The 72,089-nt window shown below is 44.8% G+C and overlaps 1 protein-coding gene and 1 long non-coding RNA gene across 12 annotated transcripts in view; both read left to right on the top strand.

Annotated features, from left to right (window-relative positions):
- Positions 1-167, top strand: part of SNAI1 (snail family transcriptional repressor 1) — a 5,308-nt gene extending 5,141 nt beyond the window's left edge. The window contains exon 3 of the mRNA XM_061631320.1: positions 1-167. This exon is cut by the window's left edge and continues 1,089 nt beyond it. The gene's annotated coding sequence lies outside the window, so the exon portion shown is untranslated.
- Positions 168-20,535: 20,368 nt separating this feature from the next.
- Positions 20,536-64,705, top strand: LOC133387142 (uncharacterized). Of its 11 annotated transcripts, none has more exons than XR_009763381.1 (10): positions 20,536-20,654; positions 41,650-41,714; positions 44,280-44,382; positions 53,862-54,141; positions 57,549-57,692; positions 59,248-59,333; positions 60,861-60,879; positions 60,971-61,123; positions 62,313-62,449; positions 63,609-64,705. It is a non-coding gene; the product is annotated as an uncharacterized LOC133387142 (long non-coding RNA). The 11 variants fall into 11 exon arrangements; XR_009763380.1 differs by adding an exon at positions 43,587-43,711 and having other exon boundaries at positions 60,861-61,123; XR_009763382.1 differs by adding an exon at positions 43,587-43,711 and having other exon boundaries at positions 41,604-41,714; positions 60,861-61,123.
- Positions 64,706-72,089: the final 7,384 nt, after the last annotated feature.

The raw sequence follows: 72,089 nt of genomic DNA, 5'->3' as shown, positions 1-72,089 counted from the left end.
CACATCATAAACAAAAACAAAAACAAAAGAGAAAAGGGTATGTTTACATTTCAAAGGTACACTGGTATTTATATATTTTTGTGCCACGATTTTATACTGATTCAAAACTTTTTATATATATAATTATATACAATTTATTGATATTCAATAAAATGGTTAATTTATAATATGGTCTTGTGCTGTTACTCAGTTGTCTGTTGGTTTGTATTCCAGTTTAAAATCTTATGCCTTAACTAGATGAACAGTTTCCAGCTAGGAAGTTCTCTCCCATTGTGATGAACTAAAATGCTGTTTTGCACTTCTGATTCATTTAAATGGGGTTAGTACAGGAGAATTTGCAAATATATTGAGTTCCACATTAGTATGCTTTTCAGAAAAGTCTTTCCACTCTGTACTGTTCCCTGATTATAAGGGCATTTTCAGATCTTGCACTAATTATGCAAGGTAACATTTGAACAGACTGAGCCCGCAAAGGTATTGCATATCCAGCTCAGAAAAGTTACCGCATTCCCGTCTTCTGTTAAATAGCACCTTATTAAATTCATCTGTAGTGGGGTGGGAAAACAACAAGAGGAAGAGAACCCCCATATTTGGCTGGACCTGACCTTTCAGAGGCCTATGCTAGCATTCTCGGTACTACCCGAATTCTTGAGGTCTAGAGGCTTGCTTTTCATAACAAAGAGTCATGAGGCACACATTGATTATGGCGTAACATTTTTGTGGACCACATTCCACATATGCCATAATAAACATTTTTACAGCAAAAGGCTTAACAAGACTAGTCCTCTGGAAATCAGCATAGTAAGGTGAGCTGAAATCGTCAGTTGAATAAAGTGGATTAATCGACAAAACAATTTAAAAGATATCCTAGTAGCTGATTTTTTAAAATTAAGGCCAAATCCGTGGCTGGCAGGCTCCTCCTCAGGAAACACAGTCCTCTTTCTCAGTTTTGTGAAGTCTGCATCAGGTGGCTGGGCGTATTTCCAGATGTGTGGTTCCTAGTCCTACCCAATCATTTGCTCTACATAGGCTACAAGCGGAATTGCAGTTAACGTCCCACACTTAGCACTATTGGATATGTGTATATCTCACTTTGTTCTGTCCAGTGGGTATGACACAGCTGCTGTATTGCAAGGTGTAGCAATGACCATCAATTTGGATGGTTTGAAAAGGGGGTTTTGGATGAATTCATGGAGGACAAAGCTATTAATGGCTACTAGCAAATAAGTAGACATGCTCCAGTGCTACTGGCGATGGGCTGTTTTATTAAACTCCAAGCATTCTGGAGAGCTCTCCTTTGTCAGGAGCTACAAAAACCATTCCTTCACTCCAACAAATTTCTGAATCAAAGATTTAAATAAATTGTTCTTTTAATGTACCCATAAATCATTCTCATCTTGGGATGATCCTCAAACTGATGGCTGCTGGACCAGATGGACCTTTTGCCTCTCAAGTTTCATTCTTCAGTGGCGGTCTGCCCCACCATTGTGCTGATTTTCAGCACCAATTGCCAGCTTACTTCTCTTGGCTATCTTCATTAATGCAGCATTTCAGAGGACGGGGCAAAGAGTCATCACAAATGTCTTGGAATTCAAGATTAAACTGCAAACAAAGGTTGGTATTCAACACTAGCCCTACTCAGAGTAGACCCACTAAAGTTAATAGACATGACTAAAGTTCATTCATTTCAATGGGTCTGTTCTGAGTAGGACTTACTTGTGGCAGCTTTAAATACCTCATCAGATTTACTGTAACCTTACCAATACAGGCCAGGCTGAATTCTTTCGGTTTCTGAATCAAAGTGAGAGTTGGCGTTATTGGCATGTCCCTGCCAATTACATAGGCCACATTTATTTATAGAAGCAATTGCTCAGTATGCAGAACTAGTGAGCTACAGATGCTCCTAAGGAATAGTCTTAGGATCACAGGAAGCCGCTTTATACTGAGTCAAATCATTGGTCCATCAAGATCAATATTGCCTGTATATTGACTGGCAGGGTTTCAGACAGGAATAATCCCCAATCATACCTTGAGATCCTGACTATTGAACCTTATACATTGCATGCTCCTACTGAACTATGACCCCCTCCTTGAGCATGTGGACAGTGGCCTTGTCCTGTCTACATGAGGTCTCAGCCATGGGTTCTTCCAAAGGCTTTAATATCCCTGGCCCATTCATTTTTATTATTAATTTTAACAGTTAATATCCCGTCTTTCCTCAAAGGAGCACAAGGTGGTATACATAGTTCTTTCTGCTCTCCCCATTTTATCCTCCCAACAACCCTGTGGGGTGGGCTAGGCTGAGAGATGGTGACTGGCCCGAGGTCACTTAGTGAGCTTCATGGCCAAGTGGGGATTTGAACCCTGCTCTCCCCTTTTTCTTTGATCAGCTTTGCACTTGGGCTAAAGACAAGGTTGCCAAGGTTGTCTTATTTTCTTCTTCCATAACTCTCTTCAAGTTACACAATCCCTTTCCCTGATGAGTGTGAGATTGTGCTGCTTACTGGATATTAGTGCTTTGTCTAGACACTTGGCTAATGCAACCACTGTCATTTCCCTTGGAAAATTATCCATGGCTTTAGTAGAAGGCACAAGTGGAAGGGTTTCCGTGATATCCTGATGAAATGTATGCATTGTACTAAGTGGATAGGAAGCTATTGTTAACTGGAGCATATAGGTGGTTTCCTTGCTGACAATATCTTGACTTTCCATCCACCAGCTTTCTGCAGCCACAAGCTTCAAGTTTTATAGCAAGAAGCAGCCCTTCTGCTAGTGCAATACAAGGAAGTACACATTTTGGCTGGCATCTCTCTCCATAGGGACAAATTTGAAATTAGTGCTTTGAGGATTGCTTAACCAGGTCATCAAACCAGCTCAGTTGGAATATATATATGTATATATAATTGCATCCTGGAGTTGCTTTGGTGAACTTCCATGGGGACATCTGTAATTGTGGAGCAGCTATTGAAAACACACCTCTACAGAGCCTTGTAGTTTAATACATTGAGCTGGACTTACGCTGGCTGCTTGCCCACTGACTTATGGAAAGAAGTGCTGCTGCCCTTGGCTGGATCCTACCAAAGACCCATCTTGTCCAGCCTTGTCTTTCCAATAGCAGAGAGCTCAATGTCTTTGGGAAGCTCATACATGAGGAAATTACAGAGAAAGCCATGTCCTATTTGTCTTCTCCATCTGTTAATCAAAAGAGGTACACTGCATCTAAAAACAGTTGTGGGGCAGCTGTACTCCTCCAGATGTTGCTGGACTCCAACTCCAATTAGCCCCGGCCAGCATGCCTAATGGTCAAGGGATGATGGCAGTTGTAGTCTTAAAAACATCTGGAGAACCACAGCCTCTGCACCCCTCCTCTGAGTTCAGATGTTCTATTTTTTATTCTCGTGGCTTACAGCCATTGATAGAACTGGCCTTGAAGAGTTTGCAGAGCAGAGCAAATCCACTGCAGGGCCAGCACAGAGCCAGCTGTCTGCACAATTCAAGGTATAATGCTGGCTTGAGAATTTCCTGTTCCATTTTGTACCTAGTTCTCTTCCCACCCAGCCCCAAAAGATCTGGTGCTAATGTGAGGAATGAGAAGAAAGCTTTGCATGAAGACAAGCTACAGGATCATAGGAAAGGAGGTCTTTCAGAGTCCTGTCACATGGCACAGAAGGGGAAACTGTGGCCCTCCAGATGTTGCTGGACTCCAACTGCTATCACCCCCAGCCAGCATTGGCCAATGGTTAGGGATGGTAAGAGCTGTAGTCTAATAACATTGGGAGGGCCACAGGCTCCCCTTCCCTGACTTGTGACATTTTGGCTCAAGTTGCAGCCAACCAAACACCTCTTGGAAGTTTATAAGCAGGATATGATGCTATATCAGACATCCTCTGCTACTTGCTCTCAGCATCAGGTACTGTCTCTGAACATGGAGGTTCCAAAAGACTGTAGTTGGTGATGATGACAATAGCTATTTACAGGCCAATGTTGAAGTGGAACAGAATCTGGAACTGTTAAAATAATGCATCCTTAAGTTTTAATTTTAATAAATGAGTCAATTGCCTGAGGAAAAATCTGTCGCAGGAGAATTTTTTTCAGCCTGAGGGCTGCTTTCCTTTCTGAGCAACTCCCTAGGGGCCAGATATCAGTGGTGGGAGGAGCCAGAGGCAAGGTCGGTGGGCCACTGAATGAAAATTTTCCTTTGTACAGCAGTTTCTAACACACTCACATACCCCAAATATGCAAGAGGCATTATCAGATTTCAATGACACATTTGAGCCAGCCCAAAACACTCCAGATGTCAATCAGAGCCAGAGAGGCGTGTGGCCTGAGCAGAGTCCCAAGGGCCAAACAGAGAGGCCTGGAGGGCCACATTTGGCCCCTGCCCTGAGGTTCCTCACCACCGATCTATTGTATCAGCAACATTCTGTGAAGTGGGGGTGTACGTGTACCTCTAATTGGTGGTCTGTCCTCTGTGTATACCATTAGCACTGAAACTGAGTGGCTTTTTCTGAACATGCCTGGATATCGTCTGAAATGTGTTAGTTTTGATCTTGTGTTCTCAATGTGCTTAAATTCCCGCTGAACTCGAGGTAGAATTCTGGATGTCTAAAGAATGTAAACTCCATTATTTGTCTCTTTTTTCCTTTCCACTCCAACCTTCCGAAAGGCAAAATATGTTATTTCCTTCTTCATATTTGTTTCCCTCTGGAGGACTGTTATAAATTTTTAGAAACCTAAAGAAAGACATTTCATTCCCAGCCATCTGGGCTTCTGCTCCACCTTATCAAGTGAGAGATGGATGGAACAAATGCCATCAGTGACTCAGATTCTTACACTGAATCTGGAGTTTCCTTTCAGTTCCAGGAGGCTTTTTTAAACAAAAAAACAGGAAGTTGTGCGGTCGTAAAAGGAAAGAGAACTGCTGCTCAGCAAATCTCTAATTAAACTCCTTCCCAGGAAAAACAAACTTTCTCCTCTCATTATTGCTTTTATTCCTGAGCATGGCAAGAAGGGTTTTTTCTTGTCTTCAAAAAATAAAATAAAAACAAAAAAAACTCTCATCCTATTTATTCTAATATTCAAAGCAGAAGAAAAGGAAACATTTTGCTAAAAATTCTGTTAGTCAGAGGTAAAACTCCAGATTCCCAATGGGATGTCAAATGGAACAACAAATAGGAACATAAAAAGCTGTCTTAGAATCAGATGACTCGTCCATCTAACCCAGAACCTGGGAGATCAAGGTTCAAATCTCCTCTCAGCCATGAAGTTCACTGGGTGACCTTGGGCCTGTCACAATCTCTCAGTCTAACCCACCTCACAGGGTTGTTGTGGGAATAAAAAGGGGAGGGGAACTATGTATACCACCTTGAGTTCCTTGGAGGAAAGGTGGGGTATAAATGTAATAAATATATAGAATCTAACAGGTAGCAGAGTTTCAGACAGAGGTTTTGCCCATCATTTGCTGCCTCATCCTTTTAACTGAGGATGGCAGGGATTGACCCTGGGACTTTCTGGGTACAAAGCAGGTGCTCTGCCATTGAACTATAGTCCCTTTCCCCTAAATCTAAATCTATAATGGGCCAGGTTCTGTTCTGGTTTTGGAAAGAGATACGTGCAGTATATAAAAAGGGGGGAAATGTTAGAAATATGATGGAGATGGGTCATCCCAGATATGTTTTGTCAGTATCCTCAGACTTGGAGACATCTTGGTGAATGACCTAAATGTGATTGTCAGCATTCATTTGTGCATGTCCGAAAAGCAGGAACTATACCAATATTTTAATTCCATCATATTGTGCTCATCAGTATTGGACCATGTCAAACACAAAAGTGGAAGCTCTTGGATATGACATTGTACCATAACTGGGATCCAAATTGCTGACGCAGCTGTGGGCTTGTGTTTCTCAAAAAGCATTTCTCTCTCTCCCTTGACATGTGGGAAACGTGTGTTTGACAGTTGGAGGAACTTTCAAAATCAGCTTGTGATATAGCATTGAAGTCTGCTGTTCAAACGGGCCATTATGGTAGTCATTTATGCCAGGGGTTCCCAAACTGTGGTCTCCAGATCACCAGTGGTCCACAAGCTTCACTTAAGTGTTCTGTGGCATGTCTGCATTAAATACTCATATTGATTTCTAATTGTATTTCTGTTGGTTCTTTTATTTCTTATATTGCATTTTGTTGTGTTACAATTTGAATTCCACAGAATGAATGCCATAGAACTTCAATGGCATCTCCATGGGAAAAAAAAATAGGATCAAGCACCACAAGTACTGTGAAAGGCCTCTGTCTGAGATCCTGGAGAAAATCTGCCAGTCAGAAGAAACATAACTAGGCTAGGTGGATGAATTTAGACTGACCTATTATACAGAAAAGATCCTCCGTGGCGCAGAGTGGTAAGCGGCGGTAACGCAGCCGAAGCTCTGCTCATGGCCGGAGTTCGATTCCAACAGAAAGAGGAAGTCGAATCTCCGGTAAAAGGGGTCGAGGTCCACTTAGCCTGCCATCCATCCATGGTCGGTAAAATGAGTACCCAGCATATGCTGGGGAGTAAAGAAAGACCGGGGAAGGAACTGGCAATCCCACCCCATATATACGGTCTGCCTAGTAAACGTCGCAAGACGTCACCCTAAGAGTCGGAAATGACTCGCACTATAAGTGCGGAGACACCTTTACCTTTATATTATACAGAAGCTTCCTATCTCCAGATCATAACCCAGGATATTTGAATGGAGTATTTTCAGATAAAATTAGTCTTGACTAAGTCCCAGCAAAGCCAGTCTAACAAGATAGTCACACCAAGCAAGCCCCTTTGGTTTCACTCTGCAGTGATGCTACTTCAGGTCACCAGAGGGGAAATTTAAAAAATGGGGTCCAGTGTCATCTGCCAGGCTCCAGCATAGAAGAGAAAAGCATGGAGAAGGCCTAGGTGGTTGTAGCTGGGGTTTGGGTTTGGTGTCAGGGTCAGAGGAAGCCCCTCCTGAGCACTTGGGCAGTCAGCAACTGCCCAACAGTGCCAGACCCTAGCACCAGCTCTCTTTTGTTCTTGGCACTCTGCATGAAGGCTCAAGAAGCAGCTGCAGCCACGCCCAGCTCTTCAAGAAGCATGCCTGTAGGATGCACATCTTTGCAAACACATTTTTTGTCACTTGATACTTCTAGATATACATTGAAAATACTTCATGAGTACACATTTTTTTAAAAAAACAGTAATGTGTGAAGTGGCCATGATATGGCCTCTTGTTAGCAAAATTCTCTAAGGCCATAACACATCTGAGCTGGCTGTCACTGAGTCAGCAAATATTCTTTTGTAAGTAAACTGATGCAATATGTCCATTCCTCTCCCAGACCGAGCTTGTAAAACACACACTTGATGACTAAGGCAGAGAGAGAGGTTCATGTGAGAAGATGATTATGGGCGCCTTCTCTGCTTTTTTTTTGTAAATAAATAAACATGTCAGCAAACCTCAACACACTGTAAAGTTGGCCCCTAGAGCAGCTTTGTGTTTTCTGCAGGTAAACTGGATCTGTGGGGGCTTGGGAGGTTAGGGCCAGTGGTGATTGAATGGGCTGGACCACAGCAGGAGTCGCTGGGGAGGGAGAAGTACCTGCAATGAGCCCAAGTAGCCATTTGGTGACCCCCTTGTGAGATCATCTGCAAAAGATTATACCGTCAGTGCTAATAAGGCTGGGATTCAATCAACTTAACTCCAGGTACCACAAGTCCCCCTCCCTCCTGAAAGGCCACAGGGGGTTGTGATTATTGAAAACTGTGAACCCTGGGCACTGACACTTCTTGATTCTCTGTTGACATTCTCTCTCTTTTTTTTAGCTTGGAACTCCTGTGCTTTCTGTTAATACTGGCAGAGGGTTAGAATTCTTCCCCCCTCCCCGCTGGCCTCCATTTCTGCCCCAAGCCTTTATTTCTGATCCCTGCAGGACATTTCAAACAAGCTCTCAGCTTTCAGAGGTACAACCACCACCAATAGGTGCATGTTTCGTGCTTAAAGTCTTTTGTGTTTTCTTGGATGGCTTTAAAAGAGGATTAGACAGCTTCATGTAGGATAGGGCCACCAACGGCTACTAGCCATGATGGCTGTGTTCCACCTCCACTATTGAAGGCAATTACGCTTCTGAATATCAGTTGCTGGAAACCGCAGGAGGGGCGAGTTCTCTTTGCTCAGGTCCTGCTTGCGGGCTTCCCATGGGCACCTGGTTGGCCACTGTGAGAACAGGATGCTGGCTCTTCTTATTCTGTTATGTTCCCCACAGATCAAGTCAGGCCCACAGCCCATTTGAAAGCAGGTCTAGCTTATCTTTGCCTCTGGGCACCTCCCCATACTTTACGCAGAGTTGCTACGGCTGCATTCAAGTGCTAGGTCTGCATTTCCTGCAGCAAATATATGTAACACGTGCACATGGTCACTTGGTTTCTAAGTAGCTATGTGCAGAAGTAGGATGGCCACTTAGGCACTGCCAAGAAAGAGGGCAGAAATTTGCACAAAATTGGCATCTGCTTATTTTTATGTATAGATGTAAATTTAGGGGGGAAAACGACCATAATTTAAATAGAAACACAATACATCTCACCATAGTGGGGAAGGCTGAGCAGCTGACCTGTGTACCTGCTCAGTCTGATGTCCAGGTGCTCCCTGTGGATGGGCAACTTCAATACCTCTCCTGCTGTCCCTTCTCATGTTTTTTTACCTTTAAACTGGGCTAGACAGCCCTTCTAAACTGGAGTTGGGCTAGACAGCAGAGGGAGCCAGCCTGGGGCCCTCCAGATGTTTTGGACTACAACTCCCATCATCTCTGATAATTGGCCTTGGTGGCTGGGACTTATGGGAGGCCTGGTCTACAACATCTGAAGAGCCCCATGTTAACTATCCTTGAAACAGAGGATGCCCTCAAACAGAGACCTGCTGTGTGAAGTTGGATGCAGGGCCACCCTAAGATCATTAATGGCAGACAAACTCCCCTGAAAGACAGTTTGCCCATGATTTAAAATATTGTCCTGCAATGTACAGATGCAATGGAGGGTTAACTCCATACTAGGATGTACTCCCAATCAATGCAGGAAAACTATGAGGTCTATCATGCCCAGCATGAACTTAGGCCTAACCAGACGAGATGCATGTTCGCGATCTGTTGTAGGAACCCCTGCCTCTTTAAATTTTAGCAAAGGAAGAGGCTCAGAAGCCCTTGTCCATATCAGGACCATGGCCATGGAGCAGGGTGAACAGATACAAAAGAAAACAGAGCTCCTGTACCTTTAATAGTTGTGTGTCTATTCCACACAACTATTAAAGGTGCAGGAGCCCTGTCCTCTTTTGCATCTAGCCATTATAAATTGGGGTAGAAGGGGTGATCCTTTCCCCCAGTACCATTTTCTCAATAAGCACCTCCCCCTCAGCTGATATTTATCCTATTGGGGGAAAACATTTGTGTACACAGGATGCACATTTTCCTCAGTACAATTAATAACAGCTCCAGAGAGGTGTTTAAAAATGGCAGTGGAGGAAAGGCTTAAAATGCTTTCCCCCCAGAAGAACAGTTCTGATCTGAACCACACAAAACCCTCTGATGGCTGCTATTTGCTAAAATGTAAAGAAATGGTGCCCAAGGCAAAAGACATAATGGCGTCTGCATTCCATATACAGAATCTGATCAATCTGGCTGCTGAATCTTAGGGTGCTTCCAGACAACCTGTTTGAGCATTCATCCTGATTTGCTTGAAGGGAGGTTAAATGACATTGGATGGCATTCAGCACTAGTACTACTCAGAGTAGACTCACTGAAGTTAATGGACATAACTAACTTATATTTATTCATTTCAGTGCGTCTACTCTGAGTAGGATGTAGTTGACTACAACCCATTGTGTCAAAGCATGTGTTATCCCACATCTTCCTGTGCATTTCCCCATCACTTTCCTTATCGAAAAAAGTTCAGTCTTTTGGGGAACCAGATTTGTTGCATGAGACCTCCCAATCAACTGTAACTGTGCAACCTGAATTTGCTGGCATGTGATTGAATCTCACCTGAAAATACTGACAGTCTGGAAGCATCTTTATTTCATCACTGATGCTGGGACAACTTCTTCCACCATATCTGAGGGCTAGCAGACTAACTTAGGGGATGGGATTTAGGTGGGGAGACTGGTGGCACCACCCAGCACCTGCCACCTGACGCAGATGTCTCACTCTGCCAAATGGGAGAGCTGGTTCTGGAGTTTTGATCATAGCTTTCTGTCTTCTCTCCTAGTTAGGCTCTGAATGTAGGGTGGCCATGTGTCCTGCTTTTAAAATATAATAATAATAATAATAATAATAATAATAATACAGAGGGCAAGGCTCTATTTGAAGGGATGTCCTGTTCCAAATCAAGTTTAGAGATATAAAACCCTATGAAGGGAGATCAGGAGCGGCCCTGAAGTTTCCAATCAGCATGTAGCACCTGGGCAACAGACTGAGTAGACAGACAGGTCACTATGATGAGATATATTTCTCTTTCACTTTTAGTAATTATTTCTAAACTTGCATCTATACATACAAACTAGTACAGTAGGGCCCCACTCATACGGCGGGTTACGTTCCAGACCCCGCCTAAAAGCGAAACCCACCAAAAAATGGAACTCATTCAATAGAATGGTGCCTGACGCCCGAAAAACACTGTAAAAGCAGAACAAGGGCCGTATGAGTGGGGCCTTACTCTAACTGAAAGGCGCCGTATTAGCGGAATGCCAAAAAGCAGGGCCCTACTGTACATGTCTATCGGTGTCTTCTTTTGTCCCCCCTTTTAATGATGCAGTTGCTGTTGTTGTTTTTTGGATGATGCACAAGTGACCACCCTATCTAAATATGCCCCCTACAACATGTCCCCCGCCACCCCTTACATTCTTTACAGCAGGCACGTAGGTCTTCCTGCTATGGCAGATGCTCCTCAGGAACTCCTCAGTAGAGTAGCAACAAAGGAACATAGGAAGCTGCTTTGTACCAAGTCAGACGACTGGTCCATCTTAGCTCAGTAATACTCTGGCTTTGGCTCCCCAGGGTTTCAGACAAGGGTCTCTCCCTGCCCTATTCGGAGATGCTGTGGATTGAACCTGGGACCTTCTGTGTGCAAAGCAGATGCTCTCCCAGTGAGCTACGGCCCGTCCTCTGCTTTTGGTTCCTGTTTGTCACAGCTTGGTGTGAAAATGGAGCAGATTGTGGAGCTGTATGGCAGAGGCCTTTTGGTGCATTGATGCTGGTGACTGCAAAAAACCATCCAGATCACATGATGCATTGGAAGCATCAGATCATAACTTTTTTCTTAGCAGGAGGGCTGGAAATGAAGTGTATGTGCGCATGCACATGTTTTTGAGGAGGGGGAGGGAGCAGAAATTAAAAATAACTGGAATTTATTTGAACCCAAATGAGGCAGGAAACATGGGAAGGAAGGCTTGCCATGCATTGCTAAGCGTCAGGGTTCCCTGTGGAGTTCACCATCCATATCCAGAGCCAGAGTTGCCTTTGGATTACAGGTCATTAGAATTTACAGCCCATTAGAAACATTTATGAATGTTATTTCTGCCGCAGTTTTGAAACCCAGCACATTTTCACTGTGAGTGCATAGACGCTCGTGGGGGGAGGAGCAGGAGGGAGGTCACTGCGGGTAGGAGAGGCCTGGCTTAGTATTAACACTTTCAGGTGTTGGTCTAGAAACCTTGCTGTGGTGCTGGTGGTAGAAAGCAGCAGAGCACTTGAAAAGAACCTGCTTCCCCAAACACCACTGGCAAAAGGAATTTTGGGGGAAGTGAGAAATTGAGATTGTGGATTTTTTTTTCTCCCAGTGCTGCTTTGGAATGTGCTTGGGGGAAAAAATCAAGTAGGCTTACAACTTTTTGTAAAACAAAAAACAAACAAACTAGCAGCAAGATTCCTGTGCTTTCAACAGCTGCAAACCAGGCAGAAATTCCACAGGAAAAGCTTTTCTTAACCATGCAGAGGCAATGACTATGGGGGAAAGCTTCACTTACTCATGATATCCCTGCCAGAAAATGGTGGTGACTCTAGCCCCTACTAATGAAGTTGTGATGAGCTGTAAGTTGTGATATCTTGTACAATGTATATGGTGTCTACAAGTGCTTTGCAACTCTTGGCTCATATAAATGTTAATCATGTTAACTAAGAGTCATGCTCCTTCCTTCAAAACTTTGCCACAGCCCCAAATTCCTCCATAATACAGTTGGAAATCGGATGTCCCATTACAGTGACAGCCTGTACAGGAGGACAAAGCTCCTTTACCTTTAAATAGCCAAAGAAGGATTTTTGAGTGGGCAACTTTCCTGTCCTCTGCACAACAGGAGCATCCTATTATAAGAGAAAACATTGTTACGGGAGGGATGGGCTGAAATATATCAGTGGTAGAGCACGTGCTTTGCGTGCAAAAGGTCTCAGGTTAAATCCATGGCATCTCCATGATGAGCTGGGAAAAACTCCAGCCTAAACACCCAGAGAGCTGCTGCCGTTCAACGTGCTGAACTAGTTAGATCAATGGCCTGACTTGCTGTAGCGCAGCTTCCTACATTCTTCCTTCTCCCTTCCCCACTTTCCAGTTGAAGAGCAACCATGCTGGTTTGCTAGGATCATAGGAAGCTGTGATCTCGTCACTTGTCACTTCATACAACTCCCTCAGGCCCGTTTTCCGAACAGGAAAGGGTGGCAGCTGGAAGAGACTGGCCTGCTCAAGGCAACACCATGAGCCTTTGTTAGGGTTGCCAGGTTCAGGGCCTGAGACTGATCCTGTATCTTTAGCAGAAGAGAAAGTCAGCCAAGTGCAGGTGTCCTTGCAACACTGTAATGGGAAAAACCACAAGGTGGAATTCTCCCTTTCCCCTGCACAACTTTTAAAGATACGGAAGACCTCTGGGAGGCTGGGCCTTGCAACCAAGAGGTCTTCTGTATCTTTACAAGTTGTGCAGGGCGAAGGGAGAATTCCACCTTGTGGGTTTTCCCATTACAGTGTTGCAAGGACACCTGCACTTGGCTGACCTTCTCTTCTCCTAAAGATACAGGATCAGTCTCAGGCCCTGAACCTGGCAACCCTAGTAGAGATGGAGAACTTGAATGCACTTCCCAGACTCCCCTCTCCCCCCAGGCATAGTCCAGTGACAGGGAACCTCTAGCCCTCCAGATGCTGCTGGAATACAATTCCCACCATCCCTAACCACTGGCCATGCTGGCTGGAGCTGATGGGAGCTAAACTCCCTCAACATCCGGAGGGCCACCGGTTCTCCATCTCTGGTGTAGTCAATGGTCCGTATACTGCTTTCTTATACAAAGCAAAACTCTGGCTAAGGCAACCAGATGCAGAAGAGGCCAGGGTTCCTGTACTTTTAATAACTGAGGTGAAGGGAGAATTTCTGCAGATGCAGCTTCTTTTACCTCTCCAGAACAAGCTGCATGTACCAACTTTCTCTCTTCTGCAAACCATTAGGCGCTCCAATTCAGGTCACCTACCTCTGGCCTTCATACTCAAGCACACATGGCCTGCCTATTATTGATTTAACCTAAAAAGACAAAGTGCACTTTCCTAACCCTCCTATTGGCTCTACGGCTCTAACCTGAGAAATACACTCTCATACACGTACACGCACACACACACAAATGGCAAGACCCAGTCAAACAACCCTTAATAAAACAAAATACTGTGGAGGGGGGGGAAATTTCAAAAAAAATTGGAACACCATGAAATCGTCTTTCTTTTATTTCCCCAAATAAGCCCAAGGAACTGAAACCATGAGTCAGAGAGAAAATTTCCTCTTCTTACGGAGCTGGTGACAGGGGGATTTGAAAGATTTTCTGCATTTATTCCCAGCTCTTTGACTTGGGGAGCAGGTGCAGAACAAGCTTTTAACTTTCAATGAAACTTACACATCAACATACATTTGTCGCTGGGGAGGGGAACTTCAGGAAAGGCTCCATCCATTAACAGGTGGCCATAAGAAGTCAAGTCCACAAACAAACTGCAGGTGTAGCTGTTGTTTGGCTGGCTCCGAGTGAGGGAAATGCATGATAATCCCAAATTAATCTTTAATCAGGCAATAACACAGTACAGCCAGATCCAATAGGGACAACACTTTCCATGACATCAAAAAACTTAGCAAATATGTAGAGAGTAAAGGATGGAGAATGAAGGAGGCAGAAGAAGGAGAGGCCCAAACCCATCATGATGGATTTGTTACGCTTTGATATTTGTTTTTACAGCATGACAAGAAAAGCTATCCCAATATATTTCTCTAGGTCAACATTTCCCAACCTTTGGGTCCCCAGATGTTGTTGAACTACAGCTCCCAACAGCCCCAGCCAGCATGGCCAATGGCCATGGATGATGGGAACTGTAGTCTAGCAAAATCTGGGGACCCAAAGGTTGAGAAAGGCTGCTCTAGGTGTTGCCCCCCGCATTGGGTGATAAGAAGACAGGGCTCCTGTACCTTTAAGGCAGGGGTGGGGAAACTGGCGCTCCACATTGTTGTTGGACTCCAACTCCCATCAGTCACAGCTAGTTGCTAGTGGGCAATATTCAGGAATGATGAGCATCACAGCCCAATGACATAAGGAAGACTACCACCAGCACCACCCCTGCTTTAATGGGTGTATAGAAAAGGGAATATTTAACAGTGTTTTGCACACATGCAGCTCCAGGATGTCACTGCAAAGCTACACTTTTACACTTACTGAGCTAAAATATATGACTATGAAAGGTACAGAGCCCCTGTCGTCTGCAGCAAAGGCACAGGGCCCCCAGTTTTTGAGCCATGCTCTGTAACTGCCAGGGGCCCTTCCTTAGCCACAATTTAATCAGCTGACTATCTTTAGCAGCTGATCATCTTTAGCTCTGTGCCTTATATCAGTTTCTGAGGCCAATGAATCCTGCTCTGGATGACCGGCCTAGGCCTACCAGGGCTCTAGCATTACAAGAGAAAAATGTTTCTCTATACACTTTCTCCACACCATACATAATTCTATAAACCTCAGTCATGCAGCTTTTGTTACTGCAGCCGCCACCAACATCTTATTCACTGTGTTTTCTAAACTAAAAAGATCCAAGCATTATAATCTTTCCCCTTTTCCAGGCAGATTCCCTGCAAGTAGGGCCGGCAGGTCTCCATCACCTGTAATATTTGTGTAGAAGAAGGAATTTCAAGCTACACCTGCTGAAATTCCCCTTTTTACTAAACTATTAAAGCTGAAGGAGACCTGCCTTCTTTTGCATCTGGCCACACTACCTGCAAACAAGATGTAACACATTTATTCTGTAACACACACACACTTAAAATGGAAAGAATCTTTGGTTTATTCTCTATACTGGACCAGCAAGCATTAGCCACACTTGTAAATTCTGGAAGACAGGAGAAAAGGAAGAAGTTTATTATGTTATCTGAACTAATTGTTGCTTGGGTTGCTTCCATGTGATATGTTTGAGCATTGATTTTGATTTATTTGTGGGAAGGCTCTATGACATTGCATCAAGTATTATCCCACACTTTCCTGTTCACTTTCTCCTCACTTTCCTTATTGATAAAAGTCCAATTTCTTGTGGGGGTGGGAGTGTTATGCAAAAGTGCTAAATGAATTTTAATTGTGAAACCTGACTTTGCTTGAATCCTACCTGAACAGAGCAAAAGTCTAAGCGCCCTTGGACTATTTCATCCTCAGCTGGTGTCAACTCTGCTTCTGACTGCTGCTTGTTTTGTTCTCTTACTTGACTTATATAGTAATACCTTAGTTAACGACATGCATTCCTGAACATTACTTCTTTAACAGAAACTTTAGTACCAGAGGTAAGAATAACATGGAAAGCATAGAGATGGGTTCCTCCATCATAAAAAAAGAGGAGCAGTTCAACATATTTCAGCCAACTTTTTATTCAGAACTAATGACACGCATGTCCAAAATGAAACAACCAGGTCAGGTAAGCCTTACATACAGACCATTTGAAGGCTTCTTCCAAAATGCATCCAGGGATGCCTGCCTTGCCATTTTTCTTTTATCGTGTAGCATCTTGATATATCAGTCTAAAGCTTTGAGCACACTTCTCTCTGTACACTCAAGCAGGCAAGCAAGGGGCAGCCGCCACCACTACCCTATGCTTGATCTCTCTCTCTCTCCCTCTCTCCCTCTCTCCCATCCTCCCCTACACTCGAGCAGATGTGTCGGCAGTAAACACTGCTTCCAGAGCACCCAAAGCACTGTTTACTATGGAAGCTCCTGTGCCACCTGGCAAGGAGTGCCATTCCAGCCATGCGTGAGAAAGTTGCCTGCAGCAGCCACAATCCAGTAGACAAGGAGCCACATTCTGATTATGTCAGAGTGTGTGCTCCCCCATGCCCCCTGCTCCCCAAAAAAGACTGTTACAAGGAGCTTCTTTCCTGGAGGATTTGTTAACTGAGGCATTACTGTACTTTGCATTTAGTACATTAGCAAACTATACTTTGACTGGCCTGTGAACCTTCAGGGAATGCACAGCAGACCACAAACAGATGTGAGTTTTGACTGAAATGCTCAAGATCTGCCGTTGAATTTAAGATCAAAAACGGCTCTAGAAGAACCCTAGTTAAATTTGCTCCAACGTATTCTCAGTGGGAACAGATTACCTTCAGATTACTTCAGGTGCAGGGTTTGCCTCCTGGCGTTTTCTGGAGCACTCCTAAAATGCTTTGTTGGGGGCAGAACTAAAGACTACAAGCAACTTAGAGACATAGCACTGCCCTGTCACGTTCCCTCCACTTCTGTAATGTGGTCTGGTACAGTTTTCCCTGAGTCCAGACATCAGGTGGCAAGGGCCACGTAGCTCAGTAGCGGAGCATCTGACATGAATGCCAAAGATCCCAGGTTCAATCCCCGGCATCTCCAGGTAGGGCTGGGAAACTCTTGCCTGAAACCCTGGAGAGCTGCTGGCAGTCAATGTCGACAGCCCTGAAGTGGATGGAGCAATGCTCTGACGGGGTAAAAAGCAGCTTCCTATGAAGCTGTGGGCAATAATAAAGTGATGGAGTGAGTATAGGAACACAAGAAGCTTTACACTGAGTCAGGCCATCTAGCTCAGTATTGTCTCCTACACTGACCAGCAATGGCTTTCCAGAGCGCTAGACAGAATGGTTTAAGATCAGAAAGTTGCAAAGTGAAAAGAGTGAAAGGTCACACAATTTATTTAAAATAGTTATATAAGGACGTAAGAACTGCCTGCTGGGTCAGGCCGGTGGCCCATCTAGTCCAGCCTCCCTGTTCTCACAGTGGCTAAGGGAAGCCTGCAAGCAGGACTGAGCGCAAGAGCACTCTCCCCCCCCCTGCAGCTACTGCCAACTGGTTTTCAGAAGTATACTGCCTCTGTACAGTGGCAAAGCACAGCCATCATGACCAGTAGGCACTCATAGCCTTACCCTCCATGAATTTGTCTAATCTTCTTTTAAAGCCATCCAGGTTAGTGGCCATCACTGCCTCTTGGGGGAGCGAATTCCATAGTGTAACTATGCACTGCATGAAGAAGTACTTTTTTTGGTCTTTCCTGAATATATCCCGCTCTTTGCACCTAAAAGGCCCCCACGGCAGCTTACAACAACTATTAAAATACAATTCAGTATAAACCAACATTATTTATTAATTAAAATATTTATAAGCCCCACTTTTCACAAAAGTATATCAAGGCGGCCTTACAAAATACAAAAACATTGTAGAATTAATAAAATAGAAACATTACTAAAAACAATAAAAGCATCCGTAAGTGCTACATTGGTTGGAAAAGAAAATTCATGTTGAAAGGCCTGTTTGAAAAGTTCAGTTTTCAGGAGACGCCCGAAAGAAAGAAGGGATGGTTCCTGCCAAACCTCTGTTGGGTAGGGCTTGCCACACTAAAGGCTCAGAGCCTGGTGGAGGCCAACTGAACGTCAGGGGCATGAGGAATCACTGAGAGTGCCCCATCAGAAGGTCTCAGTGATCGAGACGAAACATAGGGAATCAGGTGGTCCTTAAGCTACTTTGGTCCCAAGTAGGGGTATAGTTGTCTAGGGTCTCAGGGGGTCTTAAACCCCTTACTTTTTCAAGAGCAGGATCTCAGCAAGGTCCCTATATCTTCAGCATCCTGTGAGCCAATCAGCATGAAAAGAAGACTGAGAAGTCTTCTAACGTGCTTCCTTGCCCTTTCCTGCTATTTGGAGCCAATCAGAGTGAAAGGAAGTGAGTCAGCCACTGAGAAGACTCTTCTCAGTAGCTAACACTCTCCCTTTAAAAGCTTACTGGCTCCTAGGGACGTCTATCATTGCAAGAGAAGGCACTAACAAGGATCTCATTCTCAGCCCAACAGCACAAAAAAGGTGGCTGTGAATATTATGAAGGGATCCGGAACTTCTGAATTTGCCACTACACTACTGGTCCCAAGTTGTTTAGGGCTCTGTTAATTAACACAAGTACCTTAAACCTGACCTGGGAGGAAACTGACAACCAGTGCAGCTCTTCCAGCAGCGGGGTAACATGTTGCCAGTTATTTGTTCCTGTGAGCAGTCTGGCCGCTGCATTCTGTACTAGTTGCAGCTTCTGGACCAGATACAAGGACAGCCCCAAACAAAGAACATTACAGCAATCCAGTCTTGAGGTTACCAATGCATGAGCCACTGTGGTCAGGCTATCACAGCCCAGGAAGGTTGCAGTTGGTGTACCAGCTGAAACTGGCAGAAAGCAATCCTGACCACAGAGCTCACTTGAGCCTCGACTGACAAAGATGGATCCAGGAGTACCCCCAAACTGGGTACCTGCTCCTTCAGAGGAAATGCAACCCCACCCACAAGGTGGCTATCTTTCCAGGATTCACGCTCAGTTTATTGATCCTCATCCAGTCCACCTTACATCCAGGCACTGGTCCAGGGCTTGCACAGACTCTGATTCAGATGTAATGAATCCGTTTGCCGCCCTAGGCTCCTGCTGGGAGGAAGGGTGGGATATAAATAAATAAATAAACAAATAAACAAACAAACAAACAAATAAATAATTGAGAGATAGAGCTGGGTATCATCAGCGTACTGATGGCACCTTGCTCCATGTCTCCTGATGACTGCTTCCAATGGCTTCATGTAGATGTTGGAAAGTACTGGGGACAAGATAGCACCCTGTGGCACTCCACAGTATAAACACCATGGAGCTGAGGAGTACTCTCCCAATGCTACTCTCTGGATACAACCGTGTAGGTGTGAACGGAGCCACAGCAGCACAGTACCACCAATGCTCATCCCACAGAGCTAGTCCAGAAGAATACCATGGTCAATGATATTGCAAACCAACACCATAATATAACATGAATGTAACACCCTCAAGAACAAATCCAGATCAAACCAGAGTAGCAAGCATCAAGTTCGATTCAGATCAAAGGCCTAGCAAAGTAAAATCATCCCCCCTACCCCCTGCAATCTGCTCAAACACCAGCAAAGAGGAGGGCAGATGAATTTCTCCAGGGAGGGAGTGCCATCTGGGTGCCATCACTATAACAATCCCGTCCTGTATCTTAGCCAAAATGCACCTCAGAAGGCAATGAGATACGGAACAGGGCCCTGGAAGATAGACACAATTGATGGGCAGATTCAGAGCAGATGAGGCCTGACTGGTGGTCCCTACACAGGATGTCGTGGGAGGACATGGAAGGGGCTTTTGAGTGGTAGTTCCACATCTGGAACACTCTCCTCACTAAGGTGCTCCTGACCACATCATTGTTTTCTTTTAGGGAGCAGATTAACATGCACCTCTTCTGGCAGCCTTTCGGATGAGGGCCGCAGTGATTGAAATAATGTATGAATAATTTGACACTACTGCTTATTATTAATTATATTGACATCGCTGCCTTTAACATTTGCATTTTATGGATATTATGTTATGTATGTTATGCTATGTTGTTTATTGCTCTGAATGTGCAAAGGGAAGTACATGCATTTCTTAATAAATAAGAATAAATATGGGCAAAGATGGGCCTTCAGAAATCCTGGTCCTAAACCGTTTCACTTTGAACTGAGCCCAGAGGTAGGGTGGCCACTTATGATTGCCAAAATCTGCATAATATTTGCATATGCTAATTTATATATACAGATGCACATTTTCAAATAATGACTATAATTTCAATAGAAATACAATACATATCACCACAGTGGAGGAGATCGGAGCCAGGTGATCTGTGTACCTGCTCAGCTTGCTATCCAGGTGCTAACTGCTGATGGGCAACTTCAAGGCCCCCAATCCCCCTTCTTAGGCTATGGGCACACTAGTCACTTCAAAAGCAGTGAGAATGGTTTTTCTGGCTGCATTTTGAAGTGATTATGCCTCCAGCTACACACATCTCCCTCCCCCTCTGCTGACTTCAGACCTTTCAGGACTGCCTACAGCAAAGTGTTGGGTCAATCACTGTCTCTGCCTGAGCCTGCAGCAAAGTGTTTCCATTGGCCACTCCTGGAAGCAAATGGGTTGATCTACCAGTCAGTTGTGAAATCGTTCTAAAGTTGGGTTTATTTATTTTTTTAAATGCACTGTAGCTGATCTAACCAAGTTTTAAAGTAAAAAGGAGTAGAGTTCGACTAGCATCCTGTGCCCCCGTTTTCAGAAAACAAAGGTGGAGACGCACTGGAACTAGCACCACGGTAAGTGTGTCTCTTAGAGTTCTTTGCCTTTAAAATGGACTAGGATCAGACAGCCCTTCAAACAGAGGACTTCTGCAAACAGAGAACTACCTCTATAAAGCAGGATCCCTGGCCACTATACCTGGAAGCAAACTGGAAGTATGTGCAGATGAAACAAAACAGAAGGGTTATATTATTATTTATTCAATTTATTTCCCATTCTGCCTTGCAAAGGAGCCCAGGGCAGCATATATCTGGTTCTGTTTTCAATATTTATATCCTGCCTTTCTATAAAATATTCAAAGCAGCTTACAGTCAACAAATAAAAACAATTAAAGTCATGAAAACAAGATAGCAATAATACCAACAGCATTATTTAAAACACACAAACTTTTTTTTAAAAAGGCATCAGTAGTATTAATCACATTATGTGTGGTGACCTACAAGAGCTCAGTGAAGTAAAACACTCCTTGCTGCCTTCCTAAAAGTGAGGGCATTCCAGATGTTGGGTGCTACAACTGAAAAGACCCTCTCTCATGTACCCATCCGCCATTATTCTGACAGCAAGGGAATCCACAGCAGGGCCTCAGAAGAGGAGCAAAATTGCCAGGCAGACTCATATGGAGGAAGTCAGACCTCAGTAGTGGGTGGGTCTTGATTTGGTTCTTATTTTGTGCCATTGTTTGAGCAGAGAGCCCAGCCTCAAAGAAGTCTAGCATGCTTTAGCCCTCCTAGCCTGAGGGTGCTTCCAGAAGACCTGTCTACTGAGCATTCATCCTGATTTGTTTGCAGGGAGATTGGATGGCACTGGCTATTTAAGGGGCATTCATTCTAATTTGTTTGTGGGGAGACTGGATGATCTTGAGTAAAAGCAAGTGCATGTTATCCCACACTTTCCAGTGCATTTCCCTGTCCTTATCCCAAAAAGTCCAGTCTCTTGGGGAACCAGGTCTGTTGTGCAAGACCTCCCAATCAACTGTTAATTATGCAACCTGAATCTGCTGGTATGTGATTGAATCCCACCTGAAAATAGCAACAGTCTGGAAGCACCCTGGGTCTACTCATCTTCAGTTAAATGTCCAGATCTGGCATTGCTTTTGTTCCAGTATAGACCCTCTCTATACTGGTAAGTACGAAAGAAAGATAAGAGAGTGGCAGGGTGGTGGAGAACTTTGAGGGTAAGGACAAGAAGGTGATGGGAAGTCTGTGTAGGGACAGTGGGCACTTCCAGACTGTCATTATTTGGGGGTGGGATTCCATCATATACCAGCAAATTTAAGTTGGGCAATTAAATGTGATTTGGAGCTCTTAAAAAAAATCCACTTCCAAAAAATAAATAAGTCAAACCTTATGCCAGGGTGAAGAACCTTTGGCCCTCCAGATGTTGTTGAACTACAACTCCCATCAGCCCTGGACAGCATGGCCAATAGCTAGGAATGGTAGAAGTTGTAGTCCAACAACATCTGGAGGAGCAAACCTTCCCCACCCCTTGCTTTATGTCATAAGGGGAGGGGTGTGAAAATGCAAGTGTGTGACGTGCTCTGGGGCAATGTCATCTAACTTCCCGGCAAAGAAATCAGAATGAATGCCCAATAAATAGTCAACATTGGTTGCGTCCAAACTATCTAAGAAGTGTTCATCCTAATTTGTTTGTGGGGAGATTAGATAAAGGATGTGCCAGGCAAGTGTTACTGCCCATTATCCCCTGCATTTTCTTGCCACTTTCGTATTGCAAAACGTCCGATATTTTGAGGAAGTGGATTTATTTTGCAAGTACTCAAAATGAGGTTTTATTGTGCAGCCTGAATTTGCCATGATGTGATTGAATCCCACCAGAAAATAGTGAGAGCCTGGAAGTGCCCGGTGGTGTCTAACCACAAACTAATCAGGAGGACTGTTCAATAAACAGGTTGTTTGGATGGGACCAATGAGTGTGCATTCCCCAACACTTGTTCCACTTGAGAGCAATCTAGGATTGAATAAATATGCCCTAGGTTCTGTAAAACCTGGTGGGAGCAGCTTGAGTGCATTGTTTTTTTAAAAAAAATCAGCTTCAAAGAGATTTTGCAACTGATCAGCAGATCAACCTGTTCCCCTCCATGTGTGGCTAATGGAAACGCTGTGATCTGGCGACTAGTATTTGCAGCCTAATTTTGCTATGCGTGTGGAAAAAAGACTTTGCTAAACAAAGTAAGTGGGAATTCACTGAAAATAAAACCATTAGAACACCCAGCTTCTTCCTCTGCAAAGGACTAAAGGGCAAGGCACAATTATTCCCACCACCCATGCAACAATAACAGGCCCAACTTTTCACCCCGACGGGAGACAACACAGCTTAACAATAGTTGTGCTGTGCTGTAACTTGTTGGAGACCTGCCTAGAAAATCATCAGAAAGTATTTTAAACCCAGCATAACATACATATTTATGGATCACCTTCTGTTTAACTGGAGCTCAACCCAGAGCAATGCGAGGCCTGTTTTTACGTCCCTCAATAAAAAGGCTCACATTTCACATGTGAGAAGATTGGCATCTCATGAGCTAATTAATATGGGTTCTCCTCCACCTCCGGATTTTCCATGCAGGGTTATGCTGGCGACACTTTGTCTGTTCCTTCAATAAAGACCACGGTGTTGACCCGTTAGTCTCACTTGCTGACAACGTGCTAGAGGCACAACGGGGCAAAGACAAGGGAAGCGGTGATGGGAACCAGGGGCAGAGTGGAGGCCCCTTTGTAAAGAACGTCTTCGAGGGCCTGGGTTATGTCATTACCCAATTAGGCTGTTGGCAGCAGCACTTCATTAAAGAGACAGTTTCCATCCAGGGCTGTAATCCACTTACTTGAAAAGGGATATGCAGTTGGAGGACACTTTCCACCACTTCACTGAAGATGAGAGGGATTTTTATTTATTTATTTTAAAAAGCAGACATTTCTGGAAAAAGGTCTAAACTTTTTAGGGAAGGGTCAGACAGAGCTCTTCCAGACAACCTGTTTATTCAGCATTCATCCTGATTTGCTTGCAGAAAGCTTACACAGTGGTTAGACAATGCCTGGCCTTTATTGAGTATTCATTCAGATTTGTTTATGGGATGGTTGTATGAGCATTCATCCTGCATTCATCCTGATTTGCTTCCAGGGTGTTTACATGCATTCCCATTAATCATTCATCCATCCCACACTTTTCAGTGCACTTCCCCTTTGCTTTTCTAAATGCAAAAGGTCTGGGCTTTAAAAAACAATGCGGATTTGTTAGGGGGACAGAATGCTTTAATCCACTTTAATCGTGCAAACCTAAATTTCTGATAGCTTTTGAATTCCTCCCACAAAATAGTGGCAGTCTAGTGTGCAAAAGGACAAGTTCTATGTCACTTCAATTGGCAAGCTGAAGTTCAGTACATGAGTGTGCTTTTAATTGGCCATATCTGGTCCTGGGAAACAGGCCATTTCAGAGCTAACATGGTGCCAATCCTGCACATGCTTACTCAAAAGTAAGTCAGTCCCACAGAGTTCAGTGGAGCACCTCCCAGATAAGTGGATATAAGAATGCAGCATTAAGGACTTAAGCAGGATCATAATGAAGCAGCTGAAGGCTACAATTCTAAGCATGTTTACCTGGAAGTAAGCCCCATTCACATAGGATGCCCAGGTGTACTACTTTACAAAGAACAGTTTCTATTTGAAGGAGTCCTCTATTTGAAGGGCAATCCAGTCCAAGTCTGGTTTACAGATAAGGGGCCTTGAAGTTGCCTATCAACAGTTATAAGCTGGATAGCAGACTGAGCTATCACCTAGTCACAGTCTTCCCCCACTACGGTGAGTGAGATGACATATATGTAAATTATAGTAATTAATTCTAAATGTGCATCTATATGCAAATTTTATGTAAGTCCGTATCCTCTTTTGCCCTATCTCTTGCCGATGTATTATCTCTATTTTGGCATGCATACATTCAAAATCAGTGGGGCTTGTTTCCAGGTAAATAGGTTTAGGTTGCATATGCAGAGGCCCAGTCTAGCCTTCTTCGAAGACAACCACCCACAAGAGGTAGTGATTGCCACCATCTTGGATGGCTTTAAAGAGGATTATTCCTGGATGATAAGGATAAGGAAGCTCAGAACAGGGCAAGATGATGGTACCCACAATTTTTATTCTCAGCATGTGATAATTGGAGGCACAGTTCTGAATATGAACCTAGACTATGTCAGCTCTGAACATGGAGAACATTACATGTAGTTTCAGTTTTTAGCAATTGTGACTAGTAACTTCCAAGAATTTTAAATCACCACTGCAGCTAGCTGTTATCATAATGTCTGGTGGTGACAAATTCCACAGGTCAGTTTTTACAACGCATGCAGAAGACCTTATGTTCTGCCCATCCTGAGCCGACTGCCATTGAATTTCACTGTCTGTTTTGTATGCCTAGATTGAACATTCCAGTTACAAAACAAAAGCCAAATAAATTTGTCCTCTGCTATATTTGTCTTGATTAAAATGTTAATATTCACAGCCCAATCCTATGATGTTTATTCGGGAGTATATTGTAGGCCTGAAAATGGTTCAGAAAAGGGCAGCCAAAAGGATTAAAGGTTTGGAGTGACTCACCTATGAGGAAAGGTTACAACATTTGGGGCTTTTTAAGTTTAGAAAAAAGCAAGTAAGCAGGGTGAGGGAACAATGACATGATAGAGGTGCATAAGATTATGCATGGTGTAGAGAAAGTGGATAGGAGATTTTCTCCCTCTCTCATTATGCTACAACTTTGGGCCATCCAATGAAGAGGAATGTTGAAAGACTGTGGACAGACAACAGTATGTCTTCAAATGGCATACAGTTAAAGTATAGAATTCACTTCCACGAGAGGTGGTGATTGCCACCATCTTGGATGGCTTTAAAAGAGGATTGTTCCTGGAGGATAAGGCTATCAGTGGCTACCAGGCACAATGGCCATGTTCTGCCTCCACTGTTGGAAGCAGTATACCTCTAAATATCAGTTCTGGTAATCACAGGTGGGGAGAATGCTGCTGCACTCAGATCCTGCTTGCAGGCTTCCCATGAGCATCTGGTTGGCCACTTTGAGAACAGGGTGATGGACTAGATGGGCCTTTGACCTGATCCAGCAGGGCTCTTTTTATCCTGCAACTACTTTAGAAAACCTGAGCATTTCCTTTCAGTATCATTCTGGGCACTTGCCCGGCCTGAGACCCATGTGAGGTAAAACACACAGCCCAGATCTGTTCCCTTTTTGTGGTTAAACATTAAGGTGGGAAGAAAGGGCCGCACTTTCTGTTCAAATGAATGGTTGCATTTTCACAATACTGGCTACCTCTCTGCAAACGGAAATAGCTGTCTCATAAATATAAAAGGTGGAAACTACGTGGGAGGAGTATAGGAGGGTGATGTCTCAAAGGGCTGAATAAACGGAGAATGCTGTACTCTCTGAGCTCTCCAAAAGCAACAGTTTGCTATCCAAAGAGTAGCAGATGCACAGAGAGGAGGAGGAATAGATACAAACCTCCACATATCCCCAGTCAGGATAAAGAGCCTATATGCCTTGTCTCTGTACCACATTATACGTGAACTTATTTCCCAGGGATGGGGAACCTGTGGCCTTCTGGTGTTCTTGGACCACAACTTCCATTGTTCCTGGCCATTGGCTATGCTGGCTGGGACTGATGGGAGTTGGAGTCCAACGATATCTGGAGGGCTACAAGTTCTCCACTACTAGTGTAGTCAGTGGTCTATATCAGGGGTACCCAAACTGTGGTCTGTGGACAAGCTTCATTCAGGTGGTCTGCGGTGTGTAAAAATCATACAGCATCTAGCAAGGCACATTACAATTGCTGCAACAGGCAGGAAAATTATTAAATGGTCAGTCAAGACTCTCAGCAATTTTCATGTGGTCGTGGAGAAAAAAAGTTGGGGAACCTCTGGTCTATATACTGCTTTCTTACATGCCTGGAGGGTCACTGGTCCCCTCCCCGATATATATATATACACACATTAGGGTTGCCAGGTCCATGGCCTGAGACTGATCCTGTATCTTTAGGAGAAGAGAAAGTCAGCCAAGTGCAGGTGTTCTTGCAACTCTGTAATGGGAAAACCCACAAGGTGGAATTCTCCCTCCCCCCTCCACAACTTTTAAAGATACAGAAGACCTCTTGGAGGCCGGGCCTGGCAAACATGAGGTCTTCTGTATCTTTAAAAGTTGTGCAGGGGGGAGGGAGAATTCCACCTTGTGGTTTTTCCCATTACAATGTTGCAGGAACACCTGCACTTGGCTGACTTTCTCTTCTCCTAAAGATACAGGATCAGTCTCAGGCCAAGAACCTGGCAACCCTAACGCACATGCATACTTTGGGATGCCTCATAGGAAGTGATTAATAAATATAATAAATTAATAATCAATTATTGGAGGGCAGGTGTAAAAATGAAGTTCTGGTACTCATATCTTGATAGAAGTGCCCTGGGAGCCAGAATAAAAAGGGGTGATGGTACTCTGTACTGGGGACTATTACTGTCACAAGGTGATGATGATATATATACACACCATGCTAAGCTGCTGCCATTTTCCCTGGCATGGATGGAGATCAGCATGTCTGCAGGACAGAAGCTTCACCTGCTTAATTTCTGTGAGACAGGCTGCTATTAACGACTTAGGAGCAAGACCCTCCCCACAATCTCAAATTGACATAGGAATATACGAAGCAGCCTTTACTCAAGCAGGCCCCTGGTCAATCTAGCTGAATATAGTCTGCACTGACTGGCAGCCGCTCTTCAGGATCTCAGGCAGGGGATATTCCCAGCCCTACCTGAGTAATGAACCTGGGACATGTTTCTGTACGCAGAGCAGATGCTCTACCATTGAACCACCCACCCCTTAGCAACAACCCCCATACCAGGTGGGGCACACTTGAACATTTGGGTAGAGGGAAGGAGCAGTAGTGTTGTTGTTATCATGTACCTAACTTTGCTTAGGAGTGTATAAAAGTTAGAAAAGACACAATTCCTGCCTGTAGCCTTACAGCTGAAAAAAAATATGACACAATAGAGAGGAAGGACAATAGAGGAAAGGGAAGGAGAATCATCTGGGGGAAAGCCTTGAGAAATCACTACCAAAACTGAGTCTTTTAATCAGAGTGGCTGGCAATGTTGATGGAACCTGAGAGGGAAAGTCCACATGGCAAATGGGACAGCAGGCAGAATCACATAGGAAACTGTGTTATACTGCGTCAGACCCTTGGTCCATCTAGTTCAGTACTGTCTACACTGACATGGCAGCATTTCAGGCAGGGGGCATTCTCAGCCCTACCTGGCGATGCCGGGGATTGAACCTGAGACCTTCTGCATGCAAGGCAGATGCTCTACCAGTGAGCTGCGGCCCTTCCCATCTCACTGCATAACATTAGCCTGACAGTTCTGGACATAATTTTGTATTCTGCAGTTTTAAGGCAGGAGAAAGTAGTGGCTTTTCAAGCAGCAAGAAGCTTGTGTTGGTGTAACAGAGTGAGTGACTAAGTATAAGCTGGAGCCTGATTCGCATCTCACCTCAAATGGCCTCCGCCATTTGGGGCCTTAGAGCCAGCGTGGTTGGAGTGTACTGGAAGAGGTGGCCTGGGGTGATCTGGGTTCAAAATACCACTCAGTCATGAAGCTCACTAGATGACCTTGGGCCAGCTACTTCCTCTTAGCCTAGCCCACTTCATAGGGCTGTTGTGAAAATAAACTGGGGGTAGGGAGAAATAATCATGTGGACCAACTTTAGCTCCACAGAGGAAGGCAGTGGAGTTAAAATGTAAGCCACTGTCCCTCTACCTCCATCTGTAATGCAGCAAAATTAATACTGGCCCACCTCACAGGGTTATCAGTAAGGCCCTGCATTTTCCAACGACTTGCAACCCACCAAGCCAGATTCAGGCCACTAGTCAAGTACGGTGGGATGTGATAAATGCCCCGTTTCCCATCGTGCCTAGAACTGGAGGATTATTTATCGAGCACCTGCCTGATGCTAATATATGGCTGAAGGGCTGCACTTCAACTGAGAGCATCACAAGCTGTGTAGGCATGTTGTCGGGATTAGCAAAATGATGTTTGAGTGCTAGAGTCCCTTACAAATGCAAGGAAGGGACTGTAGCTCAGTGGCAGATCACATGCTTAACTTTTTTTTTTTAAGGATTAGGAAGTAAATGATGTGAAAGACTTCTGCCTGGGAGCATAGAAAATCTGCTCCCAGTCAGTGGGGAGCAGGGGCAGGGAACCTTTTTCAGGCCCGAGGGCCGCATTTCCATGGGAGCAACCTTCAGAGAGCCACATTCCAGTGATGGGCAGGGCCAGAGGCAAAAGTGGCCAGAGCAAAAATGTAATATATTTACCTTTGTACAGCAGGCTAGTTTCGACACCCACTCACATGCCCATCCAAACAAGCGAGAGGAATGACCAGAGTTCAAGGACGCATTCCAGCCAGCCAAAGACGCTCAGGGTGTGAAGCACACACACTCCACTGAGGGGTGTGGCCTGGGTAAAGAGCAGGAATGGAAGTATCTGTCAGTTTCACATTTTTCTAATCTTAAATGTGGTTCTCTACAGTTTTGCAGCCTTTTGCAGATTATTATTTTTTAAATCCTCATTTAAATCCTTTTTTTTAAAATCCTCGCGTTTCAATGCGAATTTCTCATAATAAATACAACTCTGTATACAGTTTTGACTCATGTACACATTTCTGCAAGCAATTTATCCAAGTACAAAGCATTTTTTGTCTGCTGTTTTCACCAATATTTTCATTTTTGTGCACTTCCCCATAATATACGCATGTTTGTAAACATTGCTTGGTTGGAGAACTGCATCAGAAAATTTGGGTAAGTGTGAAATTTGAAAGATGGCTGCGTTTCGATTCTCATATTGTTTTGGAAAGTGAGACTTTGATGAATTTGGCTTTAAATGCAAACTAAATCCAATTTCTCCCCCATCCCCAGTAAAGAGCGAGTGGCCTAGGGAAAGTTCTGAGGGCCACACAGAGAGACCTGGAGAGGTGCCTTGGGCCGCTGCGCCTGAGGTTTCCCACCTCTGGTATAAAGAAGTACTGGGCTCAATGGATAAATACTTTGACTCAGAATAGGGCACTTTCCTCTGTGTTTTTGTGCCATGTACTGATGTTGGGAAGGATGGATTTGTCCCCAGGAGGATTGCAGGAGAAAGACTGGAAACAGGCCTCCCATCAGACAGCATTCTCTCCACGAAGAAAGATTTCCTCTCAGACACTGCCAGCCTGGCCTCATGAGTCACAGCTGAGCCCACTCTAACCCCCAGGAATGTGTCTGAGGCAGGGCCAGCAAATCAGTCTAGGATGCAGCTGGGAATGTTCGCTTCAGGTCAAGCTTACTCAGGCCTCTGGTTTTGGCAGCCTCCAGCTGAGAGTAGAATCTTGGAGTCTTCTTTGCTGATGCTTTCTTAAAAGCCAGCACCAGAGACCCTGGGCTTCTTTCCCACCAGTCACTGGGCTGTGGTTTAGAAGAGTGAACATGATGCACAGCAGCATCTGGCCCTTATTTCTTATATGGCGAGGCTGGCTGCGCAGGCTGCAGTGATATGAACGCCAGGGAAACTTGCCATGCAAGAAAATGTTGCAGCCTGGAATGCTCCTGTTCAATGGTACAGCTTGCCCAGCCACCCATGCCTTCTTCCAGGATACTACATTTCACCCCCCCACCCCTCCAACAGTCATCCAGCATTCTGCAGCCACTGAGCACACTAACTTCTCATTGGCCTATTTTGGGTCCCCTCATACCACACGTAGGAATTTCTTTTTGTACTTCTGCAAACTTTGGGTTCTCCCAAGTGACAACCAACAATTTTGCAAGAGTCACAGACAGATCTTCCACGTTCAGAGAACACAAGAACATAAGAACCTGCTGCAAAGACCAGTGACCCATCTAGTCCAGCATTCTGTTCTGACAATGGTCAACCAGATCTCCATGGGAAGCCCGTCAGCAGGACTTGAGCACAAGTGAACTCCCCCAGCAACTGGTGTTTGGAAGCGTACTGCCTCTGACTATAAAGGCACAGCATAGCCATGATGGCTAGTAGCCTTTGATTACCTTATCCTCCAGAGGCAATGTATCCCTGACTCCCTGGGACAAATATTAGGAATGGCATTGTCCATCATACCCTGTAGATTCTTGAAGCAGCTGGTTGGCTATGTAAGTATGACCACTTTTCAGAGACTTGGATTTTAGAGCTGTCATAGCACATAGGTTCACTTTCTCATCTGTATCATAGTCACTAGTCAAGCTGATATTGCAGGTTGTTTCTTTAGACTGTAAACAACTAGAGGCCTAAAGTTATATTTTTTTCTTTTTTGCTTATGCTACTCTCTCAAATGCCATGTTTATCATGACACTGTCCACATTATTAATCCTATCATCTATCTATCTTCTATCTTCATCTCAGTAACAGATTAAAAGCCGACCACATGAAGAAAGTGATCTAGGCAGCAATACTTTGCCATCATCTCATGGGGGGCGGAATAGTTCAGTGATAATGAGTGCATGCAATGGAGCCAATTACCTAGGGAGGTGGTGGGCTCTCCAACACTAGAGCCATTCAAGAGGCAGCTGGACAGCCACCTGTCGGGTATGCTTTAAACTGGATTCCTGGATTGAGCAGGAGGGTTGGACTCAATGGCCTTATAGGCCCCTTCCGACTCTACAATTCTCTGACTCTCTGGCATGGTGCCTGCAACTATACAATGGTGACATTGGTTGGAGCTTCTGTCCATGCATAGGAAGGATCCTTTTACTACAGGTGTGAGGACCTGTGGCTTTCCAGATGTTACTAGATTACAATAGTCTTTGCCTATTGATCATGCTGGCTGGGGCTGATGGAAGTTGTAGTAGGGCAACCTTTGGAGGGCCAAAGGTTCCCTACACCTGTTTTACAAGGATAGACTTTTGGTCCATCTAGGCTAGTATTAGCTACTCTGACAAGCAGTGGCTCTCCAGAGTTTTAGCCAGAGGTCATTCCTATCACCCACTGCCCCATCCTGTTAATTGAAGATGTCAGGGATGGAACTTGGGACCTTCTGCAAGCCAAGCAAACATAAGCCACTGAGCTATGATCCTCCCCATGCAGTCACTAACATCATGTGGTAAGTTTTATAGTCGGTTCCTCATGGCTCACAGATCATCTGAATCCAACCTATATAATTTGAGATGTTAGGTCAGACTTTAAGGCAGGGATGGGGAACCTGTGACCCTCCAGTTGCTGCTGGCCAGTGGTGAGGGATGGTGGAACTTGGAGTCCAACAACATCTGGAAGGCCTCAGCCCTACTTCAAGGTCTCAGTAGCAGCACCATGCAACGTCTTACCCCAGATCAGATCATGCCACTAGACTTGTGGCAGTTTGGACAGACTTCTTGTTACATGTGGCAACCAAGAACCTCATAGAACCACTGAAGGGGGGACACATAATTCGGGGTCAAGACCCTTCCTCAACTCTCCCTTAGGAGCACAAGTGATGGTCCATTGGGGGAGCAGAAACATAATCAAAGAAAAAAGAACAGTCCTGCTGGATCAGTCCAAAGGCATCCTGTTCTCACAGTGGCCAACCAGATCTACTTATCAGGGAGCTTGGTCTTTCCCCTTCCTCATCGAAAGATGCTACCCTATAATAAAACTGCACATATTCTGGGATGGGTGGGGAGAGAATGGGCTTATGCATATAAAATTAGCACCCTAGCAGGAGGTTGCAGGAGTAAATGTATGTGGAACAGTTGCAATGGGAAGCAGATGTTCTCTGACTGAGCCCACATGGGAAGAGGAGAGAGCTGCTCACCATGCCTGAGCTGAGTCATGAACAGGAAGCATCACTCAGCATTCACATCAGCCAGGGCCCTACAGGGCTGTATCAGAAAGTCTGGGTGAAGACAGAAATAACATATAAAAAGAGAGCTCATAGGGAGAGCATGGATTGCTTCCGGCTTTGCAAGTGAATTGACAGGATATGTACACCAACACATCAAGCGTTGGCTCAGCTGCCGGTCTTGTCTCTCCATACTTCTTCAAGTGGGCTGTTTATTTAATTTTTTTAAAGCTTCTAGGAACTTGATGCTTGTTTTTCTGTGGGGTTCTTCTGTTTGTCTATTCATTGCATTATTAATTAAAACAAATACAATCCCCCCCCAATAATCTAAACAGCAAAACTGTTCTAGAGATGCAGGGGGAGGTTTCATGGTAGCATCACTGGAGGAGACAGCCAATTAGCATGGTGCACAGCCAGCTTCTCATTGAAAGTTTATTTCTTTATGGCAGCTTTTCCCAGCTTGATGCTCTCTAGGGGAAGAGCCATAGCTCAGTGGTAAAAAAATTGCCTTGTATGAAATAGATTCAGTCCCTGACATCTCTACACAGGGCAAGCTGGGAGAGACTCCTTCCTGAAACCTGAAGAGCTGCTCCCAGTCAGTACTGAGCTAGATGGACCAATGTTCTGATGCAGTATAAGGTAGCTTCCTATGTTCCTGTGCATTGGACTGTAGCTCTTATAATTCCCAACCAGCACAGCTGTAGTCCAAAACAACTGGAGGGCACCAGATTGGGGAAGGCTGCTTTATAGGATTTCTACCTTGCCTTTCTAGTAGGAGTACACAAGGGTACTTATAGTGTTTTAATGTGAAAAAAAGAATACAGTGAAATTGTTACAGTAAAATAAACTAAGCAAGAAAAGCAAAATCAACACTAAAAGAGTTGTAAAAGGAAGATTGAAAAAAGAAATATCAGACAAAAGGCAAGGCAAGTGGAATGCTTGCCTAAGCAAATTAGTCTTCAACTGACAGTGAAAGGCTAATAGTGAGGGGGCTAAACAAATTTCTTGAGGCAGCAAGTTGCATAAGCTGGGTGCAGCAACAGAGAAGGCCCTGGAATGTTTTTTTTTTTCCTTTTGTCTTTTTTTTGGGTTAAATTTGCAAATAAAAGATTAATAAAAGAAAAGAACAGAGGGAACTCTCCAACTCACCGCTATCCACAGGTGATTGCAGAGCTTGAGTTAAGGTCCTTCCCTCAAGTGAAGGAGGTTCTTCACTCCTCTCCTACATTCCCCTTTTGCCCCTTAAATTGGATCTTTGCACATTACTTTCTGTGTGGCTGCAGTACACACTATACATTGAAAGCCCATTATTTCACCCAAAGAATCCTGGGAACTGTAGATTACCACTCACAGAATGACCATTCCAAGCACTGTTAACAAACTACAGTTCCCAGGATTCTTTGGAGGAAATAATATGCTTTCAGTGTGCTTTCAATGTATGATGTGTGTGCAACCACTGTAACTGAGGAAGACCCTGGTTTAAACACCCTGGGCTTCCACTATCATTATGAGATGTCATGTTACATTTATTATCTGACAAAAGCTTAGCACACAAGTGCTGCCAGGGCAGCTAATGCTCAAAGACAAAAACAATACAATACAATCAGTCAATCAAATGAAAATCACTGGACAACAACAGACAAATCATAATCCACAGAAAAGGGGGAGCAAATGCAGGTCTATAGAGCCATGCAAATTGAATTGAGTTCTATGGAACGAAGGTGGGATGTCATTGAAAATAAATGATTAATAACTTAATGGGGAGTTGCTAGGAAGGGATGTAGCTCAGTGGTCGAGCATCTGCCTTGCATGCAGAAGGCCCCAAGTTCCCAGCATCTCCAGATAGGGCTGGGAGAGACTGCTGCCTGAAACCCTGGAGAGCAGCTGCCAGTCAGTGTAGACAATACTGAACTAAATGGACCAATGGTCTGACCCAATATAAGGCAGCTTCATATGTTCCTCTTAAATATATGTAAATAGAAATAAGTATGTTCCAAAATATATAATTTTAAAATTTTGTGTTGATGTGGATGATTATGATGATGAAGATGATTTATTGCCACTGTCATTCTTTGTTATGCTCTGCAACTTATCTTGGGTCCTTCATTTGGAGGAAGGTGAGCTATAAACTACTACAGAAGGACTGCAGACATGCAGATTTCTATGTGCCTGGTAGGGTTGCCAGGTTCAGGGCCTGAGACTGATCCTGTATCTTTAGGAGAAGAGAAAGTCAGCCAAGTGCAGGTGTTCTTGCAACACTGTGGAAAAACCACAAGGTGGAATTCTCCCTTTCCCCTGCACAACTGCCTCCAAGAGGTCTTCTGTATCTTTAAAAGTTGTGCAGGGGGAAGGGAGAATTCCACCTTGTGGTTTTTCCCATTACAGTGTTGCAAGAACACCTGCACTTGGCTGACTTTCTCTTCTCCTAAAGATACAGGATCAGTCTCAGGCCCTGAACCTGGCAACTCTATGCCTGAGGGCAAAGAACAAGATGGTTGCCCCATGCTTCATGTATAGGATCTGACTGGTGACACTTGAACCTTACTTCAACACTAATGGACTGCCTTCAAGTCGATCTCGACTTATAGTGACCCTATGAATAGGGTTTTCATGGTAAGCGGTATTCAGAGGGGGGTTACTATTGCCTTCCTCTGAGGCTGAGAGGCAGTGACTGGCCCAAGGTCACCCAGTCAGCTTCATGGCTGTGTGGGGATTTGAACCCTGATCTCCCAGGTCTCAGTCCAACACCTTATTGACTACACCACACTGGCTCTAGCCGTGCAATAACATCCAGCAGGGTAGTGTTGGCAGCGCAGAGCAGGCTAACTTAGGGGACTCAGGGGGAATGGTGAGGATGCTGCCACACACACTGCAACATCTGGCATCTGAAGCAGCCACTTCACTCTGCTCAGTGATAGGGCCGGCCATCTGTATCAAAACATATATTGAGTCATTTCAGTGGCGTCCAGATGGGCATCATAAGGCAGGCACATCCAGACACACATCTGGATCAGCTGTGTGCATGTAAGCCTGCTTCCATTCACTGATCTTCCTTGCTGTATCTGAGTTATTGTGTTTCAGAGATCTAAAGATGGTGGCTCCCAAGATGGGCCTCTTCTGGATTTGGCAGCAGGAGCACAGAAAAAAAAAGAAAGACAAATCAGCGCATGAAGCACGTGTCTCTTTTAACTCCCCTTTTTTTGACAACATCTGAAGAGTTAAAAGATCCCAGCTGAACTGCCGTGTAACTAGAGAGTAATGTCTAGATAAGATCGCTTGCCATTATTTGGTTTTGTGGAGATCAGATTATTTCAGGGGCTCATTTGTTCGTTCCTTTGAACACAGAACTGCATGAGCGAGCAAAAATATCATACAGTGATGCTGTCAGGGCAGGACCTTGGGGCACAAGTCCAGGTCCCTACCCAGCAGAACGAGCAGGAGAAGCCTTCCAAATGCAGCACATCGCAATTTAAAGAGAGGAACCCCCTGTGAGACCATTAAGTCCAGAGTCTAAGGTCCCCTCCTGACCGGTGTTTTATTGTGAGCATATTCTGCAACATGTCTTTGTCACAATAATGGTACATTAGTGGTAGGTTTGTTCTGTTTCAATTTGTTCTGCAGCGCTTCCCCATTGCTACCATGTTATTGCTGTCCAGATTTGGAGAGACTATAGTGCAACAAAAGCGGGACAAAACTAAACCAGAACATTTGTGATATAAAAAGTTACAGGATTTCAGCAGGAAGTTAGAGGGATATGCAATAATTGGAAATGAACCAGTATAGACAGTCCCAATCCTTTTGTGGGCACAAACAGTATTGAAAGCAGAATCATGTGTGGCTGTCCCGATCACATAATGAGCACAAATCATCATGAATGGACAATAAAAAAAAGGCTATCTGGAGGAGCCCCTATAACAGCGTTTCCCAACTAGTGGGCCACCAGATGTTGTTGGACCACAATTCCCATCTTTCCTGACCATTGGCAATGCTGGCTAAGGCTGATGGAAGTTGTGGTCCAACAACATCAGGTGGCCCACTAGTTGGGAAAGGCTGCCCTATAACCACCTAACTGCATCACTGATGCCATCTGAGTGAAGACAGATATTCTGCTGCAGGAGGAAGAGCTCACTTTGTCTCCCACTCACTGTCCTTTCACGGATATTGGTTTCGCTCCCAGGTTATAATGATACTCGGCGCATCCCTCCCACCTTTCTCCTGTTCGGTTGCTCTGCCATGAAACTTTTGCAATTCCTGTTGGACATTTCTGCTTCTTCTCAAGATGTTGTTCTATCCACTCCCATTTTGTCCCATGTGGGAATTGTCAAGTTCTGAAGATAACAAGGAGGATGGATTGTTAGGACAGGATGTTGCACAAACCCCCCCTGGTGCTGTGTGCAGGCAATTTTAATAAGTAATAATAGGACTGCAAAGGAAGTAACCTGGTATAGGAGACAAGTCAGATTTATCAAAGCAGAGAGGAAATACTCCCCAGAAATGGATCTGGCATGAGTTCCTGTACACCAGTCCCACGCTCCTGTCTGCCACCACAGGCAACTGTTATCTGAAACAGACCAATGTTTAAAATAGCCTGGAAAATAAATAGCTTTCCAGCTTGACTGATCTTCCAAAGCCTGTGGTTCATCCCAAAAAACATTTATAGTTTTCTCTGGAGTGTTTCCGACATGCATCTCAAGGTCTTCCAACTCTTTTCTTCTCCATCTATGACATTAACAGACCTTTGGGGATTCTTAAAGCACCACTTATGTGAGTGCATTTTAAAGAGAGAGAAAGAGGTTCCCAGCTCTCCTTGTCTCCGTTAGATGGACAGTCATTCAGTAAGACTTACTCCAAACAGAGATCGATCAGACGTCAGGCTTAAAGTGCAGCCCAGCTAGCTGTGAAGTTGTTTAATGTTCATCATTTGCAGCTGTGTCATCCTAATCGAGCATTTTATTGTTCTTTCCAATTGCACCCAAGCTCATCATTCATTTATTCGGAGTAGCTCAACATTTTAGTTGGTGACACAAGAGAAATGCCTGGTGGAAAGTTTCCAGCATTTTTGAAAACCAGAGCTGGACCTGGCTAAGAGCCATCACAAAACCATCTTGCTTATACTACTCCTGAAGTTGTATCGGGCCTCTTGGGGATCTGTCTATGATGCATTATTTGAAATGGGAAAAGGAATCTCAACCTGCCATGTCTCAAAGCAGGAACATCCCCCTGAGTAAGCTTAATGCTCAGTAATCCTAACATGCGTCAGATACCTATTCATCCTGGTTCTCAGATCTCAAAAGGCTACTTGAAGCTAGGATTGCAAAACAGACTAGAAACAGGTGCCAACAGTTCACTGGCATTGGATGACCACAGGGTTCAGCTACCAGATTTTGGGTTGGAACACTTGCTCTTTGGCTCAAGGGATAAATACAGCCATGTAGATTCCTAATCCTGCCTCCCTCCCTGTTCCCATCTCCTGCTAGTAACTAACCGCATTACGGACTATACACAGAAATTCAGGGTTCATACTGATGAATGGTTGTTTCTCCTACTTCTGGATTGGCACCGTGAAGCATAATTAAGTTTGCCAAGTTGCGGCCTGGAGATTTGCGCTGAGAAACTGGGAGGAGAAGAAAGAGGAAGACGGAGAGAGAAATGAGGGGAAAGAAGAGGGGAGTCAAACTAGATGTGATGTACTATTGTATTGAAAATGCATGCTTTTAAAAATGTAAATAGCTGCAATGAAGGGTGGGGAGTGGAAAACTGGCATGTCCTAATGCTGCTATTTGCCCTGGGAGGAAAGCTCCCATTGATGCCAACTGCTCGAGGCTGGGAAGTCTCACATGTGGACTTCCCATAGGCATCTGGTTGCTCATTGTGAGAACTAGATGGGCCTTTGGTCTAGATGTGAAGACTGTGGGCGCCTCCCAGACTGGTGGTTTTTTTGCATGTGCTTTCTGCAACACATCATTGATACAATAATAATGTGTCGTACATTATTACCATTGTACATTGGTGAATTTATATTGGACAGTCCACACATCATTCCACTTTATTAGTTGTTCTGTGATGCTTCCCCAGTGTTACTGCACTATTGCAGCCTGGAGGGGCCATATTGCACTACAGTGCAACAAAAATGGGACAGAAAAACCAACAACCCTGGTATATTTGTAATATAAAAAGCTACAGGATTCCAGCAGGAAGTTATGGGACATGTGGTGACTGGAAATGCAGCAGTGTGTCCGCCCCAAAACGTTTGTAGGGGCAAACAGTATTGAAAGCGGGACTGCGTATAACCACCCTGATACCATCATGAGCACAAATCATCATGAATGCAAAACAGAAAGGCATCTCTAGAGGGATGTTGCACAACTACTAACAGGGGTAGGGTGTACCTTTGGAGGGAAAGCCATAGCCCAGTAGTAGAGCATCTGCTTTGCATGCAGAAGTCCCAGGTTCAAACCCCTGCACCACCAAGTAGAGCTAGGAGAGACTCCTGCCTGAAACCCTGGAGAGCCACTGCCAGTCAGTGTAGACAATACTGAGCTAGATGGGCCAATGGTCTGACTTGGTATAAGGCAGCGTCCTGGGTGACTCTGGATGCAAAGGAGAATAGGCTTCCTGTACATTGAATAGCATTTTAATACAGTGAATTTAATCAGATGTAGCTTTCGTCATCCCTGTACGATCAGCTACACTGGGAAGTGTAGTTATGTCGTTTTAGACTAGCCTTAATGGCCTTATTAATCACTAGATAGTAATATGTACAGCTTCATTGACTTCATATCACAAGCCAGCCCTGCTGCATTTGCGGCTCCTTTTGCTCAATTCTGCTAAGGGAGACTTTGGACCAGCGGCATCACTAGCGGGAGTGCGGGGGGGTGCGGACCTCCGGTGCATGCCCTCCCAGGGGCATGGACAAGGTGGCTGGGCTTGCCTTGCCGGGCAACAGCGCGGGGTGGGGCGCTCTGGGTGTCACCCCCCTCATGGTGACACCCGGGTGCGGGCCACACCCTCTGCACCCCAGTAGTGACGCCCCTGCCTTGGACCTCTAATCCAAAGTCCTGGCTGCATCTGCTGGATTGCTCTTATGTATAGTAATTAAAGGTGCAGGAGCTCAGTCCTTCTTTGCACCTGTACCCCAGAGTGCAGCTCACTACCCACAGACTTCCTCAATGCTTTTTTTCAGGGTCCCAGGTTGCATGGACAGAGCCTAAGCATGTATACATCATCACTTACTGAACACCTTAGTTCCTGCTATCACTACAACACCTGTGCTAGAATCAGGAGGCGTGTTGGAGGTCGGCATCTGTGGGCACATGCTTAGAGCCCATTTCTTAGCACAGGCCCCATTACCGATCACCAGAGCTCCCTCGCTTTGTTGCTGCTCCTCTTGGCATTGTTACCTACTCACCTGCTCTGTTCTGCTGGCCCAGAGGGAGAGCACCCGCAAGGAATGGAGGTGAGCAGCTGCCAGCGCCTAGTCAGTCACGTGACTTTTCTCTCTCGGCAGCGGTACAGGGGGAGCAAGTGTTTGATTGTGTTCTGGAGATCGGGTGGCCGTGTGCCCTTCTCAGTTCAGTCCTCTGTCTAAAGGAGTCGTCTAGCGCAAGTCCAGTTAAAGGTTTTCAGATGTTGTCTGAAAATTGTATTATTTAGACAGGGCAGGCCTTCACAATATGAAACAACTGGTACAGCGCAGTAACAGCTGGTACAGCGCAGTGGGGAGGAGAGCCTGGCTGGGAGTCCAGAGTCTGTGAGTTCAAATCCCTGCTCGTGACTCCTGGGTGTCAAGGGCCAGCTAAAGATCACCCCCACAGCGAGTGGCTCAGGGGTTACATGCTCTGCCACCTGTGCTGCCGTGGGCAAGTTGCATAGTCCCAAGGAGCCCAGTTGCCCCCCAGCTGGCAGTTGCGGACAAGGAAAGGGTTGGCTTGTGCAGCTGTGGCGAGCTGAGCAGGCCCTAGCCAGCTGAGGAGGACTAGCCTCAGAGGGAGGCAATGGTAAACTCCCTCTGAATACCGCTTACCATGAACACCCTATTCATAGGGTCACTATAAGCTGGGATTGACTTGAAGGCAGTCCAATTCCATTTTCACAATATGAATTTCTGATTAACCAGCCGGTATCTATTGATGCCCCCTTTAGGATGCACACCTTAACGTGGTGAGGGGGTTTGAGAGTGTTGAAGAAGCTGAGAGCAATGCCGTCAGGAGTCTAGACCAAGAGGCTAAACTCCTAGCAGGGGCACCCAAGGCGGAATGGTCAAAGCTGAGACACCAGACTAAGATGCATCCAAACTCAGAGGAAGGCAATGGTAAATCACGTCTGAATACCTCTTACCACGAAAACCCTATGAACAGAGTATCCAAAATGCAACACGAGATAGTGCTGGAAGATGAGACCCCCAGGTCAGAAGGCACTCACTGAGCTACTGGGGAAGAACAAAGGACAAGTACGAGTAGCGCTGTGACTAATGACGCAGCTGAGTCAAAGCCGAAAGGAAGCCCAGAGGCTGATGTGCACAGATGCAAAAGGAGAGTCCGGAGTTGTATGATGCACACAATAGGAACATGGAATGTGAAAAGCATGAACCAGGGAAAGTTAGAAATTGTCAAGCAAGAAATGGAATGTATCAACATTACAATAGTTGGCGTGAGTGAATTAAAATGGACAGGAATGGGACATTTTCAATCAGGCAACTACAAAAAAATTTTAATGCAGGAAATGAGAAATCAAGAAGAAATGGGGTTGCTTTAATAGTGAGAAGTGATGTAGCAAAAGCAGTCAGGAGCTATAATGCAAGGTCTGAGCGAGTGATATCAATGAGATTAAACGGGAAACCTATTAACATAACCATCATCCAAGTCTACGCTCCAATGTCAAATGCAGAAGAAGAAGAATTGGAGAGATTTTATGCCGAAGTACAGGAGGAAATTGATCACACACCAAAACAAGATATGATGATAATCATGGGGGACTGGAATGCAAAAGTAGGGAACAGAGAAGAACTAGGAATTGTGGGGAAATGGGGATTAGGAGACAGAAATGATACAGTTCTGCATCTTTAAAAGTTGTGCGGGGGGAGGGAGAATTCCACCTTGTGGTTTTTCCCATTACAGTGCTGCAAGAACACCTGCACTTGGCTGACTTTCTCTTCTCCTAAAGATACAGGATCAGTCTCAAGCCCTGAACCTGGCAACCCTACTGGAAAGCCATCACTCCCAGAACAGGTAAGACTGAGGCCAGCAAACAGTCCAGCTAACGTGCTGGATTTGGAAAACCCCACCCAGAGCCCTTTGGGTGGACATAGAAAAGCCACTCGCTTTTCCCTAACAGATATAGCATTGTTAATAATTCCAGTCATTTGGGAGTGCCTCTGAATGTTTCTTTAACACTTGTAGCTATGGTCCGGAAATTTGGAGTCTGTGTTTTTCAGCTAAGAGTTTCAGTCGCTCACAGGGAACCTTTCAGAGGCTGCATGCTAGTGGTGGGTGGGGCCAGAGGCAAAACATGGGTCGAGCCTATTTAAATCAGGAATGGAAGGCATGTAGTCTTCTAAATTGTGTTGAACTATGACTTTCAACAGCACCAGCCACTGGCCATGCTGGTTGGGGCTGATGGGAGTTGGAAGCCAACAACATCTGGAGGGCCACACCTTCCCCATCCCTAGACTCTCTGAGTTTTCAGACATGGGTCATTCCCCATCCTACCTGGAATTTGCAAAAGGGGGTTGGAGATGGAACACAAGGCATGTGCTTTGAGTGCAGTAGTGTACTGACGAATTCAGAAGTGCAGGGTCCCTTCATGATAGTCACATCCCCACATCCCCATGGGTTGAGAATGAAATCCTTGTTCATACCTTCTCCCACAACAACAAATGCCCCTAGGAGCCAATAAGCATGAAAAGGAAGAGTGTTAGCTACTGGGAAGAGTCTTCTCAGTGGCTGACTCACCTCCTTTCACCCTGATTGGCCCCAATCAGCAGGAAAGGACATAGAAGCATGTTAGAAGACTCTTCTCAGTGGCTAACACTCTTCCCTTTCATGTTGGTTGGCTGGAGACATAGGGACCCTGTTGGGACCCCGTTCCCAAAAAAGTGAGGGGTCTTAAGCCCTGCTCCGCACCCAGATGACTACACTCCTGTCTGAGTGACAGTTCTTCCTCTGCCACAGCTTTTTTTGGTGGGTGCGGTGATCTTGTAAATTTAATTCTGAAAATTGTGCTTCCCTTCAACTTTTTTAATGCAACCAATGTGCTGGTGTGCTTGAACATTTCTGTGCTCAAGCACTCCAGTTCCCCACCTTCTCAGGCCTTGCTTCAGTGTGCCTCTGCTGTTTCATCTTTTATGAATGGCAACCCATTAATGTCACAACCTTGCAAAGATCCACTTTGGAAACAAGCTGTCTTAGCGTGAAGGGAACTCTCTTCTGTCCACTATCACCTTCCCACCCCCCTCGCCCAAGTCTCATCCAACCACCGCCAGTAGCAAAAAGAAAGGAAGAAAGAAAGAAAGAGAATGTGAAAACTGCAATGTGAAGGGACTGTATTTTACTTACTCCCCACAATGAAGACTCATTGCAAATCATCCTGTACAAAAATAACTCCTTTCCCCAACTTTTGATCTCCGATATTCCTGTATTTGCCAGGGGAAAATGTAAATCTATGAACTTATTGCTAATGTTTCCTGCTCCTGACAGTGGAGCCAGTTCATATTTTAGCCGAGAAGCCAAAGAAAAAGCGGGGGGAGGGGAAAAGCAGGCATATTCTTAATGACAGTAGACGGTTTCCAGCTTAGTTTCACTTTTCAGATGGAGACTTTCCATTTTATGACGGGGAGAAAGAGAGAGAGAGGCAGAGGGTGAGCTCTTTAAATAAAACATGATTTAACTTTAGCCAAACTTCCTCCCAGTGTTTATGCTTTTGGCTCAGGAGTGTGACCCATTTCAAACTGGATCCTTTTGAAGGAGCCGCCCTCGCCACCCTGCGCCACCAGCACAGTGCTTTGTGAATTGTATCATACACTTTTAAGGGGCAGTTCCTTTGGCTTCTGGCCATTTCTTTTTTTCCTTTCCCCTGCCGTCCTTTCCCCTTACCCTGCTCAGGTTGAAGAAGAGCCTTCTCCTTGCCCAGTGGCAGTGACCTGATTCAGCTTGCAATCACCTTGTGAGGAAACCATTCAGCTTTCTGATGGAAAGGAGCTGGAGGAGTGCATGTAGAGGGCAACATGGTAGGGGCACACTCAAGCTAACCCTAAGCACTTTTGAAGGCCCGTTCATTCCAAACACTCCTTCCAATTTCAAAACAGATGTCAAAACAAGATTTCAAAACATTCTCAGTTTGGGGTTTTTTTGGTCATTGAAAGCTGTGGGACTTATAAAGTGCTTAACAGATTGTGTCCTTAACAGATTGTCTAGGGAAGGGTCATAGGCCACATTCACACTAGACATTTATTCCACTTTAAACAGTCATGGCTTCCCCCAAAGAATCATGGGAAGTGTGGTTTTTGTTGGACTTCCCAGGAGGATCCCTCTGCCTGTGCAGCCTCTGAGACGGGCTCCCGTCTTGGATGAAACTTTTTCAGTTTTAAATCCAGTCAGAAGGGTCTTTTTTGACTGGGGATAATTTCTTCCGGATAAGGAAGAAATGTGAGATTTCCCACACAGCTTTGTTGTGATTGTTGGAGACTGGAATTCATCAGAATTGTCTGTGAAAGAAGGTCTTCCAGCAGCTCGGACGGAGCGAGGATTTCTAGCTAGCTCAGCTGAATAAGTGACCCGTGTTTTTTTTCTTTAAAGAAAAACGGACTAACAGGCAAGCATTCTCCTGTCTACGCTTATTACTTTCTTATCTATACAGCTAAAGAGATTTGTCAAAGAACCAGCAATTAAGAAAACCTGGGTGAGTCAAAACTTTCCTTCTCTTTTACTCACGGAACTAAGGGGGAAGAAAATAAAAATAGCCTATCTTTTTTTATTGCAAAAAGCTGACATGGAAAATAGCATTATAAAGATTACAACAGATGAGGGGTTTCTGATTGGAAGAGAAAAGAAAAATCTTTTTGATTTATAAGACTTTTGTGTAATATATGTCTGGGACTATTTTTTCTGATCTACTTTTTTTTTTTACGAATCTGCTCATTCTTTCTGCTACTAGTTATTTGGATGCTGTGAACTAAAGCTGTTTTTGCACTTCTGGGCATATAAGAGATAAGGGCTGTCTAGAGTGTGACGCCAGTTGGTTTGAAAGATTAACTCCTTTGTAACTGGATAAAGAAATAAACTGCTCTTTGCTTGGGACATTGAAAATTGAAGGAGTTTTGTTCCTTTGGCTTTAAGAATGAATGTAATAATAAATAGGAAATACCTTCTTGCAGTAACCGCCTGTTACAGGAGCAGGGGAGAATGCGGTGGACAAGGAATATCATAGCCAGTATTCCAAATTTTAACATTTTTCCATTTAAACGTTACCTGTCTTAAACTGCTTTTTCAGCCATATTGTAAAAAATACTGACAGACGTTTCTTTTACCATGTTGGTAGAAGAGCATCATATGTATGTGTCTGTAAGAGAGAGAGAGAAGACAGATTGGAGCAGAAATATAGCCCGAGGCGAAGGATTAGGCCACGCCTTTCCTCTTGCAGTCACCCAATCAAATTCTCAGCCTCCCCTAGGACATTGTTACACATATAACTCATGGTACATTTACTTTGGGCTCCCTAAGTGGTTCACTGGGACTCCACCCAGAGGCCTTGGGTTAAAGGGTGGGTAAGAAATCTTATACATATATACATACATACAGTGGAGAAGCAGCTGGTCTCTGAAGCAGGGGTAGGGAACACATTTGGTTCTGTGGGTCAGTTCATTATTAGGATCTGCCTTGCAGGCCAAATTTGACAGGTGATTGGCACCACCCACCAGACAAAATCCCTTGTGTTTTCATTAAGTCTCTGATATGGAGGACTTCAAGGGAAAGTGGAGGGAGGGAAGAGACTTGCAAAAGCCTTTTCCAAGTCTTCCTATTCTCCTCAGGCTTCCCTTTTAAGTCTCCGCGATTGGGGGCTTAAAGGGGAAGACTTGGAAAGGTCTTCAAGACAATCTCCTTGCTCCTGTTTGAGCAAACGGGAGCACAGGAGCTGTCTTCAAGCCTTTGCAAAGGTCTCTTTGGAGTAGCTCGCACAGGAGAGCGCCTTCAAAGGGCACTTTTGCACAGAGCTTTAATCCCCGCTCAGATGATGAGTGGGGATTAAATCCAGCTGCCTTGGCTGCACAATCTTGTTCCCTGCTGGGAACAGGATTATGCAGCCAATGCAGAATTAAACTCTGTCCTTCCACCTATCACCAGATGTCACTAGTGTCTATACTGGAAGGAAGATTTAACTTTCCAGACACAAGTCTTTACCATAAGGCGATGTGGTTTCACAAAAAGCTTAGAGATAACTTGAAAACAAAAAAAGGACATATACAGGAAGTGGAAAGAAGGCCAGGCCACAAAGGAAGAGTACAGGCAGGTATCACGGAATTGCAGGGATGGTGTCAGGAAGGCTAAAGCTGAGAATGAGCTGAGGTTAGTGAGAGATGCCAAAAGCAACAAAAAAGCTTTCTTCAGGTATGTCCATAGTAAAAGACAGAGAAAAGAAATGGTGGCACAGCAACTCAATGAGGAAGGCAAAATGACAACAGATGATACAAATTTGAAGATGATACAAAATTGGGGGGGCATAGCTAATACTGTGGAAGACAGAAACAAAATTCAAAGGGATCTTGATAGGCTGGAGCATTGGGCTGAAAACAACAGAATGAAATTCAACAGGGATAAATGCAAAGTTCTACATTTAGGAAAAAGAAACCAAATGCACAATTATAAGATGCGGAATACTTGGCTCAGCAATACGACATGTGAGAAGGATCTCGGAGTTGTCGTTGATCACAAGCTGAATATGAGCCAACAGTGCAATGTGGCTGCAAAAAAGGCAAATGCTATATTAGGCTGCATTAACAGAAGTCTAGTTTCTAAATCGCATGAAGTATTAGTTCCCCTCTATTCAGCACTAGTTAGGCCTCATCTTGAGTAGTGTGTCCAGTTCTGGTCTCCGCATTTCAAGAAGGATGCAGACAAGCTGGAACAGGTTCAGAGGAGGGCAACAAAGATGATCAGGGGACTGGAAACAAAGCCCTATGAGGAGAGACTGAAAGAATTGGGCATGTTTAGCCTGGAGAAGAGAAGACTTGAGGGGAGATATGATAGCACTCTTCAAGTACATGAAAGGTTGTCACACAGAGGAGGGCCGGGATCTCTATTCGATTGTCCCAGAGTGCAAGACACGGAATAATGGGCTCAAGTTGCAGGAATCCAGATTTCGACTGAATATCAGGAAAAACTTCCTAAGTGTTAGAGCCATACGACAATGGAACCAATTACCTAGAGAGGTAGTGGGCTCTCCAACACTGGAGGCATTCAAGAGGCAGTTGGACAACTATCTGTTGGAAATGCTTTGATTTGGATTCCTGCATTGAGCAGGGGGTTGGACTTGATGGCCTTATAGGCCCCTTCCAACTCTACTGTTCTATGATTCTATGAAGGCATATTTATTAGTATAAACAAATGACTGGCAACTCTTTTTCTGTGAATATCCCAGCTTGGGTAATTTTAGAGGTGGCTTATCTAGTACCTCTTTTTGGATGGACCGCACCGGTGTCTAGATATATTAATTGGTTTACTGTAGAAAAATGGGGGGAAAGGGATTAAATGAAATCAAACGAGACCAGACAGGACACCATTCACACAGTTGGCATCAAAGGAACTTTCCTTCCAATGGGAATAGCAGGTGCAAGGCTCTGAGCCAGAGTGGGACAACAGCAGGGGGCAAAGCTTTCATCCCCCCCTACCTACCCACCAAGATCCCAATCCAGATAGCCCTCTCTTCCTGCTAGGTACTTCCATTTACACTTTTTGCCATTGTGTGACTGGTGTCACATTTGGCTTGGCTCTAAGGGCATATCAGATGTGATGGGGCAATCCTTCAGGTGTTCACTGCATTTACATATAAAGTAGTGCCTTTGTGATTCCCTAAAAGGACCTGCTTATTGAGTACTCATCCTGATTTGCTTGCACAAAGCTTATGCAGAGATTAATTAATGTCTGTTTTTTATCAAGCATTCATTCTGATTTCTTTGCAGGGAACTTGTATGACAATGAGCATTCATCAAATTTGGTTGCACAGAGGTTATACTAGCCAGAGTGGCCACTAGCCATGATGACTATGCTCTGCCTCCCCGGTCGGAGGCAGTGTGATTCTGAATGCCAGTTGCTGGAAATCGCAAGGGAGGAGAGTTCTGTTGTGCTCAGGTCCTGCTTGCAGGCTTCTCAAAGGCATCTGGTTGGCTACTGTGACAACAGGATGCTGGATTAGATGGGCCATCGGCCTGTACTAGCAGGCTCTTTTCAGTTGAAGTATATTATATAATATACTTTCAACTACACAAACCTACATTTTGGGGCTATGACTACATCCCTACAAAATCTCTCCTGCAAAATTCTGACAGTCTTGAGGTGAGTGCTGCTTTACTATAAAAGGGTAGAAACACACTCACTGTTCTGCCGGTTCCAGTGCGTCTCTGCCTCTCTTTTCTGAAAACGGGAGAACACGATGCTAGTCAAACCCTTCCCCCTTTTACTGTAAAACCTGGTGGGATCAGCTTGAGTGTTTCCCCCTGCCCCCCAATTCAGCTTGAAAGAGATTTTGCAACTGATCGGCAGATCAACCCATTGCCCCTCCAGGTGTGGCCAATGGAAACGCTTTGCTCTGGCGACTAGTATGTTCACAGCCACAGTAAAAGGAGTGCTGAAACATCCATACTTCCTTACCTCTCCAAGGCAGCCAATCCTGGAAGTCAGATGGTAATGGAGAAAAGTGACTGGAGCAACAAACTGGGAGGAGGGAAGCTGTTGTGTGGGAGGGGAGAAGAGCTCAGTGCCCCCTCTTATACGTGATCTTTTAGAATTAAGGGAACACACACGCATACTTTATATATGAACATGGCAGAGGTATGTGAAGTAACATGTCTCTATCATGCCTAGCTTGGCTCCAACCTTGATCATAAGAACTCAAAGAATTGCCATACTGAGTCAGAGGTAGTTGCTCAGAACCCCCTCCTTGGACAATGGCTACCCAGATATTGAGGTTTACAAGCATGCAGTATGGTGCAGTGGTCAGATTGGTCAGATGGTTAAACCCCAACTTATCCACAAAGCTTGATGGGTGGCTAAAGGCTGGTAGTCACATACTCTCAAAAGTTGTTGTTTGGATAAAAATGGAAGGGTGCAATCATGTGTCCAGGATAAGATTTATTTGTTTATTATATAAATGTATATTTATTTATTATTTGATTTATATCCCGTCCTTACTCCCAGCAGGAGCCCAGGGCAGCAAACAAAAGCACTTAAAACACTTTAAAACATCATAAAAACAGACTTTAACACACATTAAAACAAAACATCTTTAAAAACATTTTTTTAAAAAGCTTTGAAGACATCTTTAAAAAAGTTGAAGCATTTTTTTAAAAAGGATTAAAAACATATTAAAAAGCAATTCCAACACAGACGCAGACTGGGATAAGGTCTCAACTTAAAAGGCTTGTATACCACTTCCCATAGGACCAGGCCAAAGTGATGTACAACATAACAATACAATAAACCATAAAAAATATAAAGTTTAGCATAAGAGATTCAAGTCACATTGATTAATAGCATACATAGCTGGGTTACCGTTCAGTTGCAGTCGAGGGGCGAAATAAGACACAGAGACATCAGCTTGGGTTGAACAAGGGCCACTTTATTAAATTACAGCAAACAAAACCCAATTTAAAGTGACCTGCAGAGGGAAACCTAGGTGCGGGAACTGTCTATAAGCAAGTAGCTTGCCACACAGCTCTCGGGCGACCAGCCCCTACTGGGGCAAGGGCAAGCCCATCTGCTTACCCTTTACCCCGGCCACACCTTGTAGGTGAGTAGGGGGGCCTTCCCACGTCATCCCCACCCGGGGCCAGATAACCCCTGGGTAGATGAGGATAAGTTGGCCCCAGAAGCAGCCCATATCCTGCCCTCGAGCCGTAAAGCCCTTACAGACAGGTCTCCGGAACCGCCAATCGCCTCCAAAGGTGCCTAAGGGGGCCACCTAGCTGTCCTTACCTATTTCCCTTCCCGCACCTTCCCGCATCAGTGCAAGATGCATAGCCCGGTAGGGCATTGACCTGTCTAATACATTCAAGTTAGCCAAATAAGCCAAAACCACCTATTAAACACAACGCCCCCTAACCCAATTCCATCCCACTCCCATGGTGTGGAGCAGGCAAAAAACCTGCCCGCCAACGAGGGTGGGCAGGATAAAAATTCCTGCTCGGCCCGAAGCAACCCCTAGGCACACCATAAAAGAGGGAGGGCGGGGTGGGCGTCACGCTGGCAAAGAGGAAGGTAGGAGGGGCGGCTGGACTTAAATAAGCCCAAAAGCCCCGCCCCTCCACACTGCACATCGCACGCACACAATAGGTGCGATGTGCGACGTTGCCCCAAACAAAGATGGAGGCAGCAGCTTCGCCCCATCTGCAACCATGACCCGCTCGTCAGCTACGCGGCAAGCGGGGCATCATAAGAACATAAGAAGAGCCTGCTGGATCAGGCCAGTGGCCCATCTAGTCCAGCATCCTGTTCTCACAGTGGCCAACCAGGTGCCTGGGGGAAGCCCGCAAGCAGGACCCGAGTGCAAGAACACTCTCCCCTCCTGAGGCTTCCGGCAACTGGTTTTCAGAAGCATGCTGCCTCTGACTAGGGTGGCACAGCACAGCCATCATGGCTAGTAGCCATTGATAGCCCTGTCCTCCATGAATTTGTCTAATCTTCTTTTAAAGCCATCCAAGCTGGTGGCCATTACTGCGTCTTGTAGGAGCAAATTCCATAGTTTAACTATGCACTGAGTAAAGAAGTACTTCCTTTTGTCTGTCCTGAATCTTCCAACATTCAGCTTCTTTGAATGTCCACGAGTTCTAGTATTATGAGAGAGGGAGAAGAACTTTTCTCTGTCCACTTTCTCAATGCCATGCATAATTTTATACACTTCTATCATGTCTCCTCTGACCTGCCTTTTCTCTAAACTAAAAAGCCCCAAATGCTGCAACCTTTCCTCGTAAGGGAGTCGCTCCATCCCCTTGATCATTCTGGTTGCCCTCTTCTGAACCTTTTCCAACTCTATAATATCCTTTTTGAGATGAGGCGACCAGAACTGTACACAGTATTCCAAATGCGGCCGCACCATAGATTTATACAACGGCATTATGATATCGGCTGTTTTATTTTCAATACCTTTCCTAATTATTGCTAGCATGGAATTTGCCTTTTTCACAGCCGCCGCACACTGGGTCGACATTTTCATCGTGCTGTCCACTACAACCCCGAGGTCTCTCTCCTGGTCGGCCACCGCCAGTTCAGACCCCATGAGCGTATATGTGAAATTCAGATTTTTTGCTCCAATATGCATAATTTTACACTTGTTTATATTGAATTGCATTTGCCATTTTTCCGCCCATTCACTCAGTTTGGAGAGGTCTTTTTGGAACTCTTCGCAATCCCTTTTTGTTTTAACAACCCTGAACAATTTAGTGTCGTCAGCAAACTTGGCCACTTCACTGCTCACTCCTAATTCTAGGTCATTAATGAACAAGTTGAAAAGTACAGGTCCCAATACCGATCCTTGAGGGACTCCACTTTCTACAGCCCTCCATTGGGAGAACTGTCCGTTTATTCCTACTCTCTGCTTTCTGCTTCTTAACCAATTCCTTATCCACAAGAGGACCTCTCCTCTTATTCCATGACTGCTAAGCTTCCTCAGAAGCCTTTGGTGAGGTACCTTGTCAAACGCTTTTTGAAAGTCTAAGTACACTATGTCCACTGGATCACCTCTATCTATATGCTTGTTGACACTCTCAAAGAATTCTAATAGGTTACTGAGACAGGACTTTCCCTTGCAGAAGCCATGCTGGCTCTGCTTCAGCAAGGCTTGTTCTTCTATGTGCTTAGTTAATCTAGCTTTAATAAGACTTTCTACCAGTTTTCCAGGGACAGAAGTTAAGCTAACTGGCCTGTAATTTCCGGGATCCCCTCTGGATCCCTTTTTGAAGATTGGCGTTACATTTGCCACTTTCCAGTCCTCAGGCACGGAGGAGGACCCGAGGGACAAGTTACATATTTTAGTTAGCAGATCAGCAATTTCACTTTTGAGTTCTTTGAGAACTCTCGGGTGGATGCCATCCGGGCCCGGTGATTTGTCAGTTTTTATATTGTCCATTAAGCTTAGAACTTCCTCTCTCGTTACCACTATTTGTCTCAGTTCCTCAGAATCCCTTCCTGCAAATGTTAGTTCAGGTTCAGGGATCTGCCCTATATCTTCCACTGTGAAGACAGATGCAAAGAATTCATTTAGCTTCTCTGCAATCTCCTTATCGTTCTTTAGTACACCTTTGACTCCCTTATCATCCAAGGGTCCAATTGTCTCCCTAGATGGTCTCCTGCTTTGAATGTATTTATAGAATTGTTTGTTGTTGGTTTTTATGTTCTTAGCAATGTGCTCCTCAAATTCTTTTTTAGCATCCCTTATTGTCTTCTTGCATTTCTTTTGCCAGAGTTTGTGTTCTTTTTTATTTTCTTCATTCGGACAAGACTTCCATTTTCTGAAGGAAGACTTTTTGCCTCTAAGAGCTTCCTTGACTTTGCTTGTTAACCATGCTGGCATCTTCTTGGCCCTGGCGGTACCTTTTCTGATCTGCGGTATGCACTCCAGTTGAGCTTCTAATATAGTGTTTTTAAACAACTTCCAAGCATTTTCGAGTGATGTGACCCTCTGGACTTTGTTTTTCAGCTTTCTTTTTACCAATCCCCTCATTTTTGTGAAGTTGCCTCTTTTGAAGTCAAATGTGACCGTGTTGGATTTTCTTGGCAATTGGCCAGTTACATGTATGTTTAATTTAATAGCACTGTGGTCACTGCTCCCAATCGGTTCAACAACACTTACATCTCGCACCAGGTCCCGGTCCCCACTGAGGATTAAGTCCAGGGTTGCCGTCCCTCTGGTCGGTTCCATGACCAACTGATCTAGGGAATAGTCATTTAGAATATCTAGAAACTTTGCTTCTTTGTCATGACTGGAACACATATGCAGCCAGTCCATGTCCGGATAGTTGAAGTCACCCATTACTACCACATTTCCTAGTTTGGATGCTTCCTCAATTTCATATCTCATCTCAAGGTCTCCCTGAGCATTTTGATCAGGGGGACGATAGATCGTTCCCAGTATTAAGTCCCTCCTGGGGCACGGTATCACCACCCACAACGATTCTGTGGAGGAGTCTGCCTCTTTTGGGGTTTCGAGCTTGCTGGATTCAATGCCTTCTTTCACGTATAGAGCGACTCCACCACCAATACGTCCTTCCCTGTCCTTCCGATATAGTTTACATCCAGGGATAACCGTATCCCACTGGTTTTCTCCATTCCACCAGGTCTCAGTTATGCTCACTATATCAATGCTCTTCTCTAAGACCAAGCACTCCAGTTCTCCCTGTGTGGCCTGTGTGGACAGATAGACCTTGAGAAAGCATCTATGATTGTATTCTGTTCCCAGTTATTAATCCCTTGTACCCCATAGTCAACGGTATACTGTCTCGCACATTGCAATTTTGGCTAATGTAAAAAGTATTTAAGAACATAAGAAGAACTTGCTAGATCAGGCCAAAGGCTCATCTAGTCCAGCATCCTGTTCTCACAGTCGCCAATCAGATGCTGATGGGAAGCCAGCAAGACCTGAGCTCAACAACACTCTCTCCCCTGTTGCAGTTTCCAGCAGCTAGTATTCAGAAGCATACTGCCTCCAACAGTGGAGGGAGAACATAGCCATCGGGGTTAGTAAATTTATTTATTTATTTGTGCAGTTTAATCAAAGCAAGCAATGATAAATGGATCCTTCATGTATTCAAGCAGCAAGAGGAAGAGCTTTGGGGGGGGGGAAGTTTGGGGGGCAGAGAGAATGGCCAGAGGAACAGGTTGAGGTGGAACAAGGGCCCATAAACATGGTCTTCCTCAGTGCCCTAAATGTCTCACAAGGAGCCTGCAAATGAGCATAGCCAGACACCAGTAGAGGCAACTCAATCTCTGTTGGTGTCCGACGCCACTGTGAGTGAATAACAGGCACTTTAGTGGAGGCTAATCTGAGTTCCACACACTCTTGGGAATGATTCTTGGCTGCTTCTGTGTCACACTGTCTGTGCTATAGAAATAATATCCCCATGAAAACCATAATGTTTCACATCCCCTCTTATTATCTTGTTGGCACCCCAGGACTTCTGGGTGGATTCAGGCCAGGCCTCAACAACCGCTTCATCTGCTGGCTTGGCTTCAACAACACCAAAAAGCCACTCTGAAAAGCATTTTTGAAATGGAGCCTGATGCTGGCCTTAGGAAAAAGGGGTTAGTCTGCCACGGTGTGAAGCTCGATCTTGTTCTATACCCACTGGAGAGATGATGAGAGATCCAGCTCCTCTTCTGTCACTGGAAAAGCTGCAAAGTTTCCAGCGGGAGGAAACCTTCTATTTCTTCTTTGCAAAGCTGCTGAAGCAATGTTAGTCTAAACACCCTTTCTAGTCTGGCAGGCTGGTAATATCTCGGGGTGTGTGTAAGCAGGCTGAGATGGGAACGCTCTCAGGTTTCTTGGAGCTGCAGAAATGGTTTGTTTCAAGGGCCTTGGCTCGCAGCTCTTGGCACAAGTAGATGTCATGATCCTTCATCCGAGCTTCCAGCTGATGGAAAACAGGAGTCCTTAGCTCCTTGGGTAAAAACTCACTTGATAGGGACTATCTGAAGTGTGGGGCAGTCCTCCCCGAAAAGGGAAGGTGGTGGGAATCAGTTTTCATGCGCCCACCACAACACACACACTTGGGGAAATTGGGAATCTTGCAGTTTTGCATGGCATGAGGCCAATTCACAAAACCAATTGTAGGGTGTTTTCCCCAGTTAGCCTATTCTGAAGCCAGCATGGGAAACTGGGTGAGGACAGGGGACAGCATTTAGGTTTAAGCAGGGCCCAAGCATAATTTGGGGGGGGGGGCAGAGCAAATCTGTAATGATGAGGTCCCTCTCACACACATACCACAATCCCATCCCACGCACGCTGTATCATGTTTTGTATTCGTTGGCAAACACAGCATGGTGTGAGTGTTCACACACGTGTGTGCATCTGTGTAAACTAGACATTTACTGCCTCTGGATGCTATCGCTGTTTTGTGGGAAGGAAATTTATGTTGGCACAGTTAAAGTAGCTTAAAGGGCTCTGTTACCCGAGCACAACGAATCCACTTGAAAAAAGAAATAGACTTTTTGCATTAGAGAAAGTGGTGGGGAAATGCATTGAAAAATGTGAGCTGAATGAATGAGCAGCAGGAAGACATATAAACACCCCGTAAGCAAATCAGGACAAATGCAGGACAAATGATCATTGCGTGTAGCCACCCTGCAAACAAATCAGAATAAGTGTTTGATGAATCCCAGATATAATCTAAACTCCATGTAAGCTTTGTGGAAGCAAATCAGCATGAATGCTCAATAAATAGATCATCAGGAAGACCCCGTATATTTTGGGCCTATAAATCCTATGAAGAGCACTGGTTCCCATTGTCCCTGGAATCAATGTCCCTGATTATTATGGGGCTTTCTCCCTCCCACCAGCTGTCCTGCCCTCCTGTCTATGCAGAAGGCAATCTGGGATTGGCAGTTCTTGGAAAAGCATGTAACATAGGAAAACACAATTCTCTCTGTCTCTAAAACTACAAGTGCTAGTTTAACTGCACAAACACACACACACTGTTCTAAAGGGCCTGGGCTGGCAACTCACTAGTTCTGGTCTGCTTCAGATTGGCCCCAACGAAATCTCACAAGATCTGGACAATAGGTATATAGACACAGAGAAATAAGTTTCCATAAATGGAAACTTCCCTACTGGGAGGAAGGGCGGGATGTAAATCAAATGATAAATAAATGGCCTAGTGTAATTTTCAATTTAGTCTCAATTTCCCACCCCACCCCTCAAACGGTAACAGGACTGCAAGCTGAGCCAGAGCCTCTTGGATCTCCAGGCTCCGGTAAACCAACATACATGGACTATGGATTTAAGACAGGTGTGGGGAAACTTTGGCCCTCCAGATGTTGCCAAAATAGAAGTCCCATCAGCACTAGCAAGCATGGCCAATGGCCAGGGATTATAGAAGCTGTGGACAAAAGTTCCTCACCCCAGATTTAAGAAATAGGATGGCCTTATATCCTACTTTACAGAGGATAGTCCTCTGTCTGAAGAGCTGTGAGGTCTATGTCCAAATTAAAGTTAAAGAGCTATCAGAAGGAAGAGCAGGGGCCTTGAAGCTGTCCATTGACAGTAAGCACCTGGACAGCAGACTGAGCAGGTACACAGATTACCTCATTTGTCTTCCCCACTATGATGAGATGTTTTGTATTTGTTTTCAAATCATGGTACTAAATTGGTATCAATACCTATAGATTAGCATATGCAAAATTTATGCACTCCTGTGTCCTCTTTTGTCCTCCATTTTGGTGATATGTAAGTGGCCACCCTAGCATACACGCCTTGGAGCTAGCATTCCCAACCTGTCCTTGCTTAAAAGTGAAGTCAAGTCACCCCAAGCCACTTGTATTAAAATACAACAGCTAGCCCAAATGCAGCCTTGATTGATTCATTGATAGATCTGGGGAGGTCCTGGTAAAGTATTGTTAAATGCCCTTCCTTTGTAATCCATCATTCTTCATGCCTCCCTGAATTCCCAAGCTCCAGCTGGAGTTTGGAGCAAAAGCTCTAAAAAAGACAAGGGGGAAGGGGGGTTGTGAGCTGATTGGCTGGACTGTAACAGGAAATGCCAGAGCGGGGCTGTGAGATTCCAAGAAGACTCCAGAGGTTTTGGATGATCAGGATAAGCAGATGAACTCTGGGGTGTTTATGGAACTGGCCCAAGACTTCGGAAGATGCTCCGTATCTTGAGGTTGTTTGGCTAAACCACGTCTCATATCTCTCTGTCGTGAAATCCTGCACACTTTCTCTTCTTTCATGCCTCAGACAGGACCGTTTTGATTTCATTTGCAAGGGACCCAGCCAGGGGGGAGAGAGGAAAATCCCACCTTGCAAAATAGTTATATAAAAGGTGCATGTGATGTGCGAAAACCACAGTCTGTTCACAGGGTTAGAACAAGAGAGGATTCAAGCCCCAAGACTTGTCTGGCTTTAAAGGAATACTTTGTATGCAGGGCAGGTGGGGGGGGGGGAAGGGGGAGACCACCAGCGCACAGCAGTTATACCTGAAGAGGCTGTCTTCAGCAGCTTCCAGACCCCTACTGATGTTGTGTTCAGAGGAAATGGCTTCAACTAACCACACATTCTTTTCCCTCTCCGGCTGACCTTCGCCTCATTTAGTTCAGTCACCTAAACCATATGCTCTTCCCTTGATGTAACACAGCCAGTATGGGCAACCCAACCAACTCTGTCGAAATGTTATGGCTACTTTAGAACTAAGCCTCTCCCCCCACACACACACACCCCTGACCCTAACCTGTTTTGAAGTGGCTTGTATAGTCTAGATAAGGCCTGCACGACTTGTAAGCCACCAAGCTGAATGCAGCCCTCCAACCGTGCATTGCCACCTACCGGGACCTCAGGAAAACCTCCTGTTTTGCAGCCTGTCTGGGCCTGCAAAGACAAAGAAAATACAGAGTTTGTCAAGGTTGGGATGGGCCACAGTTGGCTTGGTCACAAATTGTGTAAGGCTAGTCTCTAGTGTTTAGGATGGAAACAGAAAGGTGCAGTGCAAACTCAGCCAACAACACGAAGCAATACTGAAAATAAAGGTCATGTCTGTAGTGAGGCTGGGACTCCGTGTATGGTTGGAAATCATTTCTGCCTCAGGAACCTGCTCTTAACTACAGTTCCTAGCAAGTAGAATTCACTGCTGTTTTCTCTTCACTTGGCAGAATTGAACAACTAAGGACCTAAGAAATACCCTGCTGGAACAGGCCAAAAGCCCATCTAGGATGCCTCCAGACTGTCAGTATTTTGCAAGAGGGGTTCTAGCGCATACCAGAACTTTAGGTTTGCACAGTTAAAGTAAATTAAAGGTATTTGTCACACTAGAACAACAAAGGGCTGATTGACACCATACATTTGAAACATATCCAACACACATTTAAAACGCAGGACTTCCCCAAAGAATCCTGGGAACTGTGGTTTCTCCCTCACAGAGCTACAAATTCCCAGCACCCTTTAACAAACTGCACACATGATTTTGGGGGGCAAGTCACATGCTTTAAATGTGCACTGAATGTGGTTTTGACCTAAGAATCGTCCTTTTTGTGGTTTGGAAAGTGATAAGGGGAATGCATTGAAAAGTTTGAGATGGCTAATGGGAAGACCTATAAAAAGTTAAAACCCTGCAAGCAAATCAAGATAAATACTTATTGCCGTACAGAAAATGGAAATGGACTGCCTTCAAGTCAATCTCGACTTATGGCGACCCTATGAATAGGGTTTTCATGGTATGCGGTATTCAGAGGGGGTTTACCATTGTCTTCCTCTGAGGCTGAGAGGCAGTGACTGGCCCAAGGTCACCTAGTGAGATTCATAGCTGTGTGGGGATTCAAACCCTGGTCTCCCAGGTCGTAGTCCAGCACTCTAACCACTACATCACACTGGCTCTCTATTGCCGCCACCCTGCAAAGAAATCAGAATGTATGCCCAGTAAAGGCCAGGCATAATCTAACCTCTGAATGAGCATTGTGAAAGCAAATCAGGATGAATGTTCAATAAAAAGGCTTTCTGCAGGGACCCCTAGTCCAGTTCTCACAGTTGTCAGCTGGATATCTGCCAGATGCAGCAACAGCCCTATAATGGAGTCCGATTGGTGCCTGCTGGCTGCATGTGTACTCTGTGGAAGATATAATATGGCAACTCCCAGGCACTGTCTGGCTGCTTGGCAGCTCCCACTCAATGTCAGCACCAGCACCATGCCAAGGGTGGCTCTAGATTTGAGAAGGCAGTGGGCAAATACTAGGAAGCTGGGTTTAGTCACTAAATTTCCATGGAGCCTCAGACTGATGTTACATAGGGGACATTGTGAATATCTGCCCCTATGCAAAATGGCAGCTAAACTCAGCCACCTGGTGCTGCTCCGAATGCTGGGCCAAAAACCAAACCAAACAACCCAAACTGGGGTCCACATCAGGTATCAGCAGTGGGGCTCTGCAAGTGGGTTAGGTCCCTGGCAGTTGCCCAATGATGCCAGGTGTTGACGCTAGCTCTAACCATTGCCACAGAGTAAGCCAGTGTGTGGCTGACTGGAGGCTTCACTGCCAGTGGCAACTGCAGACAACCGAGGGGGGGGGGAAGGTGTCAACCTTTCCTCTGTTTCACTGGTTGTCTGGTTTAAGTTGAGTTTAAAGATAAAAGAACCTCAAGAAGGGAGAGCAAAGGCCTTGAAGTTGCCCATCCACAGCTGGTACCTGGAGCAGGCACACAGGTCACAATCTTCCCCAGTATGGCAAGAAATACAAATATTTCTATTTACATTATTGTAAATAGTTCTAAAGGTGCATCTATACCTATGGATTTGCATATGTAATTTTTATGCAAAACAGTGTCCTCTGGTTTTGGTGATGTGCTTCCTTTCTTTTTTAGGTAGGGGGTGGGTGACAACCACCCAGTCTATGCACCCCATCAGCTTCACCTTCCCCTGTTCACAAAAAGACGCCTGGAATAAAAAGGTTTGCAACACTTGTAAAAAATTGCTCAGGCTATGCTGAACTTTCAAAACAAGACTGCCTCTGGGTTCTGATGTTTAACAGGCTTATCACCATATTAATTATGAGGACATTCTTGGTTGATTCATTCTAATGGTCATGGTGGGACCTGGGGGAAAAGGAGGAGTTCCTGATATATGTAATATGCTCAAGCCATTCAGGCTGCAGACTGCTTTCTCCAAAGCAGCCCAGTTAATGAAATTCCTCACAAGGGTGTGGATTATAGTCTCATAGGTCCAGACTATTATTTTATTTATTACATTTTTATCCCACCCTTCCCTAAGGAACTCAGAGGGGTGTACAAGGTTCTCCGCCCCATCCACTGTTACTGTGATGAGAAACCGATGAGGCTAGTTAGCTAAAAGATGGTGGCTGACCCAAGGTCACAGAGTGAGTAGGAATTTGAACCTATTTGTCGCTGGTCCTACTCCAATACGCTAACTAACACACTGGCCCCTATGACATACCTGAACGGTCCTCATGAACATTTATCAGCAAATTTCTCCTAACAGAAGCAGGTGTTCGTTCTGGCCCAGTTTTGCTCCATTAGTATCACTCGTGGCCTGGCATTAGGGATGTGGGAGAAATTCAATTCAGTTTGCATTTAAAGCCGAATTTATCAAATTTGCGCTTTCCAAAAAAATATGAGAACTGAAACACAGCCATCCTTCAAAATTTGCACTCATCCAAATTTTGCGATGCAGTTCTCAAACTAAGCAATGTTTGCAAAAATGAATATATTAGGGGAAAGTGCATAAAAATGAATATATTCATGAAAATAACATACAACAATGCATTATATTAGGAGAAATTGCAAAAATGTGTACATTAGTCAGAACTGCCTACAAAAATGTGTTTAGTAGGAGAAATTCTCAATAAAATGCTGGAGAAATTTCATGAGGATTTTGTTTAAAAAAAATTGCAAATTGCTGCAGAAATGTGAAGAACTGAATTTAAGATTGGAAAAATGAGGAACAGAGAGAAGTGAAATAGAGAGCTCCTTCCATCTGGTTGAAATCTGCAGAAGACAACATACACAGTAATAACTACAACGGGTCCTTCTTCTTTGTTAGAAAAATGCCCCCTTTAGCAAAATAGCATTGTCGCTTCATTATTTTTAAAAGCACTAGAAGATTTTTTTTGTCTCCCTGGCTCCAGTAACATTTTTATTGATGGTTTGTTGTCTGCTATGGTGTACTCAGCAACCGAAACCACCTATGTCTTGCATGTTTTGCAACATTTACCACCTGTTCAGAAAAGGCCCTTTATTACCATGCATATGCATCTTGCTACAACTTCACACTCCTGGCTGAGCCAAAGCTCTGGCAGTCATTGTTAACAACATCTGGCCTGCTTTCTAGTAAAGCATCATTCCTGTAACCAATGTTCCATGCCCCCCTTGGAAGCCTTAGAGCATCCAGGAATTAAGGCCAAACACAACCGCTTCTGTAAGCAGATTATTAAGGGAATCTATCATTTTATTTTCATCAGGTTGATGAAGCCAACCCAGGTCTGCTTTCCAGTCCGCTTTCATTCAAATGGCAAGCTCCTATGCATCAGGTTTACACAATGAAGTCACCATTCAATGTCTCTCTTTATAGCATGATGGAATGATACATGCCGAGACTGGGAGTGACACGCCAACTTTTGGATCATGTTGCAAGTTTTCCAGAATGTGTTAAGCCACGGGTCTTGACATTCACAAGACAATCACCACATCAAAATCCTTTGAGAGAAAAACAAGCGTTTCAAAGGTTTAACATTTAACCTTCATGTTATATTTTTTAAAATCATGTAAATATGGTTCTTAACTGGATGTCTTCCCCTTAAAGCAGAGAGCATTGCTACAGGGAAGTGCATAGCATTCCCTTTAAAAGAAAAAAGCCCACTCAAATCTTTATGTGCACATATGATCATCTTTCACTTCACGAAGGGCTGTAGCTCAGTGGTAGAGCATCTGCCTTGGATGCAGAAGGACCAAGCACAATCCTATGATTTACTCTGTGTTCAGTGGGCCTTACTTCTTAGGTCGATCAGCCATCTCAGACCCTAAGATTGGCAGGCGAGGCCTTGTTGGTGGTGCTGCAACTGAGTACTGGCCAGTTGGCACTGACTCATGACAGGGCCCTTTTAGTGGTGGCTCCCTATTTGTGGAATGCCCTCCCCAATGAGATGTGTCTGTCTCCATCACTATTAACTTTCAAGAGGAATTTGAAAACATTCCTGTTTACCCAGGCGCTTGAAGGCTGAAAAGGACCGTTCCTGGCAATGTGAAGATACTGATGAAAGACTGTTTTTAAGCCTTGTTTTAGAATATTCTGTGTTTTAGAATGTTTTAAAACTCTTTTTAGTATGTTTTTCTTTTTCTTGTTAAATTGCTTTGTTTATGCTGCCCTGGGCTCCTTCGGGAGAAAGGATGGGATATAAATTCAGTAAATAATAATAATAATAATAATAATAATGGGTCTAGCAAGTGTGTTTAGGATTGCAGCCTCAGAAAACAAAGTGTTGATGTCTTCCTATTTTATTCTTTTCCATTTCAGATGTCCTTATGTAGATGTCCATAACATGTGGTTATGGAGAGATAGTAGAGGTCAGCTGAAAGCAGATTGTGTGGTATTTGTGCAGAATTTAGGTTCTGTACAGGTGTTGATAATTTACAGCACAATCCTAGCATATTTGCTCAGAATTAAGCCCTGCTGTGTTCAGTGGAGCTTACTGTCAAGCTAGTGTATAAGATTTCAGTCTTAATTGATTTAATTAACAAAGTTCTATACAGCTGTCTGGCAGGCCCATTAATGCAGGCCTACAGCAAGAAAGGGCGAAAATCTCAAAGCAGGGTGATGGTAACTAAGAGGACAGTGCAGCATTAATTCACTTTGCCTGCACATAACATAGAGTGCTCTTCAATGCGCCTTCCTTTGTTTCCCACACGTTGGACAGTATAGCCGAAGCAGGGTTGTAGAACTGAAAGCCTGCAGGTCAGACTCATCTGGAAATGAAGGTGGCAGCTGATCGATCATTGTCAGCCTCTCCTGGCATCTGAGCCTGCTGGACCCATTACATCTGGAGCAACAAAGGTAGGAGGCAGAGTAAACAAATGGGTGGAAGCAACAACTCACGACCTTGAGTGACTGATTTAAGAACAACAGATTTTGACTGTTTGACAGCCTTCTGACTCACTGTAATAAGATGCAGCCATTCCACTGGCTTTTGCAGGTCCCTGAGAAACGTGCGGTCAAGACCCTTCCGTGACTCACTGAAGCCAGAGAGCTGATCAGACATAAACACTCTTAGATGGCCTACCAAACAGCTGAAGGAAGAGATTCACTAGGGACTTTCCAAAATGTTGCCTTTTAAAAGCAACATTATTTGTTGCTCAGAGTTAGCATAGGATCCAGACATTTCCCTTAAGACAGCACTTTTTCTGAGGCCAGGTAGTCATATGCAAAAGAGGACAGGGCTCCTGTACTTTTAACGGCTGCATGGAGGAGGGAATCGCTTTGCTCTTCTGCTGCCCTCCCTTCTTAAGGTGCTTGATCTTCAAACTGGTCTTGGACCAGACAGCCTTTCCAATACAGGGCACTTTCCAATAGACAACTGTCCCCTGTAAAATAGGACATGTGGCCATCCTATACACCTTCCTCACCGTATTCAGGGCAGTACCTATGTAAGAGCCTCTGACAAGGACCTCAGTGTACAGGCAGATAATGTGATAGAATACGATTGCACAGATGCGATTGCACTTATTGGCTCCTCCTGTCTATATTAGCAGTAATGCCACAACCCCCACATGCTATTTTGAGTAATTATTAAACCCTACACATGTCTACTCAGAAGTAAGCCCCACTGAGTTCAATGGGACTTAACCCCAAATAAGTGTTCATACTATACATTGGATAGGATTGCAGCCTTAGTCAGTCAGTCTTCAGTGTCTGAGTGTTTCCTTCCTAAATCACATCAGTCACAGCATGAACTGTTGTGGAGAAAGCTAATTCAGGTCTTGGATTCAAATCCCTGGACCTATTATTTCTCCCTCAATTGCTGCCATCTTTTGCTGCCCTTGTTCTTCTGCCCAATATAGCTGGTATAATAACGGCTACCATTTTGTATATAATGCACATACACATATGCCTTTCAAAATGGTAGCAGAAACAATGAGGCAGATGAAGGAAGGTATAGATGCATGCCTTCTACAAATCCAAAGCATTAAATCATGCAAAGGTTGAATCCTTTCAGGGTGATTTCGCCAAGGCTGCCATAACCCGAAGATGGCGAATGTACAGCTGGAGTTCTAGGCCAGCGCCAGAGAGGCAGACCCGCAAAGCCGCCCTTTGCTTGTGCTGGGCCAGCTGCAGAATTTCCACCGCTTGCTTTGGGGCCCAGCTGCGGGGCAAGCTGCAGCCCCAGGTCACCGAGGAGCTCCTAACCTTGCTGCTGCCCATTTGGGCAGGGCTCTGGGCCTGGCGGCTCCCTCGGACCACCTCCAGTTGCCTCAGGCCGTGTCTTCCCCGCAGAGGCTGCCATGGGCTTCAGCTGCCACCCCTCCTGCCATCCTCGGCTACCTGCTCGGTACCACCGGCTTCCAGCAGTGGGTTCCCAGGGCTCCAGGCCTGGTGGCTCTCTCAGACTGCCTCCAGTTGCCTCAGGCAGCTTCTTCCTCATGGAGGCCACCACGGGCTTCAGCTGCCGCCCCTCCTGCCACCCTCGGCCACTGGCTTACCCCTGCCGGCTTCCAGCACCGCCCCTACCCCATTGCTGCCTGGGGTCGAATCCGCAGCCAAGGCTGAGCCCGAAAGCAAGTACTTGCCCGAACTCATGGCCGAGAGGGGCAGCCTGGACCTTTCCTCCACCCACATCATGCAGCTGCTGCAAGCGGCACTAAGATTTCAACAGCACTATGAGAAGACTCCCGGTAATTCATGCTGATTCCAACAAAATGTGCCAGCAACTCCTAACAACTTAAATGACTCTGTCCTATCTATTTCTGATGTTATTCATGGCGTAGGTGACTGTTCACTGTTTCTCAGGTTCCATTGCATACATCCAATCCAGTCCAGCAACATCTGCAGGGTATAAGTTGTAATTGTTGTTTTTTAATAATTTAATTGCTGTTGTTGTTTTAAAAAATAATATTTGTTATTTAATTTTTGTAAATTGTATTGCCTTCATTGATTTTTTTTATGCTTGTGCCTATTTTTTTGTAAGCTGCCTTGACGGCCTTTGGCCAAAAGGCGGGGTAGAAATAAATTTAATAATAATAATAATACTATGACAATATTAATGCTGGACAAGAGAGACAAAGTGTTCCTTCAAGCTTGGCCCATGAATCAAACGTTTATGCCATAATAAAAGTGTTCATTCTTAAAGTGCCACAAAACTGCTGTTCTGTACTTGAGCTTTGCCCCTCCATTGATAGCCTAGCAAAAAAATCCCAGGCTTGCTCAGCCCACTCCTTCCTCTCCTCTTATTTTGCTACGCAGGCTCTCAGATCGGTTCTTACTCTTCCAGTTTGGTTCAGACTCCAAATGGTGATCAAAAAGTTTTCTTACCCTTTCAATACCCAGACAGAGTGTCATCTGGTTGCTCACCGTTTGGCACTTGCTGTGTGCCTGGGATTTCTAACAAAAGGGGGTGGCAGTGGGCTTTTCCCATGACAATATCAGAAGAAAATCTTGCTTCTCATTGCTCTGCAACACACACACACAGCATTTTGTTGAACAGGACTAAGAATGCCTTGGTGCAATTGACACTGCTGTGGAATCTGTCAAGTCCTAGGCCATGCAAATCCATTTAGCAGCAGATGAGGATGACAGGAAGCCCAGGAGTTGGTTTATTTGGTGCCCAGGTGTCAATGCTAAGAATTGGCTTTGTGAGAGAGAGAAAATTGAAAGCATATACCCAGTATTAAGAAAGACTCAAGATGCCACAGATTCTAATATCATTTATTATAAGTGGACTAGAGTCCATTTTGTTAGATGCACAGAGTATTAAATTCATTTGGCAGGTATGTGTATACATGGGGGGGACTGTAAGCAGTGAGGTCAAATAGAAAATAAATGCAAAATAAAAAATACTGAGTTGAATCAAGGTTTTTAAAGTAGATCCACACAATACGTTTAAAGCATATCCAACTCACATTTAAAGCACATGATTTCCCTTAAAGAATCCTGGGAAGTGTAGTTTCCCCCTCACAGTTATAGTTCCCACCACCCTTAACAAACTACAGTTCCCATGATTCTGTGGTGTGAGTCATGTGTTTCAACTGTGTGTTGAATGTGCTTTAAATGAATGGTGTGGATCTGCTAGAGATGACCCGCTGAAATCAATGGGACTTATGTTAGTTATGATTAACTTGAGCCCATTGATTTCAGTGGGCGGATACTAACAGTGCAGATACTCCAGGGAGCAGATACATGCAGGCGTATCTCTTGTGTAAGTCAAGCTGCATCCTAACCGCTCCTGACCAGGGATGGGGGTGAGTGGGCAGTGTAAACCTTCACTTCCTGCTCTTCTGTAGGAGATTATTTATTTATTTAAAATATTTCTATCCCGCTCTTCTACCCTATAATAGGGCACTCAGGGTGGCTTACAAAAATAAAATCAAACACGTACATAATAAAATTGTAAACAGTAAAATCACAAAAACATTAGAATAAATTAAAATACATAAAATACAATACACACACATATAGAGATTGGTACTAAAGGGACTACAAAGGTAAAATTTAACATAGAAGGCATAAAATCAGTGTCAGGCTCTACCTTCAGTCCCTCCCAAAGGCTCTCCGGAACAAGATTGTTTTCAGAAGTCTCCGGAAAACCAACAGGGAGATAGCAGAGTGAACTTCTTCAGGTAAAGTATTCCAAAGCTTGGGGGCCACAGCTGAAAAAGCTCTCTCCCGCATGCCTGTCAATCTAACATCTTTCACTCCAGGCACGCAGAGGAGACCAGAAGCAGATGATCTTAAATCCCGGGCAGGTACATATGGGCGTAAGCAGTCCCTCAGGTACATTGGTCCAAGGCCATTTAGGGCTGTAAAGGTCAGAACCAGCACTTTGAATTGGGCCCAGAAACAAATTGGGAGCCAGTGGAGTCAATAAAGCACAGGGGTGATATGCTCCCTGCACCGTGCTCCAGTTAACATTCTGGCTACTGCATTTTGAACCAACTGCAATTTCCGAACCGTTTTCAAAGGCGGCCCCACATAGAGTGTGTTACAGTAATCAAGCCTGGATGTCACCAATGCATATGTCACTGTGGCCAAGTCACCTGCCTCTAGGAACGGACGCAGCTGGTAGACCAGTTTGAGTTGGCCAAAAGCACTCCTGGCTACCGCAGCCACCTGATATTCAAGCAGCAGGGCAGGATCCAGGAGGACTCCCAAACTGCGGACCTGCTCCTTCAACGGGAGTGCAACCCCATCCAGAACAGGTTGCAACCCCATCCCTGATGCAGTTTTTCCCTTGACCAGCAGTACTTCCGTCTTGTCTGGATTAAGTTTCAGTTTGTTAGCCCACATCCAGCCCTTCACAGCCTCCAGGCACCGGTTTAGGATGAGCACTCCCTCCCTGTAATCAGGTGGTAGGGAGAGATAGAGCTGAGTGTCATCAGCATATTGATGACATTGTACTCCAAATCTCCTGATGTCCTCTCCCAGCGGTTTCATATAAATGTTAAAGAACATGGGAGACAGAATGGAACCTTGCGGTACCCCACAGGCCAACGGCCAGGGGGTCGAGTAGTAGTCTCCCAGCACCACTTTCTAGGTCCTGTCCATCAGGTAGGACTGGAGCCACCATAAAACAGTGCCTCCCAATCCCATCCCAGCTAGATGGCCCAGAAGGATACCATGGTCGATCATATCGAAGGCAGCCAAGAGGTCCAGCAGCACCCACAGGAATGCACTCCCTCTGTCTGATGCCCGGCGTAGGTCATCAAGCAGGGCAACCAAGGCAGTCTCTGTCCCATGGCCAGGCTTGAAGCCTGATTGAAATCTAGATATTCCAATTCACCCAGGAAAACATGGAGCTGAGCAGCCACTACCCTCTCAATCACCTTGCCCAGAAAGGGGAGATTAGAGACTGGGTGGAAGTTGTTAGGATCCGCAGGGTCTAACGAAGGCTTTTTTAACAAAGGTCTTATCACAGCCTCCTTCAATGAAGATGAATTTAGTTACACCTGCATTTGTGGTGATGTAAGTTACACCGAGTTCTATGGGTGGAATCAGAGGATGCATGGAGTTAGAATGCAACATAACTGTACTCACTGTACGCATTCCCCACCCTCAGCCCACACCCTTTTTGCCCCCTTTACACTAGCATAACTGCTGCTGGCAGATCCCTCTCTCAGCCAGCAAAACTATATCTGCCAAAGTAAGTCACATATGCCAAATTAAAGCTGGCTCAGCCAGAGGGTGGAGATACACCTCATCCTAACCTCTCCCAGCTGGTGTCTCTGGGGGTTAGGATTGCACCGCAAGTCTTGATCCAAGCCACTCTCTGTGACAATTAAATTCTGTTCTATGATCATGAAGGGAAGCCCAGAAGGATCTCTATAGTTTCCAAATGATATCAATCCTCTGTTTCTACCGCAGAGACACCCCTCCCCCCAGTGGCTTCCTGACAGTTTGGAGGCAGAATAAACGGCCAACACTTGTAAACCAGCAAATGTCCTTATTACCACCTAGGTGGTGATCCTGTTTTGGTGGTTGGAATTCTTGCAAATCACTGTGATGGCTCTCAGGTTCTCCAGCCTGTGTCAGCATCAACAGCCTAAATGGAGTTATCATCAGATATTTTCTTTTCAAAAGATCCCAGCACTAGACAGAGGGAAAAACAACAGACACTGTCTCTTTGCACTGCGTGAACAAAGACTTTATGGTACCATTTTGGAAGTGAGGTTAGATAAGCAAGCAAGCACTATGCAAAGAGCCAAAGAGTCTTTGAAAGACTGGGTTTAGCACCCCCTCAGTTTAGAAATTATGCAATGCCTTGCTCATGTATTATCCAGTCAATCCAATTATCCAGACTAGATGACTAGTAACTCTATCAGCAGCCTTGTTGTGCCCAAGGCCCATTCTGAACTCATCAGCCCTAAAGCTGAAGTTTGTAGGCTTGCGACATAATGGGGATTTTCCAGCTCTCCTGTCCTTTTCTGCTGTTGCTGTCTTTGGTCAGATAGTCTAAAGAAAATACAAATGGGAAAGAGAAACAGAGGAAAGAGAATAAGGGAGGTCAGTACAGAAGAAATCCAGAAACAAGAGGAGGAGCAAAAAGTGTAGGATTTTCACCTTTAAAACCAGTCTGCATTTTGCAGCCTTTTAATGAATGGCTCTTATCCAAAAGAAGTAGAAAACAGCCTCTGTGTTACAAGGCAGTGTGGCTCAGATTACTGGATGCGGGAGGCGAGACAAAACCAACCTTGGAAGTTTATTTCATTTATTTAAATGCATTTTTCTACCACTCACTGTTTCAAAAATTTCTAAGCCATGTACAGTCTAAAAACCAATATCTCATTAAAACAAAAACACATCCTAAAATCAGTAAAACAGCAATACAAATGCATATAAAGTGAATAAAACCATTAATTCAGAAGATTCAAACATGGAGAACAGGGTCAAGTCTTATGGGTCGGAGAAAGCCTGGGCAAAAAGATCTTCCCAAGATGTCCGAAACAACTGAGGGTTGCTGTTTCACATACTACCACACATACAGGCTTCCAAAGGATGTGGGGGTTGACCGTGGCTATTGGAGATAGATTGTTGAACAGAATGGACTGATTGTGGCAAATCTAACTAAAATAACTTGTTGGATTTCAGCCAAGCCAGACTGGCAATTGACCTTAATCTGAATTATTCAGTTTATGTCATCCCCCTGATGCTTGAACATCTATGGCCCAGAGACCCCCACAAGCAAGACTGGTAAGGGAGACAAATATCTGTTTGTATAAGCACTTGGAATTTCTCCAGAACTTACAGTTGGGTGTGAACACCTCCCTTAGCAATCAGCAATCATATCTTTCCTACTTGAAAAGCATTTGCCTGCATGTAGATCATGGGTTCCCACATCTTACTTTGTTTTAACTGGTCCTTTCTTTGCACTTTGAACAGCAGCCTGATCCACTAATATTTAGCAGGTGAAGCTTTTCCTGGCATGGAGATAAGTAATGAAAATAGTTTCACCTGCTAAATGTCCGAGAAAGGCACAGGAGCATGCTCAGGGAAAAAAAGGTGGTAACCTCATAGCTCTACCTTCAACAACTGAGTTCCCTCCAGACGGAAGTGATGGTTGGGCTGATGAGAGTTTTAATCCAAACCATTTGGAGGAAACCAGGCTGGCAAATGCTGTCATGGATTATCCCACGTCAATTGCACACATATCTGTTTTAGTCTGTACTCATGTGGTATACCTGTACTGGGGTGCCATAGTGAAATCACATATCAGCAACGTATAACTTCCTTATTATCCTCCATCAATTTCCTGAAGTTTGTGTTTTTGATTTTTTTTAACTGAAAAGTTAAAAAGCGGCTGCAAATTTGATGATGATGATGATTTATTAAATTTCTTAGTAGCCTTACTTCACAAAAGGGAACCCCAAATGACTTACAATTAATAAAAAAATCAAAACCAATATAAAAACAAAATAAAAAGTTTAAAACCACAATATGTAAGTATGACAGTGGTGGAACAACTCACCCCCTAAAAGAGGCTACAACAACAAGAGTCCTCCAGAGGCCTGGGAGAAGTATTATTGCCCTGACCCCTAAAAAGAGATAATGATGGCACCAGGCATGCCTCTGGGGGAGAGCATTCCAGACGCGGGGAGGGGCCACCACTGAGAAGTCCCACTCTTGTGTCGCTACCCTCCACGCCTCCCTCAGAGGGGCACATGCAGAAGGGCCTCAGATGCCGTCCGGAGGCAGTCCTTGAGGTATTGGGGTCCTGAGCATTATAAAGCTTTATAGGTCAAAACCAGCACTTTGAATTAAGCCTGGAAAATAATTGGTAGCCAGTTTTGCTGTGCCACAATTGGTGTTAGATGCTCAGACTGTCTTGCCCTGGTGAGCAATCTTGGTGATTGAAGGAATGACAGCAGAGGAGGAAGGTGGAGCTTCTAAACCCTTTCCCCTCCAGCTGTTTTGCTGCTCAAAATTGCCCTCTTCACAACTGCTTTTATTTATTTATTTATTGCATTTGTATGCCGCCCCATAGCCGAAGCTCTCTGGGCTGTTTACAACAGTTTTCCACCTGGGACAGGGAGGAAGAGGCATGAGTATCTGTATCTGACCTGCCTCTGGTGGGAAAGCATCTGGGGGAAGCAGCCTTGATTAGAAAAAAGAGGCAGTGGAGGCTGGTGGCTCCAATCTCAGTGGGGCAGTGAATCTGCTCTGGGTTTTAGTCTGAACTTTCCAGGAAGTGTCCAAGGTGCTGAACCCAATTGGGGAATAGGTGTCAGCCCCTTGAAAGTTCAGGCTAAAACTCAGAGCAGATTCACTGCCCCCCTGGCATCAGAGCCAGCACTGTTGAGAGGAATGAGTTAAGCACCCACCCTTCCCACACTGCCACTCCAGTCAAACTGGCACCCTCCTGTGCTGCTTTTTATAGGCTGGTGTTGCACACTTCCACCTCCTGTTGGGCCCTAAGACCTGCTGCCTGAGAGAAAAGAGCAGATGTAAATATAGGCATCCACCCGGAGTAGTAACGTGCAGTAACAGCCTTCTCTGTAGTAGCCCGCATGAATGGAATGTTCTCCCCAGGGTGACCCACCTATGGCCAACCTTGTCATCATTTTGCCACCTGGGCAGCACCAATGATATGAGTGTGTTGTTAAACCTTTGCTAATATGCTGATGCAATTTTTTTGTTGTCTTTTTGTTAGGAAGTAGTACATAAATCCAATAAACGATCTAAGCAGTTGAGTGTAGAGTGGTTGGAATTAGAGTAGGATTGTGAGAAGAGGATTCCTGCATGCACCCTTACTGTACTAGGAGGAGCTGAGTGGTCTATAGATTTCAGAGGAGGAGCTTTCCATCACTCTCCTCCACTGTGTTAAGCAACAGTGGATTTCCCTGTGATAACAGGTTGTCCTGTCACCTTGCAACCCCCGCCTGGCTTTACAGCAGGTATCATCAGCTGACATCACTCTTGGAACCCTCTTCCAAGAACCCAGAGCTGCAACAATGCCTGACCTTGCTCCTCCCCGCTCCCTTTGTTGTCTGAAGACTCATTTAAGGCCAGTGCAAAGTAATCTGGTAGCTTTATTGCTCTTTACCAACATCAACTCTGCTTTTCTTTATTAGATAGGGCCTTATCTCTTATCTCGGCCTCTAAAGATCTGGTGGCAACATTCAAACAAACACATGAAATATCTACCCTTTGATAAAAACTGCTGCCAGATATGCTGTCATTGAGCATAGCATCATGTTCAGCATGCAGTCAGCAGCAGTGCTTTGGAAACAAAGGCCTCTGCTCACAAAATGTATGTTTTCCCCTTCCAGTATTTGCACATGCACCTGTTCTATGACATCATAAGTAGGGCCCAACTGGAAACCTTTCTTTCCCCCTTTTTAGAAGTCCTATAGCTTTCTCAGAAGGTCTTAGAATTTATGTCGCCTGGTACAAGGAGGAAGAAGAATGCTAGAAAGCAACTGTGTCTAGGCCACGGTGCCTGAGGCAAGGACAGCAGCTGATAGAGTAGCCTGGTGCACTATAGTCACCA

The sequence above is a fragment of the Rhineura floridana genome, chromosome 6 (assembly GCF_030035675.1).
Source record: "Rhineura floridana isolate rRhiFlo1 chromosome 6, rRhiFlo1.hap2, whole genome shotgun sequence".
Lineage (NCBI taxonomy): Eukaryota > Metazoa > Chordata > Lepidosauria > Squamata > Rhineuridae > Rhineura > Rhineura floridana.
This window is presented reverse-complemented; position numbering and strand designations above follow the sequence as displayed.